The sequence below is a fragment of the Diadema antillarum genome, unplaced genomic scaffold (assembly GCF_040938485.1).
Source record: "Diadema antillarum isolate AM-2024a unplaced genomic scaffold, OU_Dant_1.0 seq00000698_RagTag, whole genome shotgun sequence".
NCBI lineage: Eukaryota > Metazoa > Echinodermata > Echinoidea > Diadematoida > Diadematidae > Diadema > Diadema antillarum.
Genome location: NW_027271603.1, coordinates 429,101 through 501,189, shown reverse-complemented (window position 1 = coordinate 501,189; position 72,089 = coordinate 429,101). Strand labels below are relative to the sequence as shown.

General features: G+C 39.1%; 2 protein-coding genes, 1 long non-coding RNA gene and 1 other non-coding gene across 5 annotated transcripts; all 4 read right to left on the bottom strand.

Moving 5' to 3' along the window:
* Positions 1–433: 433 nt before the first annotated feature.
* On the bottom strand, positions 434–507 carry Trnat-agu (transfer RNA threonine (anticodon AGU)). The gene has a single exon. It is a non-coding gene; the product is annotated as a tRNA-Thr (tRNA).
* Positions 508–513: 6 nt separating this feature from the next.
* Positions 514–10,029, bottom strand: LOC139737680 (putative inorganic phosphate cotransporter). The gene is made up of 4 exons (XM_071648359.1): positions 9,764–10,029; positions 2,264–2,401; positions 1,175–1,389; positions 514–835 (listed from the first exon to the last, which is right to left on the bottom strand). Exons 2-4 carry the CDS (start codon positions 2,349–2,351, stop codon positions 581–583), a joined length of 558 nt encoding a protein of 185 aa, XP_071504460.1. The 5' UTR covers positions 2,352–2,401; positions 9,764–10,029; the 3' UTR covers positions 514–580.
* Positions 10,030–32,580: 22,551 nt separating this feature from the next.
* LOC139737663 (sialin-like) lies at positions 32,581–46,711 on the bottom strand. Its single transcript, XM_071648339.1, has 9 exons — positions 46,694–46,711; positions 45,918–46,157; positions 44,192–44,279; positions 43,021–43,116; positions 39,936–40,060; positions 39,290–39,442; positions 37,596–37,728; positions 33,898–34,139; positions 32,581–32,778 (listed from the first exon to the last, which is right to left on the bottom strand). Exons 1-9 carry the CDS (start codon positions 46,709–46,711, stop codon positions 32,581–32,583), a joined length of 1,293 nt encoding a protein of 430 aa, XP_071504440.1.
* A 32-nt stretch (positions 46,712–46,743) lies between these two features.
* LOC139737679 (uncharacterized) lies at positions 46,744–67,212 on the bottom strand. Of its 2 annotated transcripts, none has more exons than XR_011711397.1 (3): positions 66,984–67,212; positions 48,958–49,107; positions 46,744–46,870 (listed from the first exon to the last, which is right to left on the bottom strand). It is a non-coding gene; the product is annotated as an uncharacterized lncRNA (long non-coding RNA). The 2 variants fall into 2 exon arrangements; XR_011711396.1 differs by lacking the exon at positions 66,984–67,212 and adding an exon at positions 53,876–53,968.
* Positions 67,213–72,089: the final 4,877 nt, after the last annotated feature.

The window sequence follows — 72,089 nt, the reverse complement described above, 5'->3', positions numbered from 1 at the left end:
GATAGGAAAATAAGATGGATGTGTAATATCATGGAATAGCTGGCATGAAATGGAAAAAAATAGGGATGACTAAAACTTTAGCACAGACATGGAAACAAAAGCACATACGAAATCAGATTGTTTGTGCCGACGGAAGCCGACAAGACATTGTCATGGTAACAAAATCATAGTTTAATCATTAATGTCTAAAAGAGGTCTCACTGCATTCTTTTCAATTCATGAATAATACTTCGTTAGACATGCAAATGGCGCGTTTTAATGTCATTTTCGGTTTTCACCACATATGGAATATGTATATGATCTGTTATTTACAAATATTCCATGTACATATATATGTATATATATATTATATATATATATATATATATATTATATATATATATATATATATATATATATATATATATATAGCGGGAGCTTTGAGCAAAGAAAATGTTTTCATCGGGATTCGAACCCGAGACCTCCGGATTACTAGACCGTTGCTCTACCGACTGAGCTATTGAAAGCCCTAGTTCGGTGTTCGTCCTATAACCCTTAATTCTCTTTGCTCGTACGGTCAGATGCTATAGTGTGTGTAGGTCTATGTTTGAAATACCTCTACCAGACCAGAAACCACCTGGTCTATACATAGCCATGCCACGCCTGCATGGGCCGCCACTGGTACCAACACGTTACACACACCAGTCACACCAAGACTTAGACCGAAGAACCAAACGCTAGCTCTGCTGTGTTTATTAGCAAGGTAGCCGACTGGGAGTTGAAGTACTAGGAAGCCGTAGAAGTAGGACGCCAGGATAAGTTCTTGTGTTTGTATCGTCCAAGAAAATGGACCATCCTGTGGAAATGGACGGACGAACAAACAAAATAAACACACACACATAACATAAAATGGCAAATTTACACCAAAGAACCTTTGTACAATGAACCTTTATACACAAGCTCTTTGAAATACTCTTTTAACAACTCTAAAAAAGAGAAAGGAGAAGAAAAGAGCTTATTTTGTAAACCTTCATTCAAAGTGGTACGTGAGAACAAGCAATGCTGGGCCCAAAGGTAACCACATCAGCGGAATACCAAACGCCTATGGGGTGAAAGTTGTGTGCACGTATAGTTAAAAGGGCTATACTGGAGGCTTTGAGGCTGCCGGGGACAAGGAACGGATACGAATTCTCACCTCTTTCAAACGGGATGCATTGGAATTGTACGCCGAACAGAGTTGGGAAGATGCATTGGAGTCCTTGTGGTGTAACTCTTTGTTTAGAGCAGTGTCGTTAATCATTGCAGTCATGGCAATGCTTATGGTGACCCTAGACATGTAGCCGCAGGCAAACACACAAAAGGCCAGGTAGGCAATGATGTAACGGGTAGAGAACATCGTTTTCAAGGCCGCTGTGAAGGAATGGAACGAGCCCTTTTAGTCAAACATATCCCCGAAAGTGAATGGAAACACATCTTCATATAGGTGCAAGAAGTGTTGTTCATACTTTAAAGCGGAAGAGGCACATGCTGCCGCGACTTGGCACTGTATATGCACACAGTGTTGTCGACTTTTGCATTTCGACGTGCAGAGTCTTACACCTCGACACGTATAGGGAGTTGGCAGTGATGATCAACACCCTAAATTTAGGATGGGAAGACATTGTGGTTTTGTAATCACTTGATATTCTATGATCTTTGAACTTTTTCTCTTTAATCTATGACGGGGACAATTTGAATAGCATTCGCCACGCAAATGTGTTGAACCAGGCATGCACGTTTTTGTTTGAACGGGAAAAACAGGTGAAACTTGAAGACATCAATTTTCCGCTACATTTCCTGTGCACATTTCTTCTCGTTTCCCCACATAGAACCGGGATTGAGAGAGATTCAAACACGGTCATACAGTTAAATCCCGTTATAACGAGGTTCTCCTTATAACCAACGTCATAAAAGAGACATAAGCGTGAAGTCATGTACCAATGATATCAATCAAATCTATGAGTAGCCCCTTTCCACTTTACATTATTAGATATCATTTACATTATAAGAGTGTATAGGGGCCCTACATTGGTATTGAAATAGATGGATCATTGGTGAATAGTTTGATAGAACTTATAAAAAAAAGACAAGCCTTGAATACGCGTTCTTTATTTTTCTTGAAAAAAATCTCATCGCATGTTGTATACATGTATTTGTTTTTCAGAAGTACACGCGTAGGGTTGAATTCCTTGCAATGTGGCAAAGGGGTACATCCAAGCAGCTTCTTGTTTTACGATGTACTTACATAACTCCCTGGATTTTCCCTCTTGTCCCGACGTCTCATCATGATAGTTTAGAGCTTCCACATGTCCCGCTAGTTTGATATCTTCCATGCTTCTGCTCTGATGTCGATGTATCTCGACCGCTTTACTCTCTTTGTTTTCTGTTGTCATCGTTGAGAGAAGGAACAATCATAGTTTGATAAACGTCGTATACACTCGCTCTCTTATTCACATTACAAATATTAGTACCTACACTTTGGGGCTTATTTGCAGTGTGACATCAGGGGCGTCACCAGCTTTTTTCCAAGGGGGCCGGGTGCGTTTTGACACTAAATGTATTTAAATGTAACCTGCGAGATTCTTTTGTTTCATTTGATTTATTGGTGCCTGTATTATCATAAATACATACATTGACATAATACACTGTACATAATTATACATGTATATATACCAGGAAGGTGGCCACCTCCCTGTACATACATTGTTAATGGCACGTATTCATAAGCATAAGTTAATCATAGTGGAAAAAATACTGTAAAGGACTATGATTATAACATAGGGGGGGGGGGTGACGGTGTGAGATACTCGGCGAGGGAGCGAAGCGACCGAGCGGGGGAGGGTGTGGGGAGGGGGATACCCCTCCCACGGTAGGGACTTTTTGTAAAAACAGAGTATAAAACTCGCCTTTATAGGGCATTTTAAATCAAATTTGTGGGGAATTAAACATATCGTAAAAAATCACTGTGAAGGACTATGATTATAACTTACGGGGGTACATTATGTGACGGTATGAGATCCTCGGCGAGGGAGGGTGTGAGAGGGGGATACCCCCTCCCACGGTATAGGGACTTTTTGTAAAAGCAGAGTACAAACGTCGCATTTGTAGAGCATTTTATAAGCAAATTTCTAGGGTATTTAACATGGAAAAAAAAACACTGTGAAGGACTGTGATCATAACTTATGAAAACTATTCATTTCACTATAAGTACGGGCAGGGGGAGCGAGCCACTTTCACTTTGACATTCTTCTGAAATGTATTCATTAAAAGCTTAAAAGTGATCACATTATTCGAGCAACACAATTTGTTCTCATATTAGCATAAAAGCATAGAAGAAAAGGAAAAATGTAAATGTATGTTTGCGGGTGCACACTCGAGGACGCGAAGCTACCATCTATACATTAAATTTACTCATAAGGAAGTATTAGTGCTATAGATATATTAATGTAAATTGTTAGTGTATTATTCGCCCGTTATGGGCGAAATTTTTTGCATTTCTAGTTATGAAATTTACAATTTTTAGACGAGAAAAGTGCCTTTATTGTTCATTATTGTTTTTTTCAATGATAGATCAATTATTAACAGGGGCACGGGGGGGGGGGGGTGCAAAAACTCGTGTTGTCCCCTGATGCACACTTAAAATACTCCGAAAATTGTCAGTCCCCAAATGTGTCGAATCTTAATCTCTGGGTAGGAACCGAGCGGGGGAAACATAAATCAAAGGAGATGAGGGAACTTTTGAAAATGATATCTAAATTCAAGTGGCAGATATGTCAAACATGCTTTTTGATGAAATATTCTGAAATTTACGGTCAATCCCCTAAAGTTTTCGAAGTGAATGGTTTGAGACCTAACGGGATAATTGTGGGAGGGGTAGCCCCTCCAACGCGACGGAGATTTTGCATTTCCAGAATTGAAATTCAACAATCCGTTGCAGAATGAATGAAAATTTGGACAGTTTTCATCAAAAAAGGGGAGAAAATTTCCTCATTTCGAGAATTATAGGGTGACGTTTGCCCCCTACTCCTCCGTGTTTGATGCCCTGCATACGAAAAAGCTGTTGTATTTTTAGAATTCCAATGAAAATAGCTCATAAAGACATTCGGAATTTAGGAAGCTCTCAATCCCCCAAGACTTTCAGCGCACTAATAACATGAAGGGAAACCAAGCGGGCAAAAGGTTAATCGAAAAGAGATAATTATCCTCTTTCACACGACGGAACCTTTGCATTTTTTTAAGTGAAGTGAGAGGTCTGGTGCACACTTGCTATAAAATCTATCTATCTAAAGGTGTATTAAGTCCATGGAAAATAGACCAAACCGGAGAGGGTGTGGGAAGGGGAATCCCCCTCCCACACGAGAGAGACTTTTTTTTTTTTTGGGGGGGGGGGGAATTGAAATTCAGCAACTTGGTGCACACTTTGGATGAAATATTTGGACAGATTTCTATCAAGAAAATCTCATATCGGGAATTATGACTATGTGTGTGTGTGTGGGGGGGGGGGAGCGAATGAAATGCTTACCCTAGCAATATTTTTATGGGGGAACTTTTTTTCTGTCAAAGAGCAAGAAAATCTTCTCATCTCGGGAATTATTGATTATGGGGGGGGGGGCAAAATTATAATATGCTTGCCCCTCCAAAATTTTTATAAGGCTAAGGCTCGTACTACCTTGTGCAAGTGTTGTACGTAGACCCTACATCCTTGTAGCACACGAACACGCACACGCAAAAGTGTACGTGCTCCTTACCGTACGATATGTACTATACGGTCGATAAAGGTGAAAACAACGAAATAGATGTATAAGATCAGTGCTGCCAGAGCCCAGGGTGCGATTTTTTCCCCGCGAAGATCTTGTCCCTGGTGCTAAATGAAAATAGAATAATAACAAAAATAATAATAATAAAAAAAAAAGTTCAGCGTCCGGCGTTGAGGTCGCTCGGAGACTGCTTTGTTTTTTTCGTTTTGTTTTGTTTTTGTCTGAAGGGGGGGGGGGGGGTGCGTTCTTGCGTTCGCACCCAACGCACCCCCCCCCCCCCCCCCCCCCCCCCCGGTGACGCCAATGGACATGGGGCCGTCACAAACAATGTACTTTAATATACTGAGTGCGCGCTAACTTATGTAGGGGTGTGCAGGGGCGGATCCAGTATTTCCGTACAGAGGAGGCGCCTTTGCAGTTATTAAAGGGGGTGCACGCACCCCCCCCCCATTTTTTACTTTCAATTTCTTTTGTTTTTGCCAAAAAAGTTACCGGATCTGGCACGGTATGTATGTGTGTCTACATATATGTGTGTGAGTGTGTGTGTGTGTGTGTGTGTTGTTTGGTACGGACTCAAATTTACTTCTCTTGCTGTTCTCTGATGCGAAGTCCCTAGACTGCTTTATCATGTAGTTCCATTTTGATTACTCTCTCCATTCGTTTTCCAAACCCTCGGAAACCTCGTAACCTCATTATGTAAGTCAGGCGCCTTGTTTTAGTGGCGGAGGGGTGGTTAAGGGTGAATTGTACCCACTTGCTCTGACAATTTCAGTTTCAGTTTCAGTAAGTTTTATTTCTCCACTTGTACATAACAGAAAATAAGTCTAACAATATCAAACATATTTTTCACAAGTCATGAAAATATAAACAATAGTTAACATTACGAATATATTATCTTGTGGAATAATGCATGAATTTTCATTATACAAATCTTTAAGTATACAGGTGAGGGAGACCGTTATCAATAAGTAAATCGCTTAATTTGGACAACGGCCTCTGAATATAAATCTATGCCTTGTAAAAATCTTATTAACTTCAGGAACGGAACACACACACGTGGAACAAATAACATAAATCTTAAAGTACTTTAAATGTCATTTGACCAAAAAGGACAACACAAGGTGGAATGTAAAGCGACGAAAAAAAGAAAAGAATAAGGGACCCGAATAGGAAGAGAAAGAATCTCCGGTGTAACCTTTGATGGGAGAGTCATGGGCTTGTGTGTGTTTGTGTGTTTGTGCGTGTGTGTATTCTGTTTCCTTTATTAGCACATCATCAAAACGATCTCCCAATACCCCAACAATAAAGCCCCTTTTCTATACTATCACGATCTGGACCTTTCCCGATCTATCAGATCGGCGGAGAGCGGTATATAAGAGGGTACAGGGATCGGTTTCAAATCGTAAGCATCGTATAGCAGCAGCGCTTGGAGAGCGGGGTTTTTACAATTTTTACAATTTCTTCCCTATGTTCCCAGTCAAACTATACAGCCCCTGTTCCACTATGCCACTCCCGCCACGATTTGGCATTTTTGCTCAGATGGGGGAAGGATCGGGTAAAAATGAGCCGATCTGGACACAGTACGATGTTAGAACGCTCTAAGAACGCTACATTTACGATCAATACGTGTTTGCTACGCTTTTACGATGATCGGAAATAAGACATTATACAATCTCTACAGCTGAAGTTACGTTTGAGAACGATGTAACTACGCTGTCAGTGCAATATTGCCGATGTTATCCGATCTATGCACGCTGTATTTACGCTGTGAACGATCTGTAGTATCTTATCACGCTGTTCCCCCGTCCAGAGAAATGAAAAGTACCCGATGTACCCCTATTCAACTGCCGATCCTCAGTCAATCAACTTAGCATGCAGAACCAAAGAGATTTGTGGACTTCGGAGATGGTCCTCAACTCACGGTTGTTCCGCAGCAATTCAATTAATCAAAGACGTGCTGATCTTTCCACTTTTTCTTGGTGTCCTAGCTTTTATAGTCCGCCTTCTTCCTGCTGTATGATTTCATAGTCTTCAAAATTCTATACCATGTCCTCTTCTTCCTCCGTTGTGAGCATCACACCCAGTCTTTTTCTTCACCTTGTGGGAAGCTGCTTAAAGTCGATGATTTCTTCTCTTGTCAAGTTGTCTCCATATTTTCTTATTCTTCGAAAATTTGGGCTCCTTCTTCATATTCTGCCTCGGCAGGTGCAGCGACAATATCCTCCTCCTCTACAGTTTTGCCTCTCGATCTCTTTGATCTTCTTCTGACTGACATTTTAGCTGCGAATTTTCCAGCATATCGACTGCGTTCCTATTGGAGCAGCGATAGCGGGAGACGTGCGGAAACAGCGTAACTAAAGCGGAAATGAAGCATACTGGGAGCGTCGTAGGAACAGGCCTTGATTCTATACGATAGTAGAGAGCGTAGTAAGAGCGGGAAGGTCGTGCTTTGATCAGGAAAGAGAGGCAAGCGGCGCAGCGGGACCACGTCGCGACGTAAATTAGACACCGACGCGTCGGTGTCTAATTTGCTTCCCGTTCTTGTGCCGATCGATGTTACTACTCTCAGAAAGTACCTTGTTACGCTCATCCCGAGATGTTTATTCTGTCACTACGCTCTCCCCGCTTGCCTTATGATTCAAAATAGGTCAACCTTGATCGCGAAAATCGGGAAGAAATTTTGAAAATGTTCAAAATTTCTTCCCGATCTGAAAAAAAAAAATGCCCGCTCCAACCCCATCCTCCAAACGCTGCTGCTATATAATAATAATAATAATAATAATAATGATAATAATAATAATAGTGGCTACTTGTATAGCGCACAGGTCCACTTTTCAGTGCTCATGGCGCTTCAAAAATGAAAAGACATCATATATTTACATGCATATACATATTCAAACATTTCAACAAAGAAGAAAATGGTAAACAAAAACAAATATATACCAAATAAAGAATACAACATATACCAATTACAAATACAATATAATACAATATGCGATGCTTCCGATCCCTGTACGCCTTTGCCGCTCTCTCCCGATCTGCTAGATTAAGATATTAGATCGGGGGCTTACCCAAGTTTGAATCGTGAGGTAAGCAGGAAGAACCATGTAGTGCACAGTGTAAACACCGCGGGATGAGCGTAAAGCCCGCCGCACACTATACGATCCGACCGGTCGTACGACCTTAAGACTGGAAATGTGACATCACAGTCTTGCCAGCTTCCAGTCGTACGACTGGGTCTTAGCGCCAGTCGTAGAGATTTGACATGTTGAATTTCTACGACCGGTCGTGGGCTTTCAGCCAATCAAGATACAGTAAAAATCAATGCAAGCGCACGTAGTGCGCACTGCGTGCGCTTTAATACTCATTGGTAAAATGTACTGAAGACAGAACAGTCGTAAGTCTGCTCGTAAGGTCTGATCGTATAGTGTGCGTTGGCAGGTCGTACGACTGGGTCTTGATCCGCTGGTCGTATAGTCGTGAGTCGTGTAGTGTGCGGCGGGCTAATGTCTTTCTGAGCGTAGTAACATCAGCACAAGAACGGCAAGTAGACTAGAAACAGATGTGGTCCCACTGCTGCGCCGCTCTTCCCCGATCAGATGACAATCTTACCTCGCCGCTCTCACTACGTCCCCCCCCCCACCTGACGGACCAATAACCCATTTGTGTCCACTAATTACCAGCATGATACCAAACATACACAAAATTTGCCTCACGCCTGGTTCGAACACTTGAAAAGAAGGTGTAAAGGAAGACACAAATCAATAACTTTCGTTTCAATTTACAAGGAAAAAGGGTGGACTTGTTTATTCAAACGTTCACACTGATTATGATTGACATAAAACAAAGAAACCAAAACAACACTATTGCTTGCACGTCACTAAGCTTACATATTACATATCAATGTCCTATGCAGTGAATAGAGTGAAAGGAAAACAATACATGAATGTCATAAAAGACACATTACAGGGCGGATATCAATGATGAATCAAAATGTTATCAATATAATGCATCACTTTAAAACCAAAGATGATGCTGCTACACGCGTTATATTTACGTGCAATATGAGGGAGGGAATGAATTGATATCTGTGAATACAATTAACAAACTAAATCGCATCAATACAAGAATTATCTGCATGCTAACTGAAATAATAGATGGAAATGACTTTGGCTTGAATGACTGCAAACAACAATACACTACTATAACTATACTATAGGTCACTAACACGTTGTGAGCCTTTTCACATTTAACCAAGGTTACATTATCTAAACACATTGTGAGATATTAAAACACATCGTATATTTGCAATGAAGCAGGCAGGATAAAGTATCAACAATTAGATTACCTTCGGGGGATACGTCACAACAAGAAGTATCCGCACGTGACTTGAATTTTAATTTACAGGAGTATGCTACAGAAGAAAACTACTGTAATCTTTGTGACTCTTTGGAACGCTCTGATTGCTATAACAGTATAAAAAATGTAACTTTGGTATAAACGACTGCATAATCCTCCTCTGCATGATATTATACTTATACATCATCGATAACATTGACTCACTGTCATGCGCAGTACAGATTAAACCACGAGCCTAAAATATAATACACAGTTGGTGAAAATGAGGAGATATAATTAATATAGAACACAACATAAATCACTTAATTCAAGTCCTCAGCTACACCTACTGCAACTACGATATCAAGGAGATATGTTCCCCGAATACTCCACTCAATAATGATCAAATTATATACAGCACCTGGAGAACAACTTTACATGCGCATAATTCTGTCATGGGGTGTAAAGTAACATACATGTATATGCGTAATAAATCACTACTTTTTTTTTTAATCTTTCGTACTGAGAATACCAAAATATCCCTCACATTGATAACATTCTTTGTTGTCAGCCAGTACTAAACATAATTATGTCTTATGGCACATGGAGAAAGCAAATTTCATAAATTTTGGAAAGAGTGCAAAACTTACAATTCTCTGCATTTAGAAGGCTGCACGTCTCCCACAGTCGGATCGGGTGGAGGGTTTTAGGAGAGGCTACTGCTCCTAGTCAGTATTTGATGTGAAACGACTGCTCAGATAAGGGGTAAGCTACTGTAGTTTCACGTAGGACCTCATAATTAACAGGTCAATGAAGCAAGCTGGTCTTTGCTTCACCTATGAGGGTCCAGGCCAAAGACGTATTGCTAGTCGGTGTAAAACTTTATAGCACAGCTATCAAAATTCCAATTGATCGTTTATCGTACCACAACTCTGTATCCACACGACGGGTACCTCGGCCTTCGAGGGCATCACCGTGGAAGGTCGGTGTAACTTCCGGAAGTGGTAGCGCCGCGCACGTCGACCATACGATTGGTTTTGTTTTTGTTTGTTTGTTTGTTTTGTTTTGTTTTGTTTTGTTTTGTTTTACCAGCGGCATTTGTCTTCTCCATTCTTGTTGATGAGAATTTCTGAGCGCTAGCTTCCTCGTCGCGATCGGCTGGATTAGAATTGTACAGCACGCGTATACGTGTACTCGCAAATTGTCAACATTGCAATTTGACCCCGGAAGTTTTACCTAGGTCGTAAGGTATGTAAGGTCATAAATATACTCCGAGGGCTTGTCCGCACGGGCAATTTAGTCCGACCGGCTAGTCGTGGTAGCGAGATACTCCTGAAAAAAAACTCAGTCCAGGAGTATGTTGGTCGGAGGAAGAGGTCGTGGTAAGTTCCCCCGACCGGAGGAAGTTATCACGACCTTGTTGAGACGGGCACTACTCCGACCTTTCCTCCGACCCTTCCTCCGAAGTTACTCTGACCAAAACTGCCTCGGCTCCGTCTGAACGCAGCTAGAGATACACAAGTCAACCCTGTGTGATGAATGATTTATTGTTCCCTCTTCCTGCCTTGACTCTCTTATTACTTCCTGCTTGCCTCTGTGCCCAAGTCCATTACAGTATAATAGACAGGGAAATGTGATAAATGTGCTGCAGTAACAAGGTACATTCTCACAACTCTGCAGAAGACATTAGTAGAGTAATTTGGGCAATATGTGAATTCAACACACACTCATATATATAGGCCTATACACTCAGCAAAAAAAAGAAAGTAAACACTTTTTCGACGTCATGTTTTCCATAGAAGATTTTTATGAAATCAATGTATTATATACCAAATTAAAGGTAAATTAGCTATCAAGCTCATATGTTGATTAAAAAGAAAATTTTACGCATGAGTGAGCACATTCGTTTTTGTCACCCAAGGCACAAAATTAAAAATGGCAAAAATTGACATTTTCTCTTTCATTTGCAAATGCCCCTCACGATAACATTGACAACACAAGACCAATTTAACACAATGAGAGACATGAATAAAATAGGAAAAATAAGTTTTTGTTCTCTTTATCTCTTTATTACCTCAAAGAGAGACAAAGTGGGAAACTAAAGGGGAAAAATAAGAATTGTCTGTCAAGTCAAACTTCAAATAACATAGGGAATAAAAACATAAAGATGGTTAAATGAGCAGAATTTCTTTATTTATTTCTTTTGAACTAGTGATTTAAAATCCATGTGACAATTTCAAGAACCAAACATTACGTACAATTTCCTAATTTGAAAAAAGAGCTCAAATTTGTACCATTTTTGTTAATTATTACTTCTTCTCTTATTTCATTTGAATTCAGATTTGACATAAGATGCTTTATTTTCCTCCATTATTTTTAGTCTTCATTGGTCTTTTAGGCTTTAAAGATATCATAGAGATCAAAGGTTTGTTTTTGGACTTAATTCATGTTTCTTCTTGTGTGAAATTTGTTGTTTGTTCTTATTGTTCTTTGGAAGAGCACATACGCATGAATGACAGCTTGTTCAGTTGTGCAATTTTTACTTTTGTGCCCTGGAAGAGAAAAAACAATGGTGTTCACTCATGCGTTAAGTTTCCCTTTTTGTAGACCTACGAGGTTGATAGCCAATTAAATTACCTTTAATATGGTATATGATTCAATAGCTTTCAGCCAAATATTATATGAGAAATTTAAACTTGAAAAAGCGTTTACTTCCTTTTTTTGCTGAGTGTACATTTGTATATATTTAAATTATATACATTTATTCATCTATTTATATTATATGTACATGCATGCGTAAATGAAACTAAAACCCAAAGAGAAATGAGGATTGAGTGAAAGCAGCAACATTAGCACGTTATCAGTGAAAGTTTAAGGAAAATCAGACATTTGATGCAAAATTTATGAATTTAAAGGCTTTAGTCTTGGAACCACTGGATAAGGAGACTACTAGAGTTTATGACATCATGCATGGACAACAATACAAAGAAAACATAAAAGAGATTTCTACATGCTTTCACTTTTCTAGCGGAAAGAATTAAAAGCGCACTGGACTCACCGCTTTTAGAAAGCAGGAGGAATAATTACTACCCTTAACATGTGTCAATATCAAGTTGATGGAACATGTAAATTTCATGAAAAATGATTTTTTTTTGTGTGTGGAATTCTCTGTACATTATTGCTGTCCAAAGGTGACGTCATGAATTCTTGTAGTCTCCTTAAGCAGTCATTATGCCTAAACACCGAAACTTTGAAAATCAATAACTTTTGCTTCGATTGTCCAATTTTCCTCAAACTTTCACTGATGTGTTCTACTAAAGTTGCTATTTCACTCAATCCAAACTGCTCTTTGGGGTTTGGTTTCCATTAATCAATAATCAAGATTACCAAGTAAAACAAAATGATTGGGTGAGGGATGAGAAGATGTAAACAATATTGTCCGCTCACATCTCGAATTTGAATTAAGGTCTGTTCCTGTAACGCTCTCAGTATGCTGCGTTCCCGCTTCTATTACGATGTTTTCGCTTAAGCTACGCTGTTCCTACGCTTTCCCAGACTTATTTAGGCACGTCTTCCGCTCTCGCCGCTGTAAACATGGCAAAATGGACACAGCCGACACGCTGGAAAGCTCGCTGCCAAAATAAAATCTGCCAGAAGAAGATCAAAGAGATCGAGAGACAAAACTGTTGAGGAGGAATCCCGGAGGACGTTGTCGCTACACCTGTCGAGAGAAAATGAAGAAGAATAAGAAGCCCAAATTCTCGAAGAAGAAGAAGAAGAAGAAGAGAAGAGAGCAGCGACCCAAGAAGGCAAAGAAAGAGAGACTGCACGTGATGCTAATAGAAGAGAAAGAAAAGAATAAAGTGCCTCTTTAAAGGAATAAATGAGATCATCTACAACCGGAAGACGGCCTATAAAAGAAAAGACAAGAAAAAGCCTTGCTAAGATCAGCACGTCTTTGATTAATAATGGATTGCTGCAGGAGAGTTAAGGAGCCTCTCCGAGGTCCATCGATCATAATCTCTTTGGTTCTGCTAATAAGTTGATTGAGGATCGGCAGTCGATTTGGGGTATTTATAGGTAAATCGGGCATTTTTCAGCTGTCTGGAAAGGGGAACGTGATAAGATCGTATTGAACGTTCAGAGTGAATGTAGCTTGCAAAGATCAGATAGCATCGGCAACATCGCACTCACAGCGTACTTTCATCGTTCTAAATCGTAACTGCGGCGTCCGAGATTGTAATGTCTCATAGTCGTGCCCGTAAGAGCGTATCAAGCACGTGTTGGTCGTGAATACAGCGTTCTTAGAGCATTCTAACATAAGCCCCCGTTCCACTATCACGATCTGGACCCCGATCTGTCCCGATCTAGCAGATCGGGAAAGAGCGGCAAAAGCGTACGGGGATCAGAAACATCGTAGCAGCGGCGTTTGGAGGTCGGGGTTGGAGCGGGCATTTTTTTTTTTTTCAGATCGGGAAGAAATTTTTAACCTGTTCAAAATTTCTTCCCGATCTTCCCGATCAAAATTGACCTATTTTTAATCGTACGGCAAGCGCGGAGAGCGTAGTTACAGCGTAAACACCGCGGGATGAGCGTAACAAGGTCTTTCTGAGCGTAGTACCATCGGCACAAGAACGGGAAGTAAACTTGGACACCGACGTGGTCCCGCTGCTGCGCCGCTCCTCCCTAATCAAAGCACGATCTCCCCGCTTTAACGCCGCTCTTACTACGTTCTCTGCTCTCGTATAGAATCAAGGCCCGTTCCTACAACGCTCTCAGCATGCTTCATTCCCGCTTTAGTTACGCTGTTGCCGCTTTAGCTGCGCTGCTTCCGCTTTAGCTACGCTGTTCCTACGCCTTCCCAGACTCAATTACGCACGTCTTTCGCTCTCGCCGCTCTAAAAGGGACGTAGCCGATACTCTGGAAAAATCGCAGCCAAAATGTCTGCCAGAAGAAGATCAAGGAGATTGAGAGGCAAAACTGTTGCGAAGGAGGAGGACATTGTCGCTGCACTATGAAGAAGAAGGAGCCCAAATTTTCGAAGAAGAATAAGAAGAGATGAAGAAAAAGAAGAGAAGAAGGCAGCGAAGCAGCTTCCCAAAAGGCGCAGAAAGAGAGACTGCACATGATGCTGAAAGAGGAAGAAGAGGACACAGCAGAATTTTAAAGAATATGAAATCATCTACAACTGGAGGAAGACGGACTATAAAGCATGGCCATCAAGAAAAAAGCCTAGGAAAGACCAGCACGTCTTTGATTATAACAATGCATTTCTGCAAAAGGACCGTGAGTTGAGGACCCTCTTCGAGGTCCACAGTATCTTTGGTTCTGCATGCTAATAAGTTGACTGACTGCGGATCGACAGTCGAATCGGGGTACATCAGGGCACATCGGGCACTTTTCAGCTCTCTGAAAGGGGTAGCAGCGTGATCGTATAGATCGTTCAGAGCGTAGATACAGCGTGTATTGATCGGATAACATCGGCGATATCGCACTGACAGCGTAGCTACATCGTTCTAAAGCGGCAGAAATTGTAATTTCTCATTCCCGATCATCGTAGTAAGAACGTAGCAAGCACGTGGTAGTCGTAACTGCAGCGTCCTTAGAGCGTTCTAACATCGTACTGTGTCCAGATCGGCTCAGGTTTTACCCGATCCTTCCCGATCTGAGAAAATTGTCAAATCGTAGCGAGAACGGCATAGTGGAACAGGGGCTGTACTGTGTCCAGACCGGTTCACCGTACGTTTTTCGTACCTGTGCATTTTTCTTTTCATTGCACTTTAGAATGTTACATTATAGTGGAGATACTTGTTGAAGTAGATAAGAGAGTTGTTGGGCTATGGTTTTGGCATCAGCACCTTTTCTGATTGCCCCAGTGGTTGCTACTGATATCAAAGTTTCATAAAGGCACTTGAAACATAGAACTACGTTTGGTTTTACAATATCTCGCAGAGCCAATTTGAACACGGAGTACTATAACATGAGCAATGTCAAAAACAAAAAACAAAAACAAAAACGGCCTCGTGGTTTAAGTTTGAGCTCAAATAGCATCATGCGTGTGTCTGGCGCCTACAGTGTTTCTGCTGATATCGACTTCCTAAATTGTAATGACTACGGTAATGACCTATGATGATAAAGACAACAATCAGATTTAAGGGAAAGGAGAAAAGAATAAATGAGGGTATTCAATGATACATGGAATTATGACTATAGTACAGACGACTCACGTTAAAACGAAGTCCTTGGGACCGCAGTTTTCTTTTGTCATATCAAAAATTTTGTCATAGCCGAACAATACAGTATGAAGATAATGTGATCAATGATTTGGGACCTAAATTTTTCCTTCGTTGAATGAGATTTGCTATAAATGGGAATTTAAGGGCTCTTGGAAAACATGACTGTTGACAAGCTGTCGTGGTGGTCGTTGCCATAGCCATCGTTAACAAAACTCAATACACCGTTTCAACTTTCCATGATAATCCACCTGTTCATCCACATTGTCTCTCCCACTTCAACCCATTCTCTACGACATCAGAAAAATCTCAAGTAATACATTGAGCTTTTTATTCATTTCTGCTCAAAATTGCTGAAATCGACATTCCACGCCACAGTCACAGACCAGACGCCATTCACAAAAAATGAATCAGACTATTCCTAAATATGAGAAAGAGGAAATAACCATTTATAATATGGTTTATTGTTTAAATATATATAGGATAACAATGCAGCAGCTCGAAGGCTGCTGATACGGTTGCTTGACATCATACAATTCACGAAATTCACAAGTGAATTTACAATAACATTTAATATGAAATTGAGTGCCTAAAAACACCAACCAGCCAACCAAAAGTTAACAGAATACCGTAGACGTATAATTATTATGATATTATTGTTGAATGGGAATACAGCGTGTCCTTAGGTTAAAGGTACTTCTCATAACATATAGGCCCTATAGACAAATCTGTGAATAAGGTGACACGAAATATGACAAATAAACGGATAATGCTTACTGGGTCATATTGTACATTATGTAAACTAGATCAGATATGACCGATCATTTTCCAATTATGACTCATTTTCCTCTTAAGACACCAGCTAATATTGTTAAACCTTCCGTATTTCCCTCATTTAGTCGCAGAGTGTCGCCTGAAAGGCTAGCTAGTCTGGACGTGGCCCTGGATAATACTGACTGGTCGAGATTTTTAGAAAGTGATGATATTAATTTGTCTTTTGACAATTTTACGGAAATTTTTAATCACCACTTGGGTGAAAAATTCCAAAACAAAAGAATAAATCAGATTATAAAAAGACACCCAGATTACCGTGGATCTCAAAATCAATTCTCCGTTCTATTAAGAGGAAAAATCTATTATACTATAAATACAAACTGGAAAGAATGAATTATCCAAGAATGAATATACATCTTATAAAAATACTTTAACAATGATTCTACGATCTGAAAAGAAAAAAATATTACTTTAAGTTATTATTGAGATATAAGTTTGATATAAAAAGTACTTGGAAGGTTTTAGAACAGGCCATGCATGTTTCAAGTAAGAATTCAGATATTGATAACATAGAGATGAATGATGAAATAATTCATGATTCTGTTCACATTGCAAATGCTTTTAATTCTTACTGTTCAAATATAGGTGAAATGTATGCTCGAAATATTCCTGCTACTCAGAACCATTTCACCGAATTCTTAGGTGAGTTTAATCCCAACTCCATTTTTTAATACTCCTACTAATGAATATAAAATAATTGACATGGCATCTTCTATAAAGAACAAACGAAGTTCTGGTTATGATGAGATTGATAATTTTATTTTAAAAGGTGTTATACCTTCGATTGCTGATCTTCTTGCTCATATATTTAATTTGTCAATATCCCAGGGCAAGTTCCCTGAAAAGATAAAATTGGCAAAAGTAATTCCAATATTTAAAAACGGCGATAAACTTGATACCAGTAATTATCGTCCAATTTCATTGTTATCTTCTTTGTCTAAAGTCCTGGAAAAACTGATTCATTTATAAGGGAATGATTAATTTTCTGAAACAATATAGAATTTTTACAAATTCTCAGTTTGGTTTTCGTGAGAAGCACAGTACCAGTCATGCTCTATTAAGTTTTGTTGAAAGAGTGGCTCATGCAATTGATGACCACTCTCATTTGATAAGTTTTTTCTGGACTTCCTCAGGCTTTCGATACAATTAATCATGATATTTTGCTTTACAAGTTATCACATTATGGAATACGTTGGAAGGCCTTGGAGTGGTTCAAGAGTTATTCATTTAGTAGTTAAAAATTTAATAATTAAACATTTAAAAGTTAAAATTTAAAATTTAAAATTCAAAATTTAAAATTTGAAATTTAAAATTAAAATCAAAGAATTAAAAAATCAAAAAATTCAAAAATTTAAAAATTTAAAGATTTAAAAATCTAAAAATTGAAGACTAAAAAATTAAAAAATTAAGAATTAAAAAAGCAAAAAAATTAAAAATTAGAAAATTTAATTAAAGAATTAAAACTAAAATTAAAATTAAAATATTAAGATGAAAATTATAAAATTAGAAATTAAAAATTAAGAATTAAAAATCAAAAATCAAAAATTTAATCATTACTTATTTAATAATCAAAAACTAAAAATTAAAAATGATGACTCATTGATCAGAAAAGTTAAATGTGGGGTTCCTCAGGGAAGTTTGTTAGGGCCACTGTTATTCATTGTTCATATCAATGATTTTTGTCAAGTATCTGAAGCTCTTTCTTTTATTCATTTTGCTGATGATACTAATGTATTTCTAGTTCACAGCGATATTGATGTCCTTCAACAAAAAGTCAATAGCGAATTGAAGAAAGTAGCAAATTAGGTTAGAGCTAATAAGCTCTCGTTGAATGTTCAGAAAACGAAATGTGTGCTCTTTAATAATACTGTTAGCACTTTAAATACTGACATAGTTTTGGATGACACTCCTTTAGAAATAGTTTCACATTTTGAATTCCTTGGTGTTATTGTAGATGAGAAACTTTCTTGGAATTGCGTAGCGATTATATTTGTAATATAATTTCACGTAATATAGGCGTTATTAATAGACTAAAATTGTGTTTACCTAAAAAATCATTACTTATGTTATACTCCTCATTGATATTGCCTTACCTTAATAATGGAGTTTCAGTCTGGGGCAACACGCACCAAAATTTGTTGGATAGAGTGTTTCTTTTGGAAAAGAAAGCTCTTCGTATCATTTGTTATTCTCCCATACGTTCTCATACAGATGCACTGTCTGCCTCTAATAAGTTGTTAAAATTTAGAGATTTGTTTTTATTTAATCTAGGACAACTTATGTATATGTATAACAATAACTCTCTTCCTGATGTTTTCCATTCCATGTTCCTAAAAAACAGTCATTTCATGAATATCCAAGTCGTCGCTCTAATGAATATCATTTACCTCTTTTTCGTACGATTTTAGCAAAGAACACATTTGTCTATACTGGCCCAAGTTATTGGAATTCCATGCATCCCGATACCAAAAATGCCTCCTTTATATACTCATTCAAGAGGAAATTGAAAGTTTTTTTTATTGCAATCTTATAATTCTACTGAATAGAATTAACCAGCTGTTATAACTCCTTTTCTAAGAACCTACGTTCTCACGTAATAATTGCCAAGTATACTTTAGCTCCCGTATATTATACTCATATAATGCTACGATATTTCTCCGATTATGCGTCTATTACCCTGTTCTTTCTCGCATCACTTTTTTCCCACTCTCTCGACACACTTCTTACGAGATCGCTGTCTCTGTAGAACGTTTTTGTCTGTTCTGTTCTGTTCTATTATGTTAGCTTTGCCTCATTTTGTATCGTCTCATAGTCAACTCTCCGTTGTACTGTTACTCCTACTCCAGTCTCGTGTCATGCTTATTTGTATGTATATCTGTCTGTTTTGTTGATCTCTCTTTCTAGTGGGTTTCCAGACTTTTACTTTGTTCTCAACTGATGTTTTTCCTCTGAGGGGCCCACATTCTACAAGCTTTGTCTTTTTAGTTGGTCCCTCCATTTTTCGAATTTTGCATACAGTTAAGTTACTTCTAATCACTTGAGATTTATGATAGTGTATAATTATTGTAAGGTGGTGCAATCATTGTATATTCTTTTCATGTTACATAGTTTACGCACATTATTTTCTATTACCAAAAAGTGATGTTTATATTTTTGTCGAAAAATGAAATAAAACATTGAATTGAATTGAATTGAAAAGAGATGTGATTCAGTAATTGATATTCTTAGTAATGAACTGAATGAAGTTTTATATGATTTGGTAATGAAACATCATTAAATATTAAACAGAACATGGTTGTTTCAATTTCTACACCCTGCAGTATCATTCTGCTCTTCAAGAAAATCTGTTGCAAAATCTGTTTTTGTGATAGCAGAAAAACAATTGACCAAGGATTGAGGAGTAACCCTGGACTCCGATTAGACTGACCATATCTAAAACATCACAATTCTAATCTTCTTCATATTCGTTTTTTTCACTTTTGTTTTCCATGAGCAATGCCTATATCCTAAATATGGAGTCATATACCTGTTGTATAAAGCTGAATATGATTACTTTGACAGGCTAAAATCGTGCAACATCAAATTTTGTTACTTGCTTAAACCCTAAAACGGATTGAGTTTATATACATCATCTACTAGATGGCAGGCCAGTACGTCCTTGCAGCATATAGGTTAGGGGTCATCCCACAAGACCGACACTCGTGAGTTATACAGTCCACGAGTTTGCCTTCAGCCCACGAGTTTGACACTAGGCTAAATAAAGTCCATGAGACCGACACTAGGTAAAAAACAGCCCACGAGTTCGACAGATACATGACGGGGTTTAATGTGTCGGTCTCGTGGGCCTTGCTTGCCTAGTGTCGAATTCAAGGGCTGCATGACTCGTGGGCTGTATAACTCGTAGGCTGTACGAATCGTGGGTGTATAGGTCTCGTGACGTGCACCCATCTGGGTTGGTAACCGGCAAATGATGTATAATACTGACACACACGGAGGAAGTAAAATGACCCCACAGTAGCTGGCCTAAAAGGAAAATTTATCCAAAATGCGAAAAGGTTCCCCTCTGGGTTCTTGCTTTTCTTATATATTTTTATAATTAGTTCCTTTACCAAGTACTATGAAACTTTGTATTTTCAGATGTGTTTAACGTGTTTCTGAGTATATTGCTTTATTGAATTTAGTTTTGTTCTTTGCCCCTGAGGAAGCACTTAATTTTTGGAAGACACAAATTCCCTTCTTCACAGAAATAATCTATATGAAGAAACACTTTTAGTGCATTGTCTTGTTTCCATTTTATCCCCAATATGAAGGAGGGAAATTATCATAGTACATGTATGTCATATGCACTTACCCTCAACTCGATGATAGCAGCATGTATTACGTGTAGACTACACCACACACAAACGAGTATCCGTCCTTCTATAGGTGGCCGGGAGCTGCATGCGTCTATGAACATTTCATTGCTTTCACAGACTGCACTAAATTCATGTTGTCAGTAAGGTCAAATACCTCCGCGATCAAACCATCGAATCAAGGTGCTGAGTTTATGGCTCGGGAGTAACAATGGTTCAAATTGAATCTAGCTCTCTGTAGGGATTCTCATCTCGTGAATCTGGATATAGCTTGCAAGCTCACAGTGCTATAAAGCAGATGACTGGTCAACCCAGCTGATACACACGTGCAATGTGCTATCTCTTGTCTAGAGGGAGGAGATAATTTATATGCATCCGGCTTCCTTCTTATATGCACGGTAACACTTTACTGTCTGTACGGAGTCATCCATATCATATGCCTGCAGGCCAATCAAACATTTCTGCGTAACAATGGAGGCCAGCATTCCACTATACATTAAAGAAATGTGATAGTAAAATATCTGTATTCGACTACCTTTCAGAAGATGGCATATCAAACATTTTTTAGGGCGCAGCTTCCGCCCCTTCTTCGGCACTGTTACAGAAGTGTATTTCCAGTCTACAGTCCCCCAATACAAAAAAAAAATGTTAAACGCCACAATTTGCCAATGGGTTGATTTCTTTCTTCTCTGAACGCGTCTGAAAACAAGAGGGACTACCACGTGATGATCCTAAATTGGCAGCTATCGGCCTTTTTCTAATCTGAGCTTCAGTGAGTAGAGGCCCACCTCTTTGAGCATGACTTAATCCCTACAACGCAGTCTGCTTACAGGAAAACTATCGGAACAGCGCTTTTAAAACTCTACAATCAGATTCTGCCTGTCCTAGACTCACACAAGGAAGCTTTCTTCATCCTTCTTACCTATAATGCCGCATTCGACATCGTATGCCATCCCATCCTCTTTCAAAGACAAAAGGTAACCATGCACGCTTCCGGGGAAAGACCGGACAAACGTTGTGCAGATTACGGACCATACATGATTGTGATATCCACCATGACAGCTGTAGTGGCGTCCCATAAGGGTCAGTAATGGAACCACTGATTTTTACACTCTATAGTAATCCAGTCATCGACATCATCAGTGATCATGCATGGCTTATACAAGCGATGGTTTATGCAGACGAGACACAGATTCTAGTCATTTTCAACCCTGCCTATGGAAAGGCGCCTGTTGTTCTCTAAGTGTCTGGCTGACATCAAACGCTGGTCTGTGCACAATTCCCCTAGCTTGATTAAATCCAAAAAAAGAAGTTTCGATTCTCCTCCAAATTTCGAACATCACCAGATCTTTGGCAGCACATATCGGTGACGCCATCATCACGTAATGAATCTATATTAAAGTTAATCTGTAACGCTGTTATTTTACCACGCTCTGATTATGGTGATGTTGTTTATGGCTCTGCTTGTAAACTGCATATTGATAGATTACAGAAACTACAAAATAGGGCTGGCCGGTTGATACTCCAGATAAAACGGGAATCTCATGGGGATTCACAGTGCTCTGACATGGGACACTTTGGTAGAAAGAAGAAGCAAACACCTGGGGAGGGGGCATTTCATAAAGCATTAATTTGTCCGACAAAGTTGTCGGACAAATTTGCACTCAGCCAATCAGATTCAAGGATTTCAGTAGCTTGTAAAAGTTTGTCAGAAAAATATCCGACCAAAACGCTTCATGAAATGCCCCCTGATAACATGTATGTTTAGAACACTCCATGGTATGACCCCGGAATATTTGTCTGAATCTTTCGATTATCTCTCTCACCCTTATTCTTTGCGTTTCGGAAACAAGCTTAGTTTACCCAAACCCTATACTAAATTTCTCGAAAGATCATTTCATATCGAGCGGCATTTATGTATAATTACCTACCGCCGGCTGCTCGATCAGCCTTAAATTTGAATGTTTTTCTGAGGATATGTACAAATTCATGAATCCCAGTTGCAATGTATTGTTTATTGTGACAGGATAGCCGGGTTTATTTTGTTCTGTTCTGTTACGTAATGTTTGATTAAGTGATGTCACGTATGTTTGTTGTAACCTTAAGATCTGTACTTTCTTTTTTTAATTCTCTTTCCAATTTCATCTCTATGTATCACTCTATTTCTTTGTATATTGAACATGCTTGTTTAATTGTTATGTAACTGGACCCCATGGAAGAACAGTGGTGCCATGGCCGCACCGCTTAATATGGGCATTCCAGCCGTTTTAAACTATAATTTTTATGTTTTTAACGCAAATAAATACCTACCTACCTACCTACGTCATCGTCCTGTGTTCGAAGTCTTGGAGACCTACTTGACAAACATCTCACCACAAAGGAGCCCATAGAGCAGGTCTCCAAGTCTGCTACAGTTGCGCTTCTGTGTCTTGAGAAACTACGACCCTACCTCACGAAAGAGATCTCTCACACATTAGTTCATTATTTTGTTATGAGTAAGTTAGATTGTTGCAGTAGTTTATTGATTAATCGTCCTCAGTCGACTTGTCATCATCTTCAAATTTAGTGATTCTAAGCACTGCTATCGGCATCATTGAAATGCTCCCTTGGCAGGCATCATTGAAATGCTCCCTTGGCAGGCATCATTGAAACGCTCCCTAGGCATAATGAAATTTCACCTATACCTCTACCCAACTTCACTGGCTTCCCATTGAAAAAGCGTCTCTGAAGATTCTCCCTTGTGTTTACAAAGTACAAAATGATATCAGTCCATAATATCTCGAGGAATTACTTACCTCACCTGTACTCACGCGCAGTAGTATAAATATCACGACTTCAATCCCTTCTTCTGCTTCCTAAAGTTAATACAAGATTTTATGGTGACAGGTCGTTTTCGGTTGCTGCCACAAGATTATGTGACTCACTTTCATAGCATATCCGTCTGTCCTCTACATTGGTTTCATTGTAATCCACTTTGAAGACTTAGCTTGTTAATACGTACACCGTATACACGAGAAAAGAGTCAGTATTAAAGACTCACAGTAAACAGACTCCTCATTCCTTCCATTATATGTGACCGTGCATCACAAAACAAACAAGAGGTCGCACTTCTTGATTTTACGTGAGGACTCAAATAAGGTGAAACCGGTCAACCAAGTCAATCCCGAGTTTTTCATATTTTTCTGAAAGAGCTATTCTTCCTCTACATCAATCCTAGGTTTTGGATAATAAAATGATTGGGAAAGTGTGTTTTCAGCAGTTTTTCTACTACCTTTTTTTCGTACGGCAGTGTGATGAGGTATATCTTAGAGGCCCCTTTTCATTTCTTGGATATCCTTTGCACACTCTTCACTTTACTCTACTAACTTTTGAAACGATAATGCTAACTGCCTCGAAAGTTGGTTAATTATGGATAGAATGTGGTAATTGAGCATGCTCAATTTCAGCTTAGTCTTATAATCTCTTCATCGTTGTTCCCCTGGTACATCCTGCCCCCCCCCCCCCCCCCCATTCACTGCACATCTCGCATAGCATGGTAAAGACTAAGCGCTGGAATAGACGCTGTACTTCATGGCCGGGCCTCTTTTCTCAGTCACACTATTCTAGAGTAGGTGCTTTCTTTCCAATATATAGGTAGGTTAGGAGAGTTAATTCAAATTGAGTTATGCATCATTTAACGCTTACAGTCTGCTCTTTCAGAATCTGCCCTTCTATACCTAAAAATTCACGTCTGGCGACTTTTTGTTGGTTTTGTAATGCAGGGTCACATACAACACGGATTCTTATTATCACTGAGTAGCGAGTACAGGCGAGCAGAGCAAACAGCTCATTCATGTGCAACAGTGTGTAGAAGACCAACCATTATTCAGATTGCATTCAGATTGCATTATACAACTGTAGTATGCATGCCATGAAGGTTGCAGTATATTTGACTCCTGTACAATTAATAGCAATCAGAAGGTAATACAAACCTCACATCCAGTTTGCTGGTCGTCGACCAAATCTCAGAATCACCACACACAAAAATGATCCAGGAGATTCACAAGGCACATACAATACAGTTGGTACAGAGATACAAGAATGATATCCACGAACAGCACAAAAATCTGGAAAAAAAAAACAACACCTCAGAGCATAGAATGGAGGTAATCACGCACAGCGCTCTGACAAAAACCAACCCCCAAAAACCTTCTTTTATGCACTCTCAAACGGAAATAATATAAATAATCATTACATCCAAAATGCATATGTCTGCATGTAAATTATCAAAAGAAGTGTTTTTTTTTTCTGATCATACGCAATGTGGAACATACATACATGTTTACCCATATCTCAGAATGCAATTGTTGTAGAAGCATCAAAATTTCAAGAATGCACATGCTTGTGGTGTCCAACGGTCCAGTACAGCTATTTCTTGATTGTGGATGATTTAGGCCACCATGTTGAAATTCAAGATGGCCGCAATAGAAAACAAAAATAATACTGTAGTAAACGCCTGAGATGAATTTGCCAAATTTGTTCTAGTTAGACCGACTTCATTTCCAGGTCACGCAGAATGACAGCCATCTCTCAATTCAAAATGGAAACCATAAATTCAAAATGTAAGGACGAGTTTCCAATGACGTCATCAAGCCATGCTGAGGAGCAAAAACTGTGTATGGGGGGGGGGGGGGAGGGGCATACCACTGTCCCATGTAATATGGGCAAGGGTGTAAGCGTTACATCCCTTATAGCCAGGCGGGTATATGCGGTTCGCGAACTGCGCGCTAAAGCGGTTTGTTTTTGCCTCTCAGGGAACACATTATTTTGCGTTGTGGAACCTCGTTAATGATTATATTTAATCCCAGTCAATGAATATTTGTACAAAAGCAAACATTGATACAATTGAAGGTGATCTTCAAAAACTTGATGCTGCCTCGAGAGAACAAAGACAACAAGGAAAAGTCTCGCAATGCCAAGAAATGCCATGGTCACCCTACCAGGCATCCAATTCACAACCTTGTTTGTTGGCCACAAACTGAAACAAGGTGTGCTAGATATATTTCTGGAATAACACAGAATGAATAAGGAATGAGTAGGCTTTTTCCTGATTGCCCTTGAGTGGGTCATCTTTAATTATTAAGACTTCCAAAATCTTACTGTTGTACAGCCAATGATTCTAAAACTACAAAAGAGCAATAATAGCTCAGTTCTGTGGCACTGTGCATGCATCAGAATTCCTCCACAATTTAGAAAACCATCGCACGAGGGTACTCTAAAAAAATTGTCACCGCCTTTGACTGATAATGTGGTGTTTGGTAGTCAGGTATCGGAAACATTCAAGGGGGATATGCTAGAAAGAGATGAAAAGGGTTGTTGTTATGTTCTGTACTAAGAATTTTTATCTGAGAGAATTAGAATATATTAATCTCTGGGATAGTATGAGAAATGCCATACATTCAGCTCGTTCAAAAAAAAATACACAATGTAAGATTGGATCCAAAGTCATTAAAGCTTAAGAGGATCACCAACTTCTCAAAACATTTCTACTGGTTCTACAGACTGATAGACCTGTCATTATCCAGTCATTGCTGAATGATACAATTATCGAATGGTATAAGTTCTCAGTAATTCCACAATCACTCTTCGTCTCATAATTTCATGGCCTTCTCCTCATTATCACTAACAAAGGTTCATTTTTCCTACCCATGCCTTATAAACCCACAAAACTGAGCCAAATAAACAGCCTGAAAAGTTGAAATACTGAGCAGTCCATCTGACACAGAGACCACATCATGGAAAGAAAAACAGGGTTCATCAAAGATGCCATGGGAGCTTTCACCCGTCGGTCCATTGTATGTATTAGATGCTACTTCAAGAGCAAGGGAAAAATTGGATATATTAATGATTATTACGTAGACACTGACATTTCAATTGTCCTGATGGATCTTGTAAGTTTGCTTTACTTACTGCATTGCATGTTGTCTGCTCCATCACTGGAAAAGGAAATGATAAAGGTACAATTGACATTCTTGAGAGATTATGTTCTGCAGTTCGTTGTGAAAAAACAACAACCAAAGGTCTGCTTTTTCATGCCTTTCATGGTGCTGGCTGAAGTTGAAAATGTGAGGATGTCTCAAAGAGCAGATGGACGAAGAAGTATCTAAACCTTGAATCATGCAGAATGTGCAATGACACAGTCCAGTCTTCCAGAAGTTTGGAGTGGATGACTTCAACCACGACATTAATCTCCGGCTTTACCTTCGTAAAATGATAATAATAGTAATAGTGGCTACTTGTATAGCGCACAGGTCCACAGGTCCTTATCACAGAGATGTCGGCAATACAGTAGGATTCAATGTAAGTTATAATATTGTACATGGTTACCATGGTAACCGGATGCCTACAGGTGATTGGTAACCCCCAAAATGCCTCCTACTGCTGCAAACTTTGATTTTTTTTAATTTCATAGATGCAATTAAAAAAAAAACTTTTTATTGACTATTGTTAAAAAAAAAAATCTTCTGCTGCCAAGGCAACTAGCATTATCCAATCATGATTCAGCTGTCAATAACTCAAAAACTAAAGCCCATAATTTCAAAAAGCTCAATGAGCATGTCCTTCCTTTTGCATATTTTGTGTACAACTTATGTGAAGAATATACTAAAGCATTCTCAAGTTACAGCAATATTTGTAAACAAAGGCGTAACAAACGGCCATTGAAAGAAAGATATCATTTTCGAATAGTAAAATGCATGAAAAAGTTGCATCCGTCGTACTTTCAACACAAATTTGACTTCAAAGTACATAGGCAAATGTAGTTTTTAGTAATGTATGGACACAAATTTCCCTTAAAAATATAGGTGAATATAGAGAGCAAAGCCAATTATATTCTAATGTTAGCTCTTTTGAGCATTAACAGAGCGATGGTTATGCAAAACAATCCTGGAAGAGAGCAGAGGAAAGCAATAATTGTTCATGTTCGTAAAGGAAGTTTATTCAAGAATGCAGATAAATTTGTTTGTAAAGAAGGAATACACACGTGCGCTGGATTATCCACCAAAGAATTAAACGTACTTTTGTGTTCGTTAGCTTTTGTAAATATATATATATATATATATATATATACATATATATATATATATATATATATATATAATAAAATGAAAAAATCATGATATGTAAATTTGTATCAAAACGTGCAGTAATGAATTAATGCTAAGGAGACAATGAGGGAAAACTCTTGGGCGTCTTTTCCCTTTTATCCAGGCTAATTTAACAGTGTTGAGGTAGGTCTACAATGGGTGATGTGCACGAAAGGCAAAAGAAACAAATCTGTCTAAATTCCAGATATATATAATGTATATACATATACATATATATATATCTTTTTTTTTTGGGGGGGGGGGGTTACCAATCACCTGTAGGCATCCCGTTACCATGGTTACCATGCACAATATTATAACTTACAATGAATCCCACTGTTTTGCTGACATCTCTAGCAGCGTGTACATATATAGTTTTATGCAGTTTTGATGAATTTTTCATGAAATAAGTGCAAGAACTGTGATAAGTTTGCCATTTTCAGTGCCCCAATAGCGACAAGCATTACTGACCCTAGTCTTAATTTCTAGCCGCTTTTATTTCGTCTTTATTTCTCTGAGTTGCAGCTTGTGTATTGTGCAGAAGCCCGCTGTATTGCGCTACGCCAAGTGAGGGTGCATACCCAGTGATTGCGACAAAAACGGTTGTGGCGTCGCAATCACTGGGTATCTGCTCTCACTCTGCTTACTTCAACTCGGAGAAATAAACACGAAATAAAAACGTCTAGAAACTACACTACACCGACCCCAGCTTGGCGTGAAATGTTAGTTTGCAGGCAAAAATCCTCGTTTGTGACCTAAAAAGTCTGTATGCGCTAAGACTACTACACGCACCACTGGCATTGGCGCCTGTAGCAGAGCTAGTGGTACGTGTAGTAGTCTTAGCGTGCGCAGACTCTTTCTCGAAGAATAAGGTCTTGTCGCAACTTAAGTGGCCTGTAAAATTTTATTGATACCACAATTTGGAGACCACCCCATGCAGTCAAACCTTTTCTGCGGGGTGGGTTGAACGAAGTCACTTTTCTGGGTCCCTGCGCCTTGACTAAGATCAATGTTCTTTATCAAGGAATAATTTGTTTGTTGACCAGCTGTTGCGACGGCTGGTCAGCAGTGAGGGTATGTTTTGATGGTCAAGGAATCTGATAAAATATACGAATGTTGGATTGGGGTTGAAATTAGCTGTTTGGCGGCTGTCCATGGGTCCTCTTTTTCTCGGCAGAAACAGGTTTTCCAAACAGCTTTCAAGGAATTTTTACGAGTTAATAAATGTAAAGCTGTTTTGAAAGCCCTTTCGGAAAGCCTTTTCGAAAGCCGCAAATTTGTGCTTTCCGAAACAGGTTTCCTAAACAGGTTTCCAGAAACCTGTTTCTAGAAGCCTTTTGAAGGGAGATAAACGCAAAGCTGTTTTGAAACGGCTGTGTACTACAGTTGCGAACCATGCACACCTTATATGACCTCTTCTCCTCGGGTCGATTGCGCAATGCAGCTGGCAGTGACAGGCCAGTTATCGTGTCCGCGAAGAGTTGATAAACGCAACTATTTTGGAAGCCGTTTCTAAAGGGCTTTGGAAACGGCTTTTGAAAGCCGTTTAAACAGGGGAAACATGATAAACGCAGCCCAAGACTCTCCACGAGTGCTTTTCTAGCCCTGTTTTTTTTTTTTTCCGGTGTGTCATTTCAAGAAACTGCAAGTTTTAATGGGGAAGTCCGGACGATTTTCATAATTTAACACAATGTAGAACATAAATCGTCAGTTCCATGTATACATTTTTAGAATTTAATTTGTGTCCTTGAGCAGAGAAACCAATACTCTACAAAAAATACTTAAAAAAAGAAAAAGAATAAGGATGATGACATACAGTGTAGGAGACTGCGTTGTTGCTTCCGTCGTTGCCATGGACCTTTTACACAATGGACGTTCATCAATCGTTAATTGATTCATGCACCTGTTCCTGTCAAGTGTTGCAATTACATTTTTAACATGCTTTCCTGCTTTGATCTCGTCATTACCGTCAACAGCCAGCCTGGATAAAAACAATTCGCACATTGTTTCAGAGTAAACATGGACAGTAACAGCAGACAACATTACTATGTCTTATCATTAAAGCAAAGTTACATGCGTGTCCACAAGACTTAAGTGTCCCCTTCAGTCATGTCAGTTATAACCAAGTTTGTGACACAAAATTTGTCACGTTTTGAGGTTCGCTGCTTCCCATCGTAGTTGGTGTTTATTCAAAGGCAGTTGAGTCTGAAAAAAAAAGCACCGCAACCAAATAAGACCGAAATGAGGGAAACGGTTCTTTTGTATTACAGTGACGATGCACGATTATATGCACAGTCGTCATTGTCCAAATATTGGAATGTACTTATTCAGTTGTCATTGTATGTTTTCTTTCAATCGTGGCTCTCTTCAACATGAAACAATGTAAAAGGTCTTACCTTTCTGCGCCAGGAGTGTCATATACATGGCGCACTAAAAGACTCTATAATTCTTTTTTTTTCTTCTTCTTCATTATTATTATTATTATCATTATTATTATTATTATCATTATTATTATTATCATCATCATCATTATTATTAAGATGCACATAATCAGGTGGAAGCGGTGGCGATGGGATCAATGAAAGCCAACGACGCAATGGCTTTGAGGGTGGCAAAAGCAAGCGCGCCATCTAGCGTTCATGATTGGCCTACCAATGATAAAGAATAATACGTGTAATGAAAAAAAAAATCCTGGATCAACAGACATAGCATCTTTGGCGGAGGTGCAAAATATGGTCATCCCCCAAGCAGTGACAAAAGTAAACAAAATAGTCCATGGGCCAAGACCCGAAAAATAGGTTGTTGGTACCATCTAAGGTGGCACAACCTTTTTGGTGTCAGTTTGTTAGTCGGGCATAGATATGCTTTGAATATCAAGCTATGATAGCATTTCCAAATGAGTAGCTTAGTCATAATAAATGAATTTTTAACCAATTTGGTCTCGTTTTTATATTTCTATACTTCTGAATCGAAACTAAACCGCTATACAAAGAAGAGCACTGCCTTCTGTATGTCCACAGGTGTTCTGTTGTAAACGCGGTGCGCTTAGTCTCTATTCAAGGCAGCGAAGGGAATATCCAAAGGGTTATGATGTCCACAGCTGTCACGCGGTGATCTAGACCAATGTACCGTTATCATATCTAAAGTTCCTCATAAAAGGGATTATCTATACTGTTTTTTTACTACCCTATCAACAAATACATCAGTTTTAAACAAAAATCACTTTGTTCATCTACAACATTATTCATTATAATGTATCGTAGTGTACCGGTACATTGTTTTTTTGCAATATCTTATATTGTTGGAGGGAAATAAAGCGACATTGGCGTGGTATTAGCGTTTTCACCGTAGCGTTTTCGCCGGAAAATGATAAATAATTGAAAAATACACTTGAAAATATAATTGAAAAATTCACGAGGAATTGCTTTTGTTGTTGTTGTTGTTTTTAAATAAAAGGACATACACTGTATCATACGCTTTGGATATTCCCTTCACCGTCTAGAATAAAGACTAAGCGCTGTGGACATCATAACCTTTGGATAATCCGTTCGCTGCCTTGAATAAAGACTAAGCGCACCGCGTTTACAACTGAACACCTGTGAACATACCATAGAGCTGCATTTTACAGCCCTCTGGAACATACAGAAGACAGTGCTCTTTTTTGTATAGCGGTTAGTTTCGATTCAGAAGTATAGGGATATAACGAGACCAAGTTGGTTAAAAATTCATTTATTATGACTAAGCTACTCATTTGGAAATGCTATCATAGCTTGATAAGCATATCTATGCCCGACAAACAAAATGACACCAAAAAGGTTTTGCCACCTCAGATGGTACCAATATCTGGCCTGGCCCATGGACTAAAAGTCTTATGGATTATCATCGTCTAGTCAGCCATTTTCTCGAAGACTAATGCTGCTGGTCACGTTGCATCTGTATGAATCCTTTCTATAGTGCCATAATCTTTTTTATTTCACTGGTATGTACTGATTCTTTGTAAAGCAATGCTGCTAATAACATTGTGTCCTATTAGTGAACCAGAAACTCTCGAAATCACGTAATTGCTCGTAAGAATTTGAATAAGCACATTTCAAAAATTTGATATGATCTGTTTGAAATTTGAATATTTTTAGAGGTGATTTCAGATAATTTATTTTTCTGCTGCTTCTTTCCGTAAACAAGATTGTATGCTCGATCTGTGTTATCGTGAACACCAAGTATAAAAGAAGAAGAAGAAGAAGAAGGTACTACCCTGGGATTTTCACTGGCGTCACCTACTGCTTACCGGGCAGCGGCATTACCACTGGGCTACAGCTAGTTCGTCACTGGCGGATCCAGGGGAGAGGGCGCATTTTAACATTAATTTCATTTATTCAGTCATTTATTTCATTTCAAATAAAATGCAATCGATCAAAGACTCACATTTTGCGCACATAGCTAAATGTACCGAATGCAATGATTTGTGCCATTTGTTGTTCGTTGTTGTTGTTTGTTTTTATTTCCGTCTTCATATAAAAATACACACATTATAAGTTGCATATACATTGCATATGGATACGCACAGAAGAAACGGGGGATTGCCTGTTCAGTCATATTTTCAAAATACTGTATGTCTGTTCTTCCACAGGGTCCCGAATTTACAATACAATACAAGAATAATACACTGTATATACAAAACATAAGAAAAAATTTCTTCTTCTTCATTTCCATCCTTTCTTTCTCCTTCTCCTCTTGTATGAAGAAAAATAATTGTCATTATTATCATGATAATTTACTATCATAATTGTTGTGATCATAGAGAGAGAGAAAAAAAATGAAAGCTGGCATTATCCCAGTGCCCCTTTTCGGGAAAACCGGGACTTTGGACGAATATAGAGATGCCAGTCAACGTGACGCAAACACTCCCAAAGCACATTTTCGATTTTATATCATTTGTTCGAGTTCATATGAATCCTGTTTGTCTTTGCCATTGCTGCAGAAATTTCTGTTTGGATCTGAGGTTTTAGGCTCTTCGGCCCATGGCTGGACTTCGGCTGTCCCAAAGATGCTGAACACGATGAGACCAAACATTGACACACCTGCTGTGGTCCAGAAGACTAACCGCCATCCGTGCACGTTTCCCTGGCAACGGAAAAGAGAATGAATTAATCTTTGAGTGATGACAAGTTGCTTGAATTGTATTAATGACATTCAGTGTATTTGCCTGGACTTTTTGTCATTGATGTGATCATAACAATTTCTCAATAATACGAATGCCTGGTTACTCAATAAGAGATGCCTTGTTACTCGATAAAAGACATACTCAACTTGCATGCGAATTGGAACTTATGTTAACGAGTTAACAATATCGTGGAACTCGAGCAATAAGGCAGAGCAACTTGTCGATGATGAGATATTTTCCAGTTGTGATAATAATCACCGCTATTAAAAACAACTCTCACCATCAATAACCTTACATTATCATCGTACCACTTTATAATTGTCAAAATGATAATTCGTATCAGTATCATGATTTGCAAATCACATAAAATCAAATCAGATCCAAACATTAAGGGTGAGCAACGAAATACCTGACATATTAATATACATGATATAGTTCAAAACTAAAACTAAATAACACATCGATATTTGTTTTACGATGGTAATGTAACAGAGTAAACTGCCGTGAGTTTCAGTATATGAACGCTCATTTTCATTTGAATGCAGTTAGGATCAAGAGAAGCATGTTGTGTCCATAAAATATAAGGGTGATACTAGTATTGTCACCGAAGAAGGCAAATCCATGACAAACACTTCCTTTTTTCGAAGACAGTTTCAGCTAATATTGTTTGCATACATTGTCAAAAATCTCGCCCTGAGGATCAGCATGTCAAAATAAGTGTAAACACTTCCACAAAATAATGTCTGAAGAAAAGATTACATGATTATCACTTAAATGACTAAGCCTTTGTGAGTGTTGGTACGTACACAGTACTCTTTGCCAGCTAGAAAAAGATAAATGCTCACATCGATACATGTATCTTCTTTAATCCCAATTATTAGGGAATGATTTTGTTTGAATCTGAGGGACAGTTTAGCTCGGACAGAGTTGCATAAGGGATTATCTCGTCAAGCTCAAGATTCAAAACACTGTATAAAAAAAACCGAATTTGAAACAGTATCTTAAAGAACGTTTTGACATTACAAACTGTCGTTGACCATGAAACTACGCCCAGTATCCCCATATGAAAGTTACTATACCTCATTGGTTGTCAATGCGCCTATGAGGAGCGGAACGAGGAAACCTGCCGTGCCAGCAAAACAGTTGATAATGGCGAGGAGGAAGCCCGCGTATTTAGGCGCAATGTCAAAGCCACAGATAGACGCACCGCACAGACAGAAAGCACTGGTTCCAAGACCAAGCGTGAGCAGCGCTACACCCAGTGTGACGTCACATCCAACGTAGCCAACGGACACCAGGCAGATAGTGGATGGGACGAAACCTTAATTGGCGGAAGAGAGTGTACAGGAAATATATGGCGTTATATATTCTGATGTGCCTGATCTTCTTCTTCTTCTTTTTTTTTCAAAATCTGCACTTTAGTCACATAATATGTATTAAAGGAGAACTCCGGATGATTTTAACTTTTACATTTGATCAACTATGAATTTGTTATACCGGGAACAGAGTTTCAGAATCTATCGTGTTTGGGATAAGGAATAAGAATCTTTTCAACAAACTGAAAATGGATAATGACATAGTAGCTTCACCATAATAATGCATGAGTGTGGACTCAATTTAGGGGGCAGAACAAAAGAAGAAAGCATGCATATATTATTCACAGGTGACTTTGTTTACCAAACGGTATTGTAATGGAATTACATTGCTGCATTTCTGAAATATGTGAGTTTTCTACTCATTCATTCTTATGGTAAAGCTGCTATGTCATCGTACTTGTTCAGTGTAATTTGTTTTGGGGTTTTCAGAGTGTTGGTTCTCTGCTCAAGGGCCACAAAAAAATTACAAAATAAATCTAAACATGGAGCTGTAGACTTATGTACCACATGATGTGAAATTATAAAAAATTGCCTGGACTTTATCTTTAAATACTCGAATAATTAATCTAGTTTGCATCTTGTAACAATATGAAGCAAAGGTATATATTCTGTTCTCAGTGGATTCTTTTAAATTTTAAGATAATCTTAAATCATTTAGCATATGATTAGTCAATGATTCAATTTCTGAACCTCTTATTTATGCTGTGTGAAGGATTTTGTTATGCACTTTAAGCACTCGAACTGAATAGTAACAGGCATTATAACTAACCCCCATTATTATTATTATTATCATATCTCTAGCTTCACAAGATATCTCTTGGAGATTAATATCACGTCAAGTTCCATCCTGGAACCTTAGACTTCCAGTACTTTTCTCAGGATTCGTGCCGTCCCCAGCAACGCTGCTTTTTGGAGCGTTTGCACTCGATCTGGCACACCAACATCGTCCAAATGCCGTCGCAGCTGCTTTGACGTTGTTCCAAGTGCTCCAACGACAATAGGGATCACCTTCGTTCTCATATTCCACAGGCGGCGAAGCTCTCTGGCAAGGTCTTGGTACTTCTCTATCTTTTCCTTCTCCTTCTCGGCTACTCTGCTGTCTCCCGGTACCGCGACATCGATGATTGTGCACATCTGTCGAGCCCTTTCTACGACGATGATATCCGGACGCCTGTGCTGGATGACATTGTCAGTTTGAACATCGAAATCCCACAGGATTTTAACTTGATCATTTTCAGAAACTTTCTGTGGTTCATGCATATACCATTTGCTCTCACATGGTATTTCATGTTTTCTGCAAAGCTCCCAGTGAAGGATTTGTGCCAGTTTGTCATGTCGTCTTTTGTACTCCTTTTGCGCCAATTTACTACAGCCACATACGATATGTTGCACTGTCTCGTCTCTTTCTCGGCATATCCTGCATGTGGCATCCACATCTCTCTTCTGTATCTTGGCTTTCAGAGCATTTGTTGACAGTGCTTGCTCTTGGGCAGCGATGATCAGTCCTTCTGTCTCCTTCTTCAGTTCTCCTTTCTTCAGCCATAACCATGTGTCATTACTGCTGATGTTCTCCGTCTCTCTGCAAAACTGCCCGTGCAGCATCATTATCATTATTATTATTATTATTATTATTATTATTATTATTATTATTATTATTATTCTAAGGTTATACCTCAGCACTTGCAATTAATGCTTTTGCATTTTAAATATTGTTAATTCAGACTCTTCTTAAAATTGATTTCCTATAATTATCGTAACATTTATTACAAAACATTTTCTTTTACAAAGACCTATAGCATCAAAGGTGAGATTATAACTTAGATGACTGCGTGTTTCTACGATCTGTAAATTAAAAAAAGAACTTTATAAAAGGTATAATTATTCATAAATCATCTTCAAGAAATGAATCTGCACATACTGTATGGTACTTCGTGATGCTGGCAGAAAATATTGTACAAGATTTTTTGGTTTTTTGGTAATGCAGAAATAACATGACATCAACCTAATCATATAATCACATACAGTAATCATATAGAATAAATACTGTATGGTACTTCCTGATGCTAGATGCTTTTTTTTTTGGGGGGGGGGGGGGGTAATGCAGAAATAACGTGACATCAATCTGGATACTTAACTATTTATTGAATATAAGCAAAGTGATGGCGTTGACAGGGTCATGAATCGTAATAACAAAGTAACTGAATAAAGTCATATTAATATTAATTCTTTCAGTAATCTCTTTGCAAGTTATGGGTTCCACTCTTATAGGTAGCACAGACGAACATGAACTTTGTTTCATACCTTGGATCATCATAATGCCACAACATATAGTACATAAATCGACAGCTCCATGTTTAGATTTGTGGAATTAATTGTGGTCCTTGAGCAGAGAAACCAATACCATGAAAATCCAAAGCCCTAGTCCCTATCTCTGCTCTGTATCTTCATCTATCATAACTTCATTATTAGTGCATATCATACTCATTTGAGTTAGGGCTCGGTCGCCACAATTTTTTTTTCTAGAGATGTGCTCCATCATGTTTAAGTCGATGCCATTGTTATCTGTGCTAAATTGCTTGCTGAAAACAAATGTCGTTGAACTGCAACGAACTGGACTGAACTTAGATAGGGAGTGTTTGACAGCATTTTACTGACGGATGGGGAGATCGTATCAGGGCAATTACCCCCCGAGGGCAATTACCCCCCCCCCCCCCCGGCTAAATACTGGTTAGTGATAATATTAAAGTAACGATTAGGGTTAGGGTTAGGTTTAGGGTACATATGTACAGAGTTTGGGTTAGGGTAAGGATTAGGTTCAGGATTAGGATTAGGGTTAGGGTCAGGGGAAGGGTCCGGGGTAATTGCCCAGGGGGTAATTGCCCTAGACCCGGCGACATGAAGCGAGCTATCGCCCCGCCTGATCTAGTGGTTCGTGGACTTATTCTCTCTATCACTCTCAACCCCACCCCACGACCTAGCCAGAAAATCGTCACTTTGAATGCTTCCTATACAGTAATGTCGAAATAATTTTGTGATGCATCTTTGTTATCATGAACTTTATGTCATTATTTCCATTAGCCATTTCAATAGTCACATTAATATAGTAATCTTCAAAGGCACAATTTTCACATACATTACACACACACACACACACATATATATATATATATATATATATATTTATATATACAATGTATATATATATATATATTTATATATATATATATTATAAACAAGTCTAGTCATTTCAATTTTTTTCAACATTTTGAATTCAACCATATATATATATATATATATATATATATATATATTTATATTTATATATATATATATATATTTAGAGCGTTATCATTATATGAGTGTATGCGTGGGCGCGTGTGTGTGTGCATGTCTTATTTTACCTAAGACAGTAAGAAGTTTTCTTGTTGCTGTTCTGTCTAGAATTGAACGGCTGATGATAAAGTCGGCCATATATCCTCCAAGGATCATTATCAACCAGTAGAAGAGGAAAGGTAGGGCGGAGATGAACCCAGTCTGCAATCAAGAGAAGACAAAGACGTTCTTCTTGAACATGTCGTTCGAGGTGGTCGTCTTGGGTATACACATTGTATCCCTTTTTCTCCGCACGGTAATCTTACGCTTCGCCAACAGACCGTTTCTCTCATTAATTACGATAATTCAAGGATGCTTCTTTACTACAGCCTAATTATAAACCATTTCATTCACGGTAAGACATGCAAGCGAGATAATAGCAACCAATCGAGTTAAGGGTATGGGAGGGGTTATGCCACTTGTCGAGGGAGTTTTTTGCTTTGTAGAATTAAAATTCAGCGATATGGCACGCACTTTTTGTGGAATATTTGCAACATTTTTAATAAAAAGAAATAGAAAAATTGATATTCTGTTACGGACTAAAATCAATAGTGGTATCTGTGACCGCTTGATTCGCTAGTACGCTTCAACTGTGTTCTTAGTTTATGGAGATGGACTGGAGTGGTGAAGGTTTCAGAACTTAATTTTGTGTTTTCAGAAATGAAATTCAAAGATTTGGTTGCATACTTTTGGTGAAATATCTGGAAAATCTTAAATAAAAAAGACTTTACTTCATCCACTTCATTGCTTTCTTTGAATATCGTGTCAACCTTAGGATTGTTCGTTTGTTTGTTTGTTTGTAGGTTACTTAGGATAATGCCTGATGAAAGTGACAAATAACGAAATGTAACTTTTGAAATTGAACATATAGCAAACATAATTTTCTTATATATCATGACAAAGTATTTTATCAATGCGAATCTATGAAAATAAGAATAATGTATAATGATTATCCTTTAATTCTGCCCAAGTCTATTCCATTCCAATCTCTCTTTCTCTCTCTCTCTCTCTCTCTCTGTTCAAATGTCACATTTTTTCCTCTTTTCATGAAGATGGAACAATTCCAAATTCACACAAAGATATACAGATGTGGATGAATTGCCAACAAATTATTGACATTAACAGTGGAGTATACGATGACGGAGAACAGGAGCATATTAAAAGGGCATTCCAGACGATTTTCATAATTTCACACCATGTAGTACATAGATAGACAGTTCCATATATAGATTTGGGAAATCTATTTTGGTCCTTGAATGGAGAACCGATACTCTGAAAACCCTAAAACAAATTGCACTAAACAATGATAGTGACAAAGAGGCTCAATTTATATTTCAGAAAAAATAGGAATGTAATTCCACTGCGGTACGAATTGCTTAACATGTTCACCCGTGTTGAATTTATGTATTTTTTTCTTTTGTTCTGCTTCCTTCAGCCCCCACTCATGAATTCCCATGGTGAGGCTGCCATGTCATCTGCACCCTCGTTTAGAAAAAAACATTCTTATCCCTCATCCCAATCACAATGAATTCTGAAACCCTTTACCCAGTATAACCAATTTATAGTTATTCAAGTGTAAAAGCCTGAAAATCATCCGGAGGTCTCCTTTAAATTTCGCCCCAACACTAATGAAGAAGTTTCATGCTTACTTCACAACGGCATCAAATAACCTCAGCATACCTCACACACATCATCCTAATGATTTGTGTATCCTATAACCGACCTGATATATGTCAAAGTTGAGCACGTCAGCCAGGTAAATAGGAAGGTTTGTAGTGAATAGGAAAAAAATCCAAAGCACTGCGAAATCTGCTATGCACACCGCGAGCAACGGGACTGACGTCATGATAGACCGCCATGGCGTCACACTGGGTTGCTATGCAACAAAGAAAAGAGTACGAAAATTCACTTGTAGCACTTTAGTAATGATAATGAAGTCCACTTGTTAATTGGAAAACCATTTAAAAACAAAATTTCCTTAAAATGCTGAAGATTACAAAAACAGGAATTCAAAACGTGCAAATCAAACGAAATGCAAGAAGACGATAATTTCACGAGGAAAAGAAGCGGACAAGCAATAAAGACAAATAACGGAAAGATTAAGTTGTGACAAATGAATCAAACAGAATGAATAGAAGGACAGAAAACAGAGTGATATACCGTGGACGGGAGCTAATACGGAGACATGAAAAATAATGATGATGAGTTGAGTGCACTGTGTCCGTCGAATGTTTCGAGCTGGTTGCAAGTTAAATTCTTATTAAATGAGCAGCTACAGGGAAGAGGCAGAGAAGAGAAGAGGGGTGGAGTGAAATGGGGAAAAATTACGAATAAAATAATGCTCTGATGGCGATACGAATACACCTTACTGTTTGCTGAAGTCCCACAGCTTTGGTGATATAGTCACGTTCTGTGTCCGATATTCTTGGATGCGAGGAGGGCGAGTCGTACACTAGGCTTAGCCAACCTATACACCACACGATGTTGAGTGAACCTGCAAGAATTGATTATCGCAATTAACTCGTTATTATGTTCAAGCTGGATGACAGAATTGATTCTTAGAAACAGGAATATTGTTCAAAATTGGCAGGCTTGCAGTGTGCATATTCAATATGATAATTCTAGAATCGGAGGGAACAAAATATTGTTATCACGGAACGTACAAGAACCAAAATTGTCATGACCACGGTATTGATGTTTTACTATTCGCTAGAAAATTTCATTTATTAACCTGCGTTTGAAAAACAAAAGACAAAAACGTAACTCAAAGCGATGACGATACAAATAACACAAAAGAGACGCACGTGCATGCCACATTATTTTACTCGGATTAGGATTTTTTCAGGTTAGTTTCTTACGGTTCTAACAAAAGATCGTTCTTACTTTGGCTTTTGATCTGCTTTTAACTAAGTTTTGGGCTGACTTTATGCGAAATTGAGAATTCCATTTTTGTATTGCCATCTTGTGTCACCTTCCGGACAGTGTGATGTCAGCATTTGCAATTGCAAGCACGAAATAAGATACTTTTTGTCAGAGTGTGACTGTTCATGTTAGCCATTTACGTTGCATCAATGTTTCTGTTTGTTTTCTACAAGCACGGGGAGCTATGGCTTTCGCCGTGAAGTTGTACAGTCTCGTGATGGTGAATCTATATCATTTAGGCAATATAAATGTTAGTAGGATACTATTTGTGTGTTCATGTGTCACTTTGCCTTTGACGAGTGTGTATACACGCATGCATGCCTGTGTGAGCACAAAATTGGACGATAAACCCTGTTTGGTGGATTTATGATGATATGTGCGAATGTCTGACATGTAACTTTCCATGTTATATAAAGACGATTTCTCTTAGACCCTATCATAACATACATAGTATGTTCTACCTGAAACCCCATTTACACTTTCAAGGATCGCATCACGGATGACCACGGATCGTCGATCCGGGATCATCCGTACTGTTTCCGGCATGATCGTGTAGACTTCGTGAAGTCACCCGGCACTATCCCTGATCATCCGACATGTCCGCTGAAAAAAAGCCCCTTTTGCACCTTCACGGATTGCTTCACGGATGACCACGGATCGTCATCCGTGGTGTTCCGGCATGCAAAATATCGATTTTCCTCTCAATGCCGGTGTGAATACGACCCTAACTGGGCGTCTACACGGACAAGTACGGAAGCTACACGGACAGACAAGGAATGAATGTGGACCACAGCGGAAATGATACGGAGCTAACACGGCTATATTAAGGAAGAGCACGGATGCAACTCGCGGTTTTTACACGGATATCTCCAAAATGTTGACAGATGACATTTGCTTTTGCTTTTGATACTTTATCATTTTCGGACGACATGCTGTATAACAAGCACACCAGAAAATCTACAGCAGCCTACATACGCCTCTGCTTGTCGACATCATAAAGGCAATTCTTTTTGTTGCAAACTCTCATTTTGCGGGAACATCACGACATAAATAAAGCAAATCAAAAAAAAAAATCGAATCACAAAAACAGCAAAGCTGTGTGTGTGGGTCAGTGAAGCTTCTCAGTCGACCACTATGCTATACGAACCGTATATGAGGGGTTGGTGGCTGTGCTGATGGGGAAAGATGTGAGCAAATTTCATGGACTTTATGAGCTGGTATTGGCAATATACACGAATTTTTCATCCCGGAGTGAGCCGATGCTAATACGGACGTCCCGATGTCTTAACGGATTGTCCCGGAATGAGTACGGAGGCAACACGGAATAGACGGTGCCAACAAGGATGAGTTCGTATTAATTTTCATCCGTGATGTCCGGGATGAAAAATTGAGCAAGCTTATTTTTTTTTTTTCCGCGGACATGCCGGATGATCAAGGATAATGCCAGATGACTTCACGGAGTCTACACGGTCATGCCGGAAACAGTACGGATTATCCCGGATTGACGATCCGTGGTTATCCGTGATGCGATCCGTGAAAGTGTAAAAGGGGCTTAAGCTTGCGTAATTTTTCATCCCGGACATCACGGATGAAAATCAATACGAACTCTTCCTTGTTGTCACCGTCTACTCCGTGTTGCCTCCGTACTTATTCCGGGACAATCCGTGAAGACATCGGGACGTCGATCCGTATTAGCATCGGCTCCATCCGGGATGAAAAATTCGTGTATTTTGCCAATACAAAATAATACAAGCTCATCAAGTCCATAAATTTTGCCCACATCTTCCCCCATCAGTACACCAACCCCTCATACCGTTCGCTTAGGCCTAGTGGTCGCCTAAGAAACTTCAGTGACCCATACACATCTCCTTGCGTGGTTGTGTGTGTGTGTGTGTGTGTGTGTGTGTGTGTTATTTTTGATTTGTTTTGTATTGTCTTTCTTATGTCACGATGTTCCCGGAAAATAAGAGTTTGCAACAAAGAGGTTTGCCTTTATGATGTCGACAGGCAGAGGCGTATGTAGCCTGCTGTAGATTTTCTGGTGTACTTATTATAGCTCTGGGCTCGGCATGTCGCCCGAAAATGATGAAGTATCAAAAGCAATTTAAGCAAATGTCATCTGTCACCATTTTTGGGATATCCGTGTAAGGACCGCGAAGGGACCCAGTTGCATCCGTGCTCTTCTCTGATGTCCGCGTTAGCTTACCTGCTGTAGTCAGCGTTCATTCCTCGTCTGTCCTTGTGGGTACCGTGCTTGTCCGTGTAGCCTCCGTGCTTGTCCGTGTAGAGCACGCAGTTGGGATCATATTCACATCGGCGGCGTTGAGAGGAAAATCGATATTTTGTATGCCGGAACACCACGGATGACGATCCGTGGTCATCCGTGAAAGTGTAAAAGGGGCTTATGGACAGATTACACAACGAGAAAAGAAGACATACACTTATGTGTATGAAAACGATTAGAAAATAGTGTGCTTGCAACTGCACCGAAACCTGAAGAATGTTAAATATTACGAAGAAATAGCCCTGAACCTGTGAAGTAAAAAGCAGAAGGCCAGCCGCCTGCTTCCCTCGAACTTGTCCACAGCCCAGCGATAGGAAGACCGATTATCTGCCCAAATGAGATTCCTGCAAGAACACGGAAAGTCATTCAGTTGTCATTTTCCCAAATGCAGGCGTCACACTGTCCCGAAATTATAAAGATGGACACACAATACAGGAAATGTTCCAATACTGCTATGAATGTTCCAGTGTTGCTCTAACATCGGATTATACGTTGGGCATCTGGAAAGCCATGCCATATAACCGTCAGGGGAGTTTCTGAGGTTGCTAACAGAAGGTCGCACTTTGACTATTGATCAGCTTTGTACCGGATTCGGCACCTACCTCATGACAATCAACAATTTCATATTCGTATGGCCATCCTGTGTCAATTTCCGGACAGTGTGGAGCCAGGCTTACAGGAGACTTAATGATGATTTTCAGATACATTGTATTTTACAAATGAACACCACGTGTATGAATAACACGTATAAATTGGTTATACTAAGCATATTTGGTACAGAGTAACAGAATTCAAAGTGTTTGGGATAAGGATAAAAATGTTTTCAAAATTCATAAGAATGAACGAGGATGATGACATAGCAACTTCACTTAAGCATAATTATGATGGGACGCTCAGGGAAGCAGAACAGAGGAAGAAAGCCTGAATAGATTCTTCCTGAGCGGACTTGTTGAGCAAGTGGTATTGTGATGGAATTACATTGCTGCATTACTGAAATATATGAGTCCCCTATTTGTTATAATCCTTGTTCAGAGTGTTATACTTAGAGTTTTTAGAGTATTTTTTTGCCTGTTTAGGGAACAAAATAAATCCCACAAATATACACATGGTACTATTACATGATGGTAAATAAGTATTGTCAGATTAATGTCCCTTTAAGTCCAGCATGATACTTGGTGAACTCAAATGATTGTGTTATCGGCTAAGAACTATTTACTATCTATTTTCCGCAACGAAGCAAACTCTGAAATAAATGGAGGGGTCGCATAATACTTTAGATCACAGAAAATGTGAGGGAACAACATTTGAAATTACACCTCTTATGAAAATGAAAGTAAATTCGTTTATGTAAATTACATAAAAAATAGATAACTCGTTGTTACATTGATCACACAGCATCAGAATGCTTGAGTAACAGACCTGAGAGTCCGATGGATATCAGACGACTTCTTTCTTCAGGAGGAGCCCATCTGGCCATGATGGCGTAATAGACCGGGTACCTGCAGCCCTAGCAAAGTGTATGCATGATAAGGTTGTTATTGGTTATCTATTGTCTAGTGAACAGAAAATTAGCAATATATATATATATATATATATATATATATATATATGTATATATATATATATATATATATATATATATATATACATCTTGGAACTTTCCACGTGTTGGACTTCGAATGTTGTAATTATAAGAAGAACGAGTCTCAAATACGCCATGGATCCAACAAGAAGGTGTTTTTTTTTATTGCGAAATTTTCAGCCTGCCTCAGGCCTTCATCAGTGTAGTGTACTCGTATACTAAGACAAAAGAGCACTCACTATCGGCTTCTTAGCTACTTTGATGATTCACAAGATCTGCTTGCCAACAGAACGCTGATCGGGTTTTTAATAAGAGTCCCATTCAATGAACCATAACGAGTTTTTTTTTCTTTTTAATTGAGATTTTTATTTTTTTTTTCTGAAAACCTTGCAAAGGTAATACGGTTTGGGGAGTCATATCAGACTGAAAGAAAGAGGCTTTCGATGTCATGCCCCATGCCCCATGACTGCTTTTGTTGAAATTGTATAGGTTATTGTTGCTGTTGCTGGTTTTTTAAACTCTGATGTCCAATTCCAATTCCTATGGGTTAACTAAAAGTAGTTGTGCATTTGCTCGAAGTAAATGTTCTGTGAAAACAAAAGGAACTAAGATATTATGAATGATAGGACAATAAGATGGATGAGGAATATGATAGAATAGCTGATATAAAAAGGCACAAAAAAAGATAGGGATGACTAAAACTCTACCACAGACATGGAAACAAAAGCACATACGAAATCAGATTAATACGTGCGACGGAAGCCAACAAGGCTTTGTCATGATAACAAAATTAGTGTCTAAAGAAGCTTCACTGCTTTCTTTTCAATTCACAAGTAATTTTTCGTTAGACATGTTGATGGCGCGTTTTAATGTCATTTTAGGTTTTCATCACATATGGAATATAGGATCTCTTACTTACAATATTTCATATATACATATATATATATATATATATATATATATATATATATATATATATGTATATAGTGAAAACTTTGAGCAAAGAAAATGGGTCTTCATAGGGATTCGAACCCGAGACCTCCGGATTACTAGACCGGTGCTCTACCGACGGGTGCTGTTCGTTATTCCGAAGGTTCGTTAATCCGAAAGTGAAATAGGATTCGCTATTCCGAAGGCTCGTTTATCCGAAAATAAAATAGGGTTCGTATTTCTGAAGGTTCGTTAATCCGAAAATGAAATAGGGTTCTTTATTCCGAAGGTTCGTTGATCCGAAATGAAATAGGGTCAGTAACGAACCTTCGGAATAACGAGCTTTGTTTCATTTTCGGATTAACGAACCTTATTTCATTTTCGGACAAATGAACCTTCGGAATAACAAACCTTATCACATTTTCGGATTAACGAACCTTCGGAATAACGAATCTTCGGAATAACGAATCTTCGGAATAACGAACCTTCGGACTAAAGAACCTTCGGAATAACGAACTGTAACCCTACCGACTGAGCTATTGAAAGCCCTAGTTCGGTGTTCGTCCTATAACCCTTAATTCTCTTTGCTCGTACGGTCAGAAGCTATAGTGTGTAGGCCGTTGTGTGAAATACCTCTACCAGACCAGAAACCACCTGGTCTATACATAGCCATGTCACGCCTGCATGGGCCGCCACTGGTACCAACACGTTACACACACCAGTCACACCAAGACTTAGACCGAAGAACCAAACGCTAGCTCTGCTGTATTTATTAGCAAGGTAGCCGACTGGGAGTTGAAGTACTAGGAAGCCGTAAGAGAAGGAGGCCAGGATAAACTCTTGTGTTTCTATGGTCCAAGAAAATGGACCATCCTGTGGAAATGGACGGACAAACAAACAAATAAACACACACATGTAACATAGAATGGCAAATTTATATCAAAGAACCTTTGTGAAATGAACCTTTATACACAAGCACTTTGAAACGTTCCTTAAAAAGCTCTTTAAAAAAAGAAGGCAAGGAGAAGAAAAGAGCTTGTTATTTGTAGACCTCAATTAAAAGTGGTAAGTGAGAACAAGCAATGCTGGGTGCAAAGTTGACCGAAAGATCGGTCTGTATCTGTCCGTCGGGGAATGTTCCGCGGAGACTGCGTCTGGCTTCACGAATCCCCTCCGTATACGGAGGACGGCGTTGATGGCAAAATATAAAAGAGTCCTCCGGACAGACGGATCTTTCTGTCTAGGTGCAAAGGTAACCACATCAACGGAAAACCAAAGGCCTATGAAGTGAAAGTTGTGTGCACGTAGTTAAAAGGGCTATACTGGAGGCTTTGAGGCTGCCGGGGACAAGGAACGGATACCAATTCTCACCTCTTTCAAACGGGATGCATTGGAATTGTACGCCGAACAGAGTTGGGAAGATGCATTGGAGTCCTTGTGGTGTAACTCTTTATTTAGAGCACTGTCGTTAACCATTGCAGTCATGGCAATGCTTATGGTGACCCTTGACATGTAGCCGCAGGTAAACACACAAAAGGCCAGGTAGGCAATGATGTAACGCGTAGAGAACATCATTTTCAAGGCCGCTGTAAAGGAATGGAACGCGTAGCCCTCTAGTCAAACATATTGTTACGGATTTTTGATGATAATATTACAAATAACTACGTCTTATGAGTTAGATTATAGCCTGCTATCATGGTTATGTAACGCTTTGGAATGTAACGGTCATGGTCTCGCTTTCCCTTCCCCCATCTGCTATTCTATTTACTCTGTCTTCGACAAGTCCTTCTCCCTTCCAAGTCCCTTCGATTTCCCCGACTGTTATCTTCCCCTTCGGGACCACAGTGTCCTCGTTCCACTAGCCTTTTGTCAAGGCCCTCTCGCTGTAAGGTAAAGAGAGCCCAGCTGAGTGGGGTTGCGCTGGCGCGCTCGCTTCGCTCGCCCATTACAGCGAGAGGGCCTTGACAAAAGGCTATCGTTCCACTGACCTGACCTAGCCATGTCCTTAAATTGTCCTCAGCGAATTAGGTCAAGGACTAAGTTCTTAGGTCCAGCCTTGTGGCCAATTAACTTTACTCTCTTGGGGCTTGGTCGCGTGCCGCCCAGGCCAGGCCCAGGGAAGTATGAATGGTATAAATACCGGCTCCTTGCAGAAATTAGAGAGTGGAGAGTCGGACTGAGATTGCGATTGCTGGTTCGAACTAGACACTTATCACCGTAAAGGGTGTGTACAGTTCTGGTTGAGGTGGGGATTTTAGCTTTTAATGTTTTGCAAGATATTCAGAAACCACTCCATGAGATGTCAAAGAGCGTGCAATTCCATGCGGTATCAAAAGTTTATTTGATGAAAATCAGTTTTGAAATGGCTGAGATATCCAAAAACAAGGTGAAACAAAGAGATCCTAATAAAGTTGTGGCATGTCGCCTTTTATTATGATCACTTTTTTTTTGGATATCTCAGCCATTTGAAAACCAATTTTCATCAAATAAACGTTGAACCCTTCTTAACATTACAGGGTCTTTCATGTTTCATTAGAGGTTTCTCATTATCTCACTGAAATGTGCAAAACATGCATTTCCACCGCAACCAGTACTGTACAGTCCCTTTAACACTGCGAGTCGGGCTGGAGAGTCAGCCAAGAGATTCTGTTCTGAATTGGGGAACACTGCGAATTGGAATGAGACAATAAACTTGCTGTCAGGTCCGGAAGACATTGTGTCCCCTTTACTTTCTACTAGCTGTCCGACTGAACTGCGTGTAGAGTGTGTGGTGCAATGCTTTACAATACATTTCTCGTTATCCTTGTATTCTCATCATCAGAAGCAAGGGAAATTTTACCCACTTTCGTTACAATATGCCCGAAAGTGAATAAAAACACATCTTCATGTACGTACAAGAAGAAGAGGCACATGCTACCGAGACTTGGCACTGTATGCACGCAGCACACAGTGTTGTCGACTTGTGGACTCCGACGTGCACAAGTTAACCTCGACACGTATACGGAGTTGGCAGTGATGACCAACACACTCATTAAATAGGATGGAAAGAAATTGTGGTTCTGTGATCACTTGATATTCCGTGATCTTTGAACTTTTTCTCTTTAATCTATGACGGGGACAATTGGAATAGCATTTGCCACGCAAATGTGTTGAACCAGGCATGCACGTTTCCGTTTGAACGGGAAAAACTGGTGAAACTTGAAGACATCAAATTGGTGATCAAATTGGTGATCGAATTTTCCGCTATGTTTCCTGTTCACATCTCTTCTCGTTCCCCCACATAGAACCGGGATTGAGAGAGGTTCAAACACGGTCATACAGTTAAATCCCGTCATAACGAGGTTCTCCTAATAATCGCATTCATAAAAGAGACATTAGCGTGAAGTCATGTACCAATAATATTAATCAAATCTATGAGCAGCTCTTTTCCATTGTTACAGAATTATACAAGAGTATGCATTGGCAGTAAGATAGATGGATCATTGGTGAACAGTTTGATACAACATATAGAAAAATGACAGGCCTTCAATACGCGTTCTTCATTTTTCTTGAAAAAAAAATCATCGCATATTGTATATTTGGTTTATCAAAATTACACGCCTATAGGGTTGAATTCCTAGCAATTTAGCAAAGGGGTACATCCAAACAGCTTCTTGCTTTACGATGTACTTACATAACTCCCTGGATTTTCCCTCTTGTCCCGACGTCTCATCATGATAGTTCAGAGCTTCCACATGTCCCGCTAGTTTGATATCTTCCATGCTTCTGCTCTAATGTCGATGTGTCTTGACCACTTGGCTCTCTTTGTTTTCTGTTGTCATTGCTTGAGATAAGGACACGGAGGAACAGTTATATCTTAATAAATACCGCATATACTCGCTCTTTTATTCACATTAGAAATAATTACTAATACCTACACTTTGGGGCATATTTGCAGAATTGCATGGGGCCATTACAAACAAGGTACTTATTTAAGCTATAGAGTGCGCGTTATCTTATATATTATACATAAGACCTTTCAAGGGTGTTTAGGGGCGGATCCAGGAATTCCGTAAAGGGGAGGAGGCGCCAATTCAAGGGGGCGCACGCCCCCCCCCCATTTTTTAACTTTTTATTTCTTCTGTTTTTACCAAAAAAAAAAAGAGTGGGCACGCGCCCGGTGAGCCCCCCTCCGGATCTGGCACTGTATGTGTGTGTGTGTGTGTGTGTGTGTGTGTTTGTTTGTGTGTTGTATGTTGTGTGTTTGGTACCGGGGAGGTGGGAAAAATGTACTTCTCTTGCTATTCACTGATACAAAGTCCCTAGACTGATTTATAACATGGAGCTATATTACTCTCTCCACTTGTTTTCCAAACCCTCGGAAACCTCGTCACAGAATGACATTAATGAAAGTCAGGCGCCGTGTTTTAGTGGGGAGGGGTGGTTAAGGGTGAATATACCCACTTGCTTTGACAGTTTCAGTTTCAGTAAGTTGTATTTCTCCACTTGTACATAACAGAAAATAAGTCTGACAATAATACTTATGAATCATTTTTTCACAAGTCATGAAACTATAAACAAGATTTAACATTACAAATATATTATCTTGTGGAATAATACATGAATTTCATAATTACAGATCTTTAAGTGTACAGGTGAGGGAGACCGTTATCAATAAGCAAATCGCTTAATTTGGACAAAGGCTTCTGAATATAAACCAATGCCTTGTAAAAATCTTTTTAACTTCAGGAACGATACACACACGCGTGCAACAAATAGCATAAATCTTAAAGTACTTTAAATGTCATTTTACCAAAAAGGATAACACAAGGTGGAATGTAAAACGACGAAGAAAAAAAGACAAGAATAAGGGACCCGAATAGGAAGAGAAAGAATCTCCGAGGGTTACATTGATGGGAGAGTCATGGGTTTGTGTGCGTGTGTGTGTGTGTGTGTGTGTTTGTGTGTTTGTGCTTGTGTGTATTCTGTTTTCTTTTTTAGCACATCATCAAAACGATCTCCCAATACCCCAACAATAAAGCCCCTTTCTATACTATCTAGACTCCGACCTTTCCCGATCTATCTGGGTCCCGTTGCATAAAACTTTTTTAGCAACCTTAAAAAATTCAGGTTGGGATTTGCCCAACCTGAATTTTTTAAGGTTGCTAACCTAAGAATGTAAAATCCGTTGCATAAAAACTCTGGTTGGGAGCTTCCAACCGGAATTTTGTGATTTCAACCGGAAAAAAATCTGGTTGGAGTTTTATGCAACGGGCCCCAGATCGGCGGAGAACGGTATATAAGAGCGTACAGGGATCGGTTCAAATCGTAAGCATCGTAGCAGCAGCGCTTGGAGGGCCGGGTCGAAGCGGGCATTTCTCAGATTGGCAAGAAACTTTGAAAATTTCTTCCGATATTCCCAGTCAAACTAGTCCCTGTTCCGCTGTGCGACTCTCGCCACGATTTGGCAATTTGCTAAGATCGGGAAGGATCGGGTAAAATTGAGCCGATCTGGACACTGTACGATGTTGGAACGCTCTAAGAACGCTGTATTTACGACCAACACATGCTTGCTACGCTCTTACTACGATGATCAGAAATGAGACATTCTCTACCGGTGAAGTTACGCTTGAGAACGATGTAACTACGCTGTCAGTGCAATATTGCCGATGTTATCCGATCTATGCACGCTGTATTTACGCTGTGAACGAACTGTCAGGAGGATCTTATCACGCTGTTTCCCCGTCCAGAGAAATGAAAAGTGCCCGGTGTGCCCCGATGTGCCTCGATTCAACTGAAGATCCTAAGTCGGTCAACTTTAGCATGCAGAACCAAAGAGATTTGTGGACTTCGGAGAGGCTCCTCAACTCACGGTTGTTCTGCAGCAATTCATTATTAACCAAAGACGTGCTAATCTTTCCACTTTTACTTGCTTTTATAGTCCGCCTTCTTCCTGTTGTATACCATGATTTCAAAGTCTTCAAAATTATATACCATGTCCTCTTCTTCCTCCTTTGTGAGCATCACACCCAGTCTTTCTTTCTTCACCTTGTGGGAAGCAGCTTAAATTCGCTGCTTTCTTCTCTTCTCAAGTTGTCCCCTCTCTTCTTATTCTACGAAAATTTGGGCTCCTTCTTCATATTCTGTCTCGACTCGACAGTTGCAGCGACAATGTCCTACTCCTCAACAGTTTTGCCTCTCCATCTCTTTCATCTTCTGGCTGACATTTTGGCTGCAAATTTTCCAGCGTATCGACTGCGTTCCTACTGGAGCGGCGGCAGCGGGAGACGTGCGGAAACAGCGTAACTAAAGCGGGAATGAAGCATACTGCGAGCGTCGTAGGAGCAGGCCTTGATGCTATATACGAGAGTAGAGAGCGTAGTAAGAGCGGGAAGGTCGTGCTTTGATCAGGGAAGAGAGGCGAGCGGGGCAGCAGCGGGACCACGTCGCGTCGGTGTCTTATTTACTTCCCGTTCTTGTGCCGATTGATGTTACTACTCTCAGAAAGTGCCTTGTTACGCTCATCCCGAGATGTTTATTCTGTCACTACGCTCTCCCCGCTTGCCTTCTAATTCAAAATAGGTCAATTTTGATCGGGAAAATCGGGAAGAAATTTTGTAAATGTTCAACATTTCTTCCCGATCTGAAGAAAAAAAAATGCCCGCTCCAACCCCGTCCTCCAAACGCTGCTGCTATATGCGATGCTCCCGATCCCTATACGCCTTTGTCGCTCTCTCCCGATTTGCTAGATTGGGATTACAGATCGGGGGCTTACCCAAGTTTGAATCGTGAGGCAAGCAGGAAGAACCATGTAGTGCACAGTGTAAACACCGCGGGATGAGCAAGCATAGTAACATCGGCACAAGAACGGCAAGTAAACTAGAAACCGATGTGGTCCCACTGCTGCGCCGCTCTTCTCTGATCAAAGGACAACCTTACCTTACCGCTCTCACTACGTCCCCCCCCCCCTTTGACATACCAATTGTGTCCACTAATTACCAGCGTGATACCAAACGTACACAAAATTTGCCTCACGCCTGGTTTGAACGCTTGAAAAGAAGGTGTAAAGGAAGACACAAAGCAATAACTTTCATTTCAATTTACAAGGAAAAAGGGTGAACTTGTTTATTCAAACGTTCACACTGATTCCACCAACAAATTGACAAAAGACAAAGAAATCAAAGCAACACAATTGCTTGCACGTCACTGACTGAGCGTACATATAGATCAATGTCCTACGTAGTGAATAGAGTGAAAGGAAAACAATACATGAATGTCATAAAAGACACATTACAGGGCGGATATCAATAATGAATCAAAATGTTAGCAATGTAATGCATCCCTTTAAAACCAAAGACGATGCTGCTACACGCGTTATATTTACGTGCAATATGGAGGAGGGAATGAATTGATTTCTGTGAATACAATTAACAAACTAAATCGCATCAATATAAGAATTATCTGCATGCTAACTGAAATGATAGATGGAAATGACCGTGCCTTAATTGAATTACTGCAAACAACAACACACTACTATAACTATACTACAGCTCACTAACACGTTGTGAGCCTTTTCACATTAATTGTAACCAAGGTTACCACATTATCTAAACACATTATGAGATATTTAAACACATGGTATATTTGCAATGAAGCGGGCAGGACAAAATATCAACAATTGAATTACCTTCGGGGGATACGTCACGACAACAAGTATCCGCACGTGACTTGAGTTTTGATTTACATGAGTATGCTACAGCAGAAAACTAATGTAATCTTTGTGACTCTTTGGAACGGTTTGATTGCTATAACAGTATAAAAAATGTAACTTTGGTATAAACGACTGCATAATCCTCCTCTGCATGATATTATACTTATACATCATCGATAACATTGACTCACTGTCATGCGCAGTGTTATATACAGATTAAACCACGAGCCTAAAATATAATACACAGTTGGTGAAAATAAGGAGATATAATTTATATAGAACACAACATAAATCACCTAATTCAAGTCCTCAGCTACACCTACTGCAACTACGATATGAAGGAGATGTTCCCCGAATACTCCACTCAATAATGATCAAATTATATACAGCACCTGGAGAACAACTTTACATGCGCATATTCTGTCATGGGGTATAAAGTAACATACATGTATACGCGTAATAAATCACTACTTTCTTCTTTTCTTATCTTTCGTACAGAGAATACCGAAATATCCCTCACATTGATACAATTCTTTGTTGTCAGCCAATACTAAACATAATTGTGTCTTATGGCACATGGAGAAAGTAAATTTTATAAATTTTGGAGAGAATATAAATTCTCTGCATTTAGAAGGCTGCACGTCTCTCACAGTCGGAGCGGGTGGAGGGTTTTGGGAGAGGCTACTGCTCCTATGTATAGTCAGTATGTGATGTTGAACGACTGCTCAGATATGGGGTAAGCTACTGCAGTTTCACGTAGGACCTCATAATTAATTATACAGGTCAATGAAGCAAGCTGGTCTTTGCTTCACTTATGAGGGTCAAGGCCAAAGACGTATTCCTTGTCGGAGTAAAATTTTATAGCACAGCTATCAAAATTCCAGTTGATCGTTTATCTTACCACAACCCTTGTTGAGACCTTGTTGAGACGGGCACTACTCCGACCTTTCCTCCGACCCTTCCTCCGAAGTTACTCTGACCAAAACTGCCTCGGCTCCGTCTGAACGCAGCTATAGAGATACACAAGTCATTCCTGTGTGATGAATGATTTATTGTTCCCTCTTCCTGCCTTGACTCTTTTATTACTTCCTGCTTGCCTCTGTGCCCAAGTCCATTGTGTCCTAGTCCATTACAGTATAGACAGGGAAGTGTGATAAATGCGCTGCAGTAACAAGGTACATTCTCACAACTCTGCAGAAGATATTAGTAGAGTAATTTGGGCAATATGTGAATTCAACACACACTCTCTCTCTCTCTATATATATAGCATATATATATATATATATATATATATATATATATATAGCATATATATATATATATATATATATATAGCATATATATATATATATATATATATATATATATATACCGGGTGTCCCAAAAAAAGCGGAACGGTGGATTTTCAGTACCTTGCGTTCTAAAAGTGATATATTTTTTGACATTATTAGAAAGAGCATCTTCCGCAGAAGACCATGATACCAAAATCATTAAATTTGGTTCAGTACTTTTTATTCTACGCCAATTTCTGTAAATGCAGTCATTTTCAATTTTTGGCGACTTATGAGATAATAATTTGGGCGCGACACGCGTTCCATACGGTGAATTGTGTAAGCTCGTTGATCCATGTCAACAAAAGATAACGCTTTCATATTGGGAGTGCGCACACACACACACACAGACACACACACACACGGTTTTTTCCTGGCCCGTGCCTAATGTGAAAGCTGTATCTTTTGTTGACATGGATCACCGAGCTTACACAATATTCACCGTATGGATCGCGTGTCGCACTCAAATTATTATGTCATAAGTCGCAAAAATCCGGCGAAATTTGGCAATGACTGCATTTTCAGAAATTGGCGTAGAATAAAAAGTACTGAACCAAATTTGATGATTTTGGTATCATAGTCTTCTGCTGAAGACGCTCTTTCTAATGATGTCAAAAGATATATAACTTTTAGACCGCAAGGTACTAAAAATCCACCGTTCCGGTTTTTTTTTTGGGACACCCGGTATATATAGAGCATATATATATATATATATATATATATATATATATAGCATATATATATATATATATATATACATATAATATATATATACATTTATTTATCTATTTGTATTATGTACATGCATGCTTAAATGAAACTAAAACCCAAAGAGAAATGAGGATTGAGTGAAAGCAGCAACATTAGCACGTTATCAGTGAAAGTTTAACTTTAAGGAAAATCAGACAATCGATGCAAAAGTTATGAATTTTAAAAGTTTTAGTGTTGGAACCACAGGATAAGGAGACTACTTGAGTTTATGACATCATGCATGGACAACGATACAAAAAAAAATATAAAAGAGAATTCAACATGCTTTCACTTTTCTAGCGGAAAGAATTAAAAGCGCACTTGACTCACCGCTTTTAGAAAGCAGGAAGAATAATTACTACCCTTAACATGCGTCAATATCAAGTTGATGGAACATGTAAATTTCATGCAAAATGATTTTTTTGTGTGTGTGTGTGTGGAATTCTCTGTACATTATTGCTGTCCAAAGGTGACGTCATGAATTCTTGAAGTCTCCGTAACAAGTAATTATAACACCAAAACTTTAAAAATCAATAACTTTTGCTTCGATTGTCCAATTTTCCTCAAACTTTCACTGATGTGTTCTAAAGTTGCTATCTCACTTAATCCAAACTGCTCTTTGGGGTTTGGTTTCCTTTAATCAATAATTAAGATTAACAAGTAAAACAAAATGATTGGGTGAGGGATGAGAATTATTGGGTGAGGGATGAGAAGTTGTATACAATATTGCCCGCTCACATCTCGAATAAAATTAAGGCCTGTTCCTTTAACGCTCTCAGTATGCTGCGTTCCCGCTTCTATTACGATGTTTTCGCTTAAGCTACGCTGTTCCTACGCTTTCCCAGACTTATTTAGACACGTCTTCCGCTCTCGCCTCTGTAAACATGGTAAAAGGGACACAGCCGACAAGCTGGAAAGCTCGCTGCCAAAATAAAATCTGCCAGAAGAAGATCAAAGAGATCGAAAGACAAAACTGTTGAGGAGGGATCCCGGAGGACGTTGTCGCTACACCTGTCGAGGGAAAATGAAGAAGAATAAGAAGCCCAAATTCTCGAAGAGAAGAAGAAGGAGAAGAAGAAGAAGAGGAGGAAGAGGAATGAAGAGAAAAAAAGAGAAGAGAGCAGCGACCCAAGAAGGCAAAGAAAGAGAGACTGCACGTGACGCTAACAGAAGAGAAAGAAGAGAATAAAGAGCCTTTTTTAAAGGAATAAAATCGCCATGAGATCATCTGCAACCGGAAGAAGACGGACTATAAAGCAAGGACAAGAAAAAGCCTTGCTAAGATCAGCACGTCTTTAATTGATAATGAATTGCTGCAGGAGAGTTAAGGAGCCTCTCCGAGGTCCATCGATCATAATCTCTTTGGTTCTGCTAATAAGTTGATTGAGGATCGGCAGTCGATTCGGGGTATTTATAGGTACAACGGGCAGTTTTCAGCTCTCTGGAAAGGGGAACAACGTGATAAGATCGTATTGAACCTTTAGAGCAGGGAGGTGTCTCACCTCCCTGTTTAGAGTGAACGCAGCTTGCATATATCAGATAACATCGGTATAACATCGCACTCACAGCGTACTTACATCGTTCTAAATCGTAACTGCGGCGTCCGAGATTGTAATGTCTCATAGTCGTGCCCGTAAGAGCGTATCAAGCACGTGTTAGTCGTGAATACAGCGTATTTAGAACATTCTAACATCTGACTGTGTCCAGATCGGCTCACCGTACGTTTTACACACATGTGTATTTTTCTTTTCATTGCACTTTAGAATGTTACATTATAGTGGAGATACTTGTTGAAGTAGATAAGAGAGTTGTTGGGCTATGGTTTTGGCATCAGCACCTTTTCTAATTTGCCCCAGTGGTTGCTATACTGATATCAAAGTTTCGTAAAGGCACTTGAAACATAGAACTACGTTTGGTTTTACAAAATATAGCAGAGCCAACTTGAACACGGAGTACTATAACATGAGCAATGACAAAAAAAAAAAACAAAACAAACAAAAACAAAACAAAAACAAAAACAAAAACAGCCTCGGGGTTTAAGTTTGAGCGCCAAAAGCATCATGCGTGTGTCTGGCGCCTATAGTGTTTCTGCTGATATCAACTACCTAAATTGTCATGACTACGGTAATGAGCTATGACGATGAAGACAACAATCGGATGTAATTGTAAAGGAAAGAAGAAAAGAATAAGTGAGGGTACTCGATGATACATGGAATGATGACTAATAGTACAGACGACTCACGTTAAAATGAAGTCCTAGGGACCAGCAGTTTTCTTTTGTCGTATCAAAAATTTTGTTATAGCCGAACAATACAGTATAATAAGATATGTTTACAATGATTTTGGGACCTAATTTTTTCATTCGTTGAATGAGATTCGCTATAACTGTGTTCGCTATAACGGGAATGCACTGTATAACATTATGCAAATGGGAAGGGCTCATGGAGAACATGACTGTTGTAACGGCTGACAAGCTGTCGTGGTGGTCGTGGGTTTTGCCATCGTTAACAAAACTCAATACACCGTTTCAACTTTCCATGATAATCCACCTGCTCATCCACATTGTCTCTCCCACTTCAACCCATTCTCTACGACATCAGAAAGATCTCAAGTAATACATTGAGCTTTTTATTCATTTCTGCACAAAATTGCTGAAATCGACATTCCACGTCACAGTCCACTGACCACACGCCATTCACGAAAAATGAATCAGACAATTCCTCAACGTGAGAAAGAGGAAATAATCGTTTATAATATGGCTTATAGTTTAAATATAGGATAACAATGCAGCAGCTCGAAGGTTGATACGGTTGCTTGACATCATACAATTCAAGAAATTCACAAGTGAATTTACAAGTGAAGTATTGAATATAAAATTGAGTGCCTAAAAACATCAACCAGCCAACCAAAAGATAAGGGAACACCGTAGACGTATAATTATTATGATACTATTGTTGAATGGGAGTACAGTGTGTCCTTAGGTTAAAGGTACTTCCCATAACATATATAGACAAATCTGATGAATGAGGTGACACGAAATATGACAAATAACGGATAATGCTTACTGGGTCATATTGTACATTGTGTAAACTGCAAGAATGACTTTAAAAAAAGGATCAAAGGATTAAATCGTAAAATTTGTGATTAAGATACAAGATTATGGTTGAAGAGTTTGTAGCTATGTTGAATAATGTACGGTATGTTTTGGTATGATCATAAAACAATATGTTATATACGGCGCTTGGAAACTGTGCATTAAACGCGGTAAAAGTGTACTTATTATTATTGTTATTGTTATTATTATTATTATCATTATTATCATTGTTATCATTATTACCATTGTTATTGTTATCATCATTATTATTATCATTATTATTATTATCATCATTATCATCATTGTTATTGTTATTATCATTATTATTATTATTATTATCATCATCATCATGAGGCCACCCTATGAACAAAAGGGTGGTACTCTTTGCGAAATATATGTAAGCATCCGATCAATTCAGTCTTATACACTCTGGCATGTTATGTGGTGTCCCCTTCGGCCCATTGTTTGTAATATACAGTTAGTGCCATCAGTATGATAATTCATTCCCTCTTACTCGCCGATGTTTGTATTTTGTTTTTATTCCCGTTAAAAAGAGTTATGATTGAATAATTGATATTCTTAGTAATGAACTAAATAAAGTTTTGAATGATTCGGTAATGAAATATCATTACATATTAAACAGAACATGCTTGTTTCAATTTCCACACCCTTCAATCTTATTCAGCACTTCCAGAAAATCTATAGCAAAATTAATTTTTGTGATAGCAGAAAAACAATTGACCAAGCCCTAAAGGCTAAAATCGTGTAATATCAAATTTTGTAACTTGCTTAAAACCCTAAAACGGACTTAGCTGGATCATCATCTACTATAGATGGCAGGCCAGTACGCCCTTGCGGCATATAGGTTAGGGGTCATCCCACAAGACCGATACTCCTGAGTTATACAGTCCACGAGTCCTACGTACAGCCCACGAGGTCAACACTAGGAAAAATAAAGTCCATGAGACCGACACTAGGTAAAACAGCCCACGAGTTCGACAGATACAACACGGGGTTTAGTATGACTGTATGACTAGTGGGTTGGTAACCGGCAAATCATGTATAATGCTCACGCACACGGAGGAAGTGAAATGACCCCACACTAACTGGCCTAAAAAGGAAAATTTATCCAACATTCGAAAAGGTTCCCCTCTGGGTTCTTGCTTTTTGTATATATTCTTATAATAATAATAATAATAATAATAATAATAATAATAATAATAATAATGATAATAATAATAATAATAATAATAATTATTATTATTATTATTATTATTATTATTATCATTATTATTATTATTATCATCATTATTATTTATACGGCTTTCAATCACAAATATCGTATTACATTTTTCGAAATCATACACTGGAGTGGTAAGGGTGCACCAGGTTGGGCAGCCCGGGTCTGGAGGCCCTCAGGCCATCCTCCCCAACCCACCTGGTGCACCCAAAACAGTAAATTTCATTAAGAGGCATACATAAAAAAAAAACAAGAAACAAAAACAAAAACAAAATAACTGTTTCTTTGTAAGTGTCAATTCAAGATATGTGTAACTACCAATCTTTCTTATTCCATTTAAATATCAGAGGTCATTTTCTACATAAAAAAAACTAGGAAAAAAATATTGATAAGACATTGCAAATAGTATGTCAGCTCTTAAATGGCTACCGACATCAAAACCTGACTCACTTACAAGTACATACAGTTAATGCCTTACAGCATTTCATTTTAACTTCATTTTACTTGGACAATTAACAAAAAAAAAAACTGCAAGAGAGAGAGAGAGAAAGATAGAGAGAGAGAAAAAAATAAATTCATAAATAACTAAAACTATCACTCAATGTGACTAACACCCCTACCCAACACCCAGGGAGCCAGCTGTCTGCATGCTTTCTATTGGGGGGGGGGGGGGGGGAACTACCATGGCAATGTACCGTTGCGGCGGCTCAACATTGAACAAATGCACACTCTGCTTAATACTAATAGTCACATGTGCCATATCTCAAATCAAATGCTCATAACCCGAATAAGGTATTGGAATAAACAATTTCTATGATTTTTGTTAAAGAATGCTGTTACCATGGCAACACAATGTTTGACATGAAGAAATAAAATATGAGAAACTAGAAATGTCGCTATGGCGACTGATGCCTCCGCCATAATGCATGATTCTCCCAATAGGCGTATAGCACAATGTCTTCACAATGTGTGATCCATGACAATTTCACATAACTGGCAAAATATTGATATGACAGGTTTGTCAGAAATGACTTGAATGTTCACTTTCCTTGAACTGGGTTTGCTACAATTGTCGAAGAGTGCAGGTACACATATTTGGGGAATTGAGAATTTTTACTTGAATTCTGACGGACCCTTTTATAAGTTTATGTATTGAGTAATTTCCAAGGTATGAAGAAAAAGTGTAATTACAGTACAGAATAGATTTTTTTTTTTTTTTTTGGGGGGGGGGGGCATTGAAACCTGGCCTTTGACCCTTAACCTTTGACCTTTGACATTCTGGCTGGAAATTTCCTGGAGAATCTCCATTAGGTAATGCATGTATATATTAAGTTTGAAAACTAATAATGCAAGCATTTCATATACTAGTGTATGAGGGAAATAGTAAAATATTGAGGAGTTGACCTTGACCTTTGACCCCATGACTATTGACCTATGACCCCTAAATTCCCTAGATAATCTCTGCCAGTCAGTACATGCGTTATGTACCAAGTTCCATGAAGATACATTGAACCATTTGTGAGAAAAGTGATATTACAACATTTTCACCAAACCTTTGACCTTTTACCTTATGACATGAAACTCTCTCTGGAGAATCTTTATGCAGTAGTACATGTCTACACCAAGTTTCAAGAAAATACCTTAGGGCATTGCATAGATATTGGGGAAATAGCAACATTTTTAGCATTTGACCTTGAACTTTTGACCTTTGACCTCTTGCCAATGTCACTAAAATCTACTCAACTAATTGTCCCACCATACATCATCCTTGGACCAAGTTTGGTGAAAGCTGCTTCATCCAGTTTTGAGTTATCACGTAAACAGATAAATTTCAGGATTTGACCTTGATCTTTGACCTTTGACCTCAGTCCGATTTCACTAAAAAACTAATCAAGTAATTGTCCCATCATACATCATCCTCCGACAAAGTTTGGTGAAATTTGCTCGATCCAGTCTTGAGTTATCGCGTAAACGGATACAATTTCATGATTTGACCTTGATCTTTGACCTTTGGCGGATTTCACCCAATTGCCCCATCATACTTTATACTTGGACCAAGTTTGGTAGAATTCAAGTCAATATTACTCAAGTTATCGCGTAAACGAAAGCGGACAGACGTACGGACGTACGTACGGACGTACGTACGGACGGACGGACAACCCGAAAACATAATGCCACTTCGTGGCGGAGGCATAAAAAGATGAAGTTTGCACAACTATATATCATAGCTGTCACATGTGCCAAAATTTAAGTCAAATTGCTCAAAAGCAATTAGTTAGTTCCTTTACCAAGTAATATGAAACTTTGTATTTTCAGATGTGTTTAACGTGTTTCTGAGTATATTGCTTTATTGATTTTTTTTTTCTTTGCCCCTGAGGAAGCACTTAATTTTTGGAAGACACAAATTCCTTTCTTCACAGAAATAATCTCTATGAAGAAACACTTTTAGTGCATTGTCTTGTTTTCATTTTATCCCTAATATGAACGAGGGAAATTATCATAGTATGTCCAACGGCGTAAATCCGTACTGAGGAGTGGGGGGATGATCGGCGATAGTCACCATCACCACGATTACAAGCCCATAACCGGACCGGCGCAGCCCTTGGGGGGGGGGGGGGGGGGAGCTTGGTTCCCCCCCCCCCCCAACACCCACACACTTTACAGGGATCGAATGTCCCACTCTTTTCCATGCAAAGAGGGAGGGAAGTGGCAGCAAAAATATGAAGACTTTTTGTTCTTGTTTTTGTTTGTTTGTTTGTTTTTGCTTGTCAGCTGACTTTCGGCGGAAAATCAGACCTTAAAAGTATGAAAACTTCTTTGTCCTTGTCTTTTGATGTTCTTTCTTCTTTACTGACAGGCGATTTAGACACCCCCCCCCCCCCCCCTTTCAAAAACGTAGCGCAGCCCTGGGGGGCGTTTCATCAACGAGTTTGTCGGAGGTTTTCACCGACAAATTTGCTGTCAGCCAATCAGACGCAAGGATTTCAGTAGCTTTTAACAGTTGTCAGTGTAAATCACTGACAAAAAGTTTCATGAAACGGTCCCCTGAATAATGCCCAAATAAATTCAATAAAATGGTAATATGGATATCCATTTCTTTGTGTGTAATAACGTAGTAGATATTTTCCTGTAGCTATTAATTGTATTCTTCAATTTTCTTGATTTAAGTCAATAAAGCAATCATCCCAGGGGCATCGCTCCGTTTTCATGATGGGTGGGGGAGGGACTTTGAGTTTGAATATCTGTGTGAGGGAGCGGAGCGGCCTTACGCGGGGGGAGGGTGTGGGGTATCCCCCTCCCACACGAGGAAGATTTTGCATTTTCAGACCTGAAATTCAGCGATCTGGTGCACACTTTTGGTGAAATTTGGGATTTTGTTCCTATCAAAAAACAAGAAAGAGAAATATTCATAGATAATTGAATGACTGTATATTTTGTAGTATTTCAGCTCTTGCTCCGTCTGTGCGACATTACTGTGAAGGCCTACTAAGTAGTGGGGCCTATCACCGGCGTATATAGCCAGGATTTGATCTTAGGGGGAGCGAAGCGAGCGAGGAGGGATCGAGGGTGTGGGAGGGGGTTTCCACCTCCCAAAGTGAGAACTTTTTGCACATTGATTTTGATGCTTTTTTTTTCGTGTTTTATCGACTTTAAAATGGATTATTATTGAACAATTTTGCCTATAAAATGGTATCATTTAGATAAACTTCTTGTATTAATTCTTACACTGAAGATCATGAACGCGACCGAGGGGATGGGGGGGGGTGGGAGGAGGGTGTCCCCCTCCTACGGTGAGAACTTTTTGCATTTTGATGTTGTACATGGTGCAATTTGATGCATATTTTTGCGCGGACTTGAAACAGTTTCACTTGTTTAAGGTAGCAATAATGATGTCGATGATTATTACACAATTTCGGTATAAACTGGTATCATTCAAATAAACTTCTTATATTAATTCTAACACTGAATAATTATCATGGACGCGACCCAGCCGGGGGGTGGGGGTGGGGGGTGGGAGGGGGGGTTTAAAATCCAGGTACTCTTTTAGGAAAGCTGTCAAACAATGTTGCTCTCTGGATATCAGTAATTACGTTGTCATTATTACTGTATAATACACGAAATTCTTTCGTAGAAATATCGCCGCATTTAATAATTACCGGGTATACAATCATGCAACCAACCATGAACTGTAGCTGTTCACCTGTACCTCGATGAGAAAATATTTTGTCATGCCTATACTGATCAGTGGTCCAAGTGAACTAACTCCGTGTAAGCCTGTAGAGAAAGCAGGCAGACCTCTCCTTTCCCTTTCTCCTTTCTACTATTCTACTAGGTGTTTCAAAAAACATTTCCCACTTTTGATTCTTAATAATTCATAAACTATGCATCAGATAACACTGTCATTGATATCAATGATAGCTGAATAGTGTACAATTTTGTTGAAGGTGGTTTGATTATGAAAGCATAAATCAGTTTCATGAAATCCATGATCAATTTCAGTTAGGTTCCAGATTTTGCTCTATTTTCAACCCTCTGTACAAAACTTTCACTTTGCACAGGGGTCAATGGGTGTGTATGGGAGTGTGTGGTTAACACCCTGACAATGGTCCTGAACAATGGCCAGGGTTTGAATGCTTCATTATTATTCATGAGAAATTCCACTATCACAACTAGTCTTTATTCAGCCTCTGGCAGTATCTGTGTAAAGTCAAACCCCTGCCGATACTGTCGATGAGTGGCGACAGTGCTCTCCCTACTTCTGAAAAACGAAATTTCAATGAATACCTTCTGTTCTGTCGTAAACAAGGTGACAGGAAGCAAAGAAAACCAATTACAGTATACACTTGTGTATACGGAGCCTTAAATAAATCTACTCACAACTGTGAAACAAATCGCCCCAATGAAAAATGCTGCTGAACTCTTTACCAAAAATGATCTCTTTTTATTGAAAAAGCGACAAATTTGTCAGACTATTAGTAAACAGTTGTATTAAAATGAAGAACTTTAGATCATTTATGCTTATTCATATCCCAGATTTAGTGATATGTGAAGCAAAATTTGAAAATGATTGCCAGCTGGAATGAAATGTGGTGTTTGCGAGCACATGGAAGCATGTGCTTACTTTTTCCATGTGCATGCATTTTACCCTTTACTGTGCATGAATTCAGACTAGCAGTGCCCAGGGCAATTCACATGAATTATTGATTAAACATTCATGTGCCTGGGAGCGCGAGACTGACGCCTCGTCAACAGGTGGTTCAGGCATGTCCATTGTTCAGGGCCATTGTCAGCACACACTCACATACACATCATTGGTTCCTGTGCAAAGTTCTTTTTGTACAGAGGGTTAAAATTTGACCAAAATCTGAAACCTTACTTCAAAATCAATCTTAGATTTAATGAAACTGATTCACGCTTTCACATCCAAACTACCTCCAAAAAAATTGTACACTATTCAGCTATTACTCATATCAATGACAGTTTTATCGGATGAATAGTTTTTGGACTATTAATGATCAAAAGTGGGAAATGTTTTTTGAAACACCTAGTATCTCTACACAAGTCATCCCTTCCTCCTATCTGTTTTTCTATGTGTACCATGTACGAGTGTGGGAGGGGATGTCCCCCCGCCCACGGTGAGAACTTATTGCATTTTGATGTTGTAAAGGGTGCAATTTTATGCATGTTTGGGTGTTTTATCGACTTGAAACAGTCCCACTTGTTTAAGGTATAGCAGAATATTTTGATGTAGATTACAATGAACAATTTGCCTATAAAATAATATTACTTGAATAAACTCATTGTATTAATTTTCACGATGAATAATTATCATGAACGCTGTCTGTTAAGCAATTCAAACAGAAAAAGCAAGCACACGAGGGTGTAGATAAGGGCTAACTCTCCTCCCACACGAAGGTGATTTTACATTTTCAGACCTGAAATTCAGCGATCTGGTGCAAACTTTTTTGGTGCAATACTTGGAATTTCTTCCAGCCCCCCCTCCCCAAAAAAAAAAAAAAAAGAAGAAATAAATACGGCTTTTTCAGGAAAGTGTTAAAATCATGGAATTTATTTCTTATTCCGAGTGTGCACCATCTTTGTGTTATATGTACAAAGTCTGGAGGTAGGGCTTAGGTTAGGGGGAGGGTGAACACAAGACGGAGCTTTTGGCGTTATTAGAATTGAAATATTAAAAGCGATCTGAAGCACACTTTCTGTGGAAAATTCGGAAATTGTCATTCCCCAAAGTATGCTAAGTCTATAGAGGGGACCAAGCAATGGGAGGGTGGCAAGATACGTCTCCCATATTCGAGGGAGCTTTTTTTCAGTTTTAGAACTGAAATTCAACAATTTGGTGCACACTTTTGTTGGAATATATGGAGATTTGTCAGTCAGAGAAGGTGGGAGGGGGTAAGCCCTATTCCCTATTCCCCCTTCCTACACGAGGGAGATTCTGTATTTTCTGATTGCATTTAAGCGTTTTGATGCACACATTTTGTGGCATATTTGGAAAACTGTCTATGTTCAAAGTGTAACCACAGCCTACTTGTATACATAGGGGCAGGGGTGGGGGGACGGGACGGGCGAGCAGGGAGAAGGCGTGGGCGAGTGCTAACACCATCCTTCCAGTTTTCTATCAAAAAACGCAAGAAAATTTTCCTCATTTTCGGGAATCATTGGGGATCATAATGATATGTTTGCCCCTCCCCTCTTCCCCCGTCCGCGCTCCCCGTCCTCCAGGATCGACACCCCTGCATACGAGGGTGCTTTTGCATTTTTAGAATTCAGATGAAAATATCTCGTGAACACACTTATGATGTAATCTGGGGAAATTTCAATCCCAGAAGTGTGTACTATTTTTTTTTTTTTTTAGAGGGGGGGGGGGGGGAACCCTCCGTTAATTTAAAGTATCTAGATATCTCCTCCCACCCACGGAACATTTGAATTTTTGTAAAACTGAAGTAACAGACCTGGTGCACACTTTAGATGAAACATTTTAAAATCTGTCAATCTAAAGTGTATTAAGTAGAAAGGACTGAACGGGGAGGGTACAAGGCCAAGGGGTTAGGCCTATCCCCCTCTTACGCGAGGGAGATTTTGTATTTTCAGAATTGAAATTCAGCCATCTTTGGGTGAAATATTTAGACAGTTTTCTATCAAAAAAGTAAAAACATTTCCACATCTCGGGAGTTACGAGGAGGAGCAAAATGATATGTTTGTCCCCAATACTTTTATGGGGGAACCATCCCCCTCCCCCTCCATCGACGCCTCTGCATATGAGGGAGCTTTTGTAAGTGAAAGATCTGTTGTACACTCTTTAATAAATAAAAGGAAATATACGTCAATCTCAAAAGTGTGCAAAGTCTATCGAAAGGGACCCAGTCGTTTAGCGGAGCTTTTGCATATTTATGATTGCAATTCAACGATCCGGTGCATAATTCTGGCGGTAGTTGAACAATTTTCCATGAAGAAAGTTCGAGATTTGTCCTCATCTCGGGAATTGCTTGGGGGGCAAATGATTTGTCTGCCCCCAAAATTTCCGTAGGGCGGGGCAAATGCCCCTTTGCCCCATGAGTATGTCATATGCACTTACCCTCAACTCGATGAAAGCAGCATTTATACGTTTGTAGACTAGATCAAACACAAACGAGTCCCCGTCCTTCCACGTGGCCGGGAGCTGCATTCAGCCATGCACCACCTCCCTGCATGCACCTATGAACTCATTTCATTTCGATTGCCTCCATAGACTACGCTTTCATGTTGTCAGTAAGGTCAAATACCTCCTCTATCAAACCATCGAATCAAGGTGTTGAGTTTATGGCTCAGGAGTAACAATGGTTCAAATTGAATCTATACTAGCTCTCTGTAGGGATTCTCATCTCGTGAATCTGGATATAGCTTGCAAGCTCACAGTGCTACAAGCAGATGACTGGTCAACCCAGCTGATGCACACGTACAGTGTGCGATCTCTTGTGTAGAGGGAGGAGATAATTTATGCACCCGGCTTCCTTTTTATACGCACTGTAACACTATACTGTCAGTACGGAGTCATTCGTATTATGCCTGCGGGCCAATCGAACGAAACTGTCGCCCCGCATTTCTGCATAGCAATGGAGGCCAGCCTTCATTCATTAAAGAAATGTGCTAGTAAAATATCTGAATTTGATTACAGGTACCTTTCAGAAGATGTCATATCAAACATTCTCAGGGCGCAGCTTCCACCCCTTCTTCGGTACTTTATTCTATCCCTACGTTGTTGTTTTAGAAGTGTATTTCCAGTCTGCTGTCCCCCATTACAAAAACTGTCAAACGCCACCAAGCGCGCCAGAACACTTCTAATTTTGAGGGGGCAAAAACTCGACTGGGGCACATTATGTGACGGTGTGAGATCCTCGGCGAGGGAGCGAAGAGACCGTGCGGGGGTAGGTGTGGGAGGGACTTCTTGTAAAAACAGAGTACAAAAGTCGCGTTTATATAGCATTTAAAAGCACATTTCTAGGAAATTAAACAAAGTGAAAAAAATAGTGCGAAGGACATATTATAACAAATGAGGGTATATTTATGTGACGGTGTGAGATCCTCGGCGAGGGTGTGGGAAGGGGAAAGTTATGAAATTGACAACTATTAGACAGGAAAAGTGCCTTCATTTTGGTCTTTAAAAAATGATCGTCATTTGTTACGGGGAGGTACTTGCGGAGTGGGGGTCGGGGCGACCTTGAACGCCACAGTGCCAACGGGTCGATTTCCTTCTTCTCTGACTCACTGACACAAGTCTGAAAACAGAGGGATCGACTGCCACGTGATGATCTTACATTGGCAGCTATCGGCCTTTTTCTAATATGAACTTCAGTGGAAAATTGATTGAAAGAGCCGCATCGCATGCACAGATTAATGAGTAGGCCTACCTCTCTGAGCATGACGTAATACCTACAACGCAGTATGCATATAGGAAAAATGGGGCCTACAGTGTAGGAACAGCACTTTTGAAACTCTATGTGCAGAGCTACCAAGTCTCACGCATTGTGAGTGAGACTCAAGCATTTAGGGTCTGTCTCACGATCTCACGCATGACAACCATTTTTCTCACGCATTGGGAGCATAGCTTGAAGGATTAAAGTGAGAGTGGCAATTGAAGGCATATTCCCCTTTTGTCTTTCAAATTAAGTAAAAAATAGTCACTTAAGTATTCACCAGCTTGCACCATTTAGAGCTAAAAATTGAAAAAGCTCCCAACCGTGGGAGGGCGGACACGTACACCCCCTCCTACACCCTCCCCTCGCTCACGCACATGCGCGCGCGACGAGATGCTGAGTCATGCAAATCTCACTCAAATTTTTTTTTTAAACTTGGCATCTATGTATGTGCCTAAGGAAACTGTCTTTATCCTTCTCACCTATAGTGCCGCATTCGACACGGTATACCATCCCATCCTCTTTCAAAGGCTGGACAAGAGGTAACCATGCATGCTTCCGAGGAATCCTTCATATTATGGCTCATATCTGAAAGACCGGACACACGTTGTGCAGATTACGGTCGATACAATATGTGATATCTACCATGACATTAGTGGCGTCCCACAAGGGTCAGTGATGGGACCACTGGTTTTTTACACTCTACAGTAATCCGGTCATCGACATCATCAGTGGACATGGCTTACAGGCGAGGATTTATGCAGATTAGACATGGATTCTGGTCATCCTCAACCCTGCCTATCGAAAGGCGTTTGTTCTCAAGCTGAATGCCGTAAGTGTCTGGCTGACATCAAACGATGGTCTGTCAACAATTGTCCTAGCTTGATATTGACTCCAAAACAGAAGTTATTCGATTCTCCTCAAAATTTCTTACAGCATATATATCATGATTTTGTTGATTCAATAAAACATGAAAAAAAAATTCTTGCATCACCAACTTAGGCAGTACATATCGGTGACGCCATCATTACGTTATCGTCCTGTGTTCGAAGTCCTGGAGACCTTCTTGACAAACATCTCACCATAAATAAGGAGCACATCAAGCAGGTCTCCAAGTCTGTTACAGTTGCGCTTCTATGTCTTGAGAAACTACTACCTTACCTTCACGAAAGAGATCAATCACACATTAGTTCATTCTTTTGTAATGAGTAAGTTAGATAGGTGCAACAGTTTATTGATTAATTATCCTCAGTCGACTTGTCATCATCTTCAAAGGATTCGAAGCACTGCTGCCGGCTTCATTGAAAAGCTCCCGATTGGCATAATGAGATCTCACCTACCTCGACTCAACTCACTGCCTTCCTACTGAAAAGTGTCTCTGAAGATTCTCCCTTGTGTTTACAAAGTACAAATTAATATCAGTCCACAATATCTTAAGGAATTACTTACCTCACCCTGTACTCACACGCAGTCGTATAAATATCACAAGATTATGTAACTCACTTTCATAGCATCATGTCCGTCAGTCCTTTACATTGATATCATTGTAATCCACTTTGAATACTTATTTATTAATACGTACACGGGAAAAGAGTCGGTGTTAGACTCACAATAAACATACTCCTCAGTCCATCCATTATACCATACGGCTTATTATCACTTACTAGTATTATTATCACTGAGTAGTGAGTACAGACGAACAGAGCAAACAGCTCATTCAAGTGCAATAATGTGTAAAAGACCAACCATATTCAGATTGCCTTACAGTGGAACGGTTGAATGTCCCAACACGTGTGCATGCCATGAAGGCTACAGTAAATGGTTCCTGTACAATCAATATGAATCAGAAGGTGATACAGACCTCAATTTGCCGGTCGTCGACCAAATCTCTGAATTACCAAACACAAAAATGATCCAGGAGATCCACAAAGCACATACAATACAGATGGCACAGAGATACGAGAATGATATTCCAGAGCAATACAAGTCCCACTAGTTAAATGCCCCTTCTATTATTGTCATTGCTTAAAAATTACATCCCTAGATCAATTTTACTTCTGAATACTCTGATTCAGGTTAAGTATCTTCCTTTTCAAAGTAAAATATAGAAATCGCTTCTTCAAAGTTCCACATGAATTTTCACAAAATGTGCAAAATCACAACTTTTTTGGGCAAAATTGTGTGACATTTTACTGTAACACCAGTTAGACAGATTTACAGCTTGTTTGTGGATTAAACTCTATTTTAAGGGGTCAAAAATGATAAAAGACGAGCAAATTTTGAACACTATAAATATATTTCATGCATCAATTATTGATACACATTTGCGCACGTAAATCCCAAGAAAGACGTTTCACGTGTAAGTTTTGGTGTCCCCATAATTGCTTACACGAGAAACCTTAATTTATGAGTGTGGAATCCATATTAAGGACCAGTGTTGAACTGTTTGTTGTTATTTTGGTAGCAATCACATAGTTTCAAAGATTTCAAGAGAAAATTGGGGTAAAATAAATAAATTTGAAAAAAAAGACCAAATTATAATTTTCACACTCGTGGCTTTGGTTTCCCCTAAATATTACGTCGGGGCACAGTGAAATCTAATTTTTTGTGTCTTATCACAACAATAATTGCTCCTCATTGGCATATTTTACAATGTAGATGTGGTTTCGTTGTAACAGGTATAGCAAAAATTGACCACTCTATATTAATTTGGAAAAAAATGCAAAAATAATATTTGGTGTCCCCCTTACACGAGAAACATTGAAGAATCTTTTTCCTGGCCAAAAATAGGGGTTGTGTCATTTTTTTTCAATAGTATAGTTAATTTCTGACTTCAAAATAATCACTTCTATTGAAACAAACATAGAACTAGTTTGAAATATGTGGTAAGATGCCAAAATGGATGGTTCACCGTGTAAGGACACCAATGGTGTCCCCTTTACATGGTGAACCAGTTTTTCCCCATACACTGCAATTTAGTATGCTGACTTCCTTCAATTTCAGTTTAGAATGTTAATTTTCAGTCAGTTTTCAAGGGACTTACTCAATATGAATGTTTTTTAAAGTTATGTTGAACAAAAATCTGATTTTCTGATTTTATTGGCAAAATAGGCATGTCACAAAGTGGGTCCCTATTTTATGGAATTACCCATATCCAAATGCATATGCCTGTGAATTATCAAAAGAAGTGATTTTTTTTCTGATTTTACGCAATGTGGAACATACAGTATGTAGATAAATCTGTAAGAGCTTGTTGTCCTAAGGGAGAAACAAGCTAAGGAAATGCCTGAACCACCCTACTAAAACTTCCAAACATTCTTTTTTTTTCGGTAGTAAGCCGAAAAAAACCGCGATATATGTGATGCAGATTTGACTTTGAGAGAATTCACGGCGGCTCTGAAAATGGTGGCTAAAAATAAATCCCTCGGAAATGATGGTTTGACGGTAGAATTTTATATCAAATTTTGGGATAAACTTGGTGCTTTTTTCGTAGGAATTATGAATTACAGTTCTACGTCTGGTAAATTATGTTCGTTGCAACGACAAGGAATAATAACGTTGATAGCTAAGAAAGGGAAAGATAAATTATCTATTGAGAATTACCGTCCGATTACTTTATCAAACGTTGATTACAAGATATGTTCGATGGTGTTAGCGATGAGGTTAATACCTAATATCATCCATTCGGACCAGGTATTATATCCTTCATCAAAGATAGGTATGTAGGTGAATCGGTTCGCACCGTTTCAGAGACACTCTTTTATTCTAGATTGAAAAATATTTGTGGT

Excerpts from the sequence above, each read along its gene's own strand:
- LOC139737663 (XM_071648339.1), bottom strand. Across the intron at positions 37,729-39,289 it reads TCAACTTTGACATATATCAG|ACTGGGTTCATCTCCGCCCT; the intron begins GTCGGTTATAGG and ends TCTTGATTGCAG. Across the intron at positions 34,140-37,595 it reads AAAACTTCTTACTGTCTTAG|GTTTCGTCCCATCCACTATC; the intron begins GTAAAATAAGAC and ends CCGCCAATTAAG.
- LOC139737680 (XM_071648359.1), bottom strand. The coding sequence starts at position 2,351 with ATGGAAGATATCAAACTAGCGGGACATGTGGAAGCTCTAAACTATCAT. Across the intron at positions 1,390-2,263 it reads GGGAAAATCCAGGGAGTTAT|CGGCCTTGAAAACGATGTTC; the intron begins GTAAGTACATCG and ends ATTCCTTCACAG. Across the intron at positions 836-1,174 it reads ATGCATCCCGTTTGAAAGAG|GATGGTCCATTTTCTTGGAC; the intron begins GTGAGAATTCGT and ends CCATTTCCACAG.